The sequence below is a fragment of the Coregonus clupeaformis genome, unplaced genomic scaffold (genome assembly GCF_020615455.1).
Source record: "Coregonus clupeaformis isolate EN_2021a unplaced genomic scaffold, ASM2061545v1 scaf0279, whole genome shotgun sequence".
In the NCBI taxonomy this organism is placed as follows: Eukaryota; Metazoa; Chordata; class Actinopteri; order Salmoniformes; family Salmonidae; genus Coregonus; species Coregonus clupeaformis.
The window spans coordinates 91,616-160,000 of record NW_025533734.1 but is presented as its reverse complement, the minus strand read 5'-3'; the positions used below and the strand labels follow the sequence as shown (position 1 = coordinate 160,000).

The window sequence follows — 68,385 nt, the reverse complement described above, 5'->3', positions numbered from 1 at the left end:
AAGAATCCCATACATTTTGAAAAAACCCAGTTGTTCCTATTTTTTCTAATCCTGTCTTTGTTGGTTCAACTGCTATAGTAATTAGTGGTCCTTGGGTAGTGGTCATAGTTACATTAACTATTTCAGGTTCTTCTACCTGTCTAGATTGGTGTTTGGAAATAGGATCAATGTCCATTGTTGTTATACTATTCCCTTCTGACCCTTTAGTGCTAACTATTTCCAATATGTACTTTGCATTATTTTCTTGAGTCAATTCCTTTAAGGTAATTTCCCAACTAGTGTCTCCTTTGTTAACTTCTATTTGGCAGCCATATTCATCCCAGATTGCTTCTCCTCTTGTTTGATGATTAGCCCACCCACAAAGTGATTTTTTCTGGCAGAGGTTTTATTCTTCTGTAGTGTCTGAAGGTCTATGATTTTGGTGACATTTGCAAATGGTGTAATAGATGAACTTTACTCTGCTTTGCTGAAGCATCTGGAAAGCATTGCTACATAGGCTTCTTGGAATAGAGGACATTTGGAGATATGTGGAGGCCAGGGATTGGTCTATCTAAAACCACCCATCTTATGTTACATAGGATAAATACCATGTTTGAACAAAGGACGGGGGAATAACATATCAGAGATTGGGTCCGGTTATTCTCCAGATATCTGCAGATGTCTGTAAATTGACGCTGAACTCTTTTGATACAATAAACCTTTATAATCAAAGTACAGTGTCCGTGGATTCCTTGTTCTCACAGCATAATCAGCATCGTTGTCTCGGACACTACAGAATGGCGATGAGGATTTGGGACATGTTACGTCTTTTCTCAGCGTTCCATTCATGGGCTACGAAGTGACACCCGCTCAAGACTCCAGCAGATAAGGTGAGATTTCTCACAGCTTTGGGCGCTGGTCGGTTCGTGTGCTTGTGTGTGTGTGTGCGTTGAGGAGATGTACCGTCAAAGGACTTGTGTGTGCGCTTTGCTGTTATTTGCTGTGTGATGAGAATCCGTTCTAAATTTCTAAATTTGTTTGCTTTGTTCCCAACGTAACCTCTCATTGAATATCTGCAACTCAAGGTAGCAGAAATTTAGGAAGGAACAATGAGAAATAAGGAGCGACGGTAGCATGCTTAGTGTATTGTATGAACGGATGCATTCTTGTTTGAATATGTGTGTGTGTGTAGAGAGAGAGAGCCTATGCATGTGTGTAAAAGGGGGAGGTCTCTGCTGTGTGTCGACTAAGGCTATGACAACAGGGGTTTTAGTTTTTTGTAAGGAAATATGTTAGTTAAGGTTAAAATCTTATGAGTCTCCATTAGAGAGAAAGTTGACAAATTGTTAAAGAACTATGAGCCCCTGGGAGGACGATAATTTGTAATGGATAAGAAAATAACTATAAATCTGCAGATTAGAATAAGTGAAGATAAGAAACTTTGAAGTAGGATTTGTGTTCTATGTTCTGTGTTGGTTTGTGAGTTTTGTCAAGTGTTACTGTTTGTCTGTGTTGGAATTGGAGGGACAGCTGCTCTGTCTGCTTTCTGTTGTTTAGCTTGGAGAGAACTGCTTGGGAGAGCTCCTTTCACTCTGAAATCGCATTGGTGAATGAGCTGCGCATGCGTGGTATTTTATGAGTTTAGAGTTACGTAGATCAAATATGCCACTCCCCTGCCTGCACTGAGCTACTGTGACATGCAGACAGAGTAGAAAGGGGGAGACTTACATACGATTAAAGTATTCTGTTCGTTAAATCGGCTGTTGCTTAACTATGTAACTATTTGATTGAGATCTATTGAATTTATAAATGAGAAGATATGTTAAAGGATTAAAAAAAAATAATAATAAAAAAAAAAAAATAATAAAAATAATAATAATAATAATAATAATAATATTGTTATTGCGCTATTTATAATATTCCTGAGTTAAACTGTTTGCTTATTTCTTAGCGCGAATGTGAACATAGGTATGTCTAAAAGGGTATTGTATGGTTGAAATAACCCAGTGAGTGCATAAAATACTAAATTCTTGTCTGTTCCTTTTGTTCTTCTGTCACGTGAGAGACGAGAAGGAGGAGACAGAGAGAGAGAGGAGGTGCTGACAAGTGCATCACACGACAATATGTGCTGCGATGGATCCAGTCCAATTAAGGCCAGTACTGTTCTATCCACAAAACATACTTTCCCTTACAGGATATAATAGCTACATTGTGTATGCATAGAATATTTCATGTTGTGACCATTTCACAGGAACTTGGCAACAGACTGATGAATTGATGTAATTGAGAATTGCACATTACGGTTTTTGTGAATGAGTTGTTTTGATTAGAGTTGTGTTGGAAATCCAGCACTGACATTATTCTGTAAAATTAAGGTACTTGGGTGATTATTAAGCAATTGGTTTGTGAGTGTGTTGCTGGATTAGAGGTCTTTCTTTTTTGGATTGCTCTGAAGTTGACTACTTTCCTTTACTTTTCCTGATCGGATGCGGTAAGATTGCCACTAATCAATAATTTGGTAAACTAAAATTAATAAAATAAATGGATATATTAATTAATTAATTAATTGATAGATTAATTAATTAATTAATTCATTCATTCATTTTAATAAATAAAATTAAAAAGGAGGGAAACATATAAAAGAGTCATTACAATGGGGGAAAATGACATCAAAACTGCAAAAGTAATTACTCCTGTTGATGTAGTACAAAATAGTAATCCTCTGGTATTGCAAGGTTATCTGGAAAATGGAATAAACGTTGGCCTGACATTGAACAACCATGGCCAGTGGAAGGGACTCTTAACCCAGACGTCATCAAGATAATGCAAGTGCTTGTATCCACGTATAAGGCAGATCAAAAGAAGGGGAAAAAAGGGGAACAACATAAAGAAAAGAGACAAAGAGAGTTGGGTGTTCTTAACCCTCCCGTTGTCCTGTCCGGGTCAAAAAGACCCAGGCTATGTGTTAGAGTGAATGAAAATTAAGTCCATCCAATCCCAAGTGTGAGCGTCATGCCCAGCATTGTCCTTAACTTCTTTTCGTAGTCCTTTGAGCTTAGTCATTGCTTCAGTGAATGAACCATCCAGAGCAGTATTGTTGGGGATAAAAGTACAACATTCATCTCCAAACATAACACAAACGCCACCTTTTTCCGCTAATAGCCAGTTTAGAGCATGCCTATTCTGCCATGCCATTCTACTGGTAGCCTGTACTTGCACTCCTAGAGCTGATAATCCAGAGTCTGTGTAATTAATAAACCTTTGTTGATTATAATAAATAAAAAAATTCCACTCTAGGTTTTTGTTGGTTGAAATCCAGACAAATATTGATTCAAATCCTGCTTTAATTTCATCTCTTGCCTTATATTCATTTGGAATTCCTCTGGGTTGACCTATTGCATCTAAATATACATTGGGGTCATGTTCATAAGATCTTTTTACCCTTTTATTTTTATTCTGTGCATCCCTATTTGTTGTTTTGTCTACCTCCCACTCTGATATAACCACCTCCTGAAGCATTTGTACTCTAGCACATACTCCCTTCCATCCTTTAGGCAAAGTAGCTCTAAGCTTTTGTTCTCCACATACCCAAAAAGAAATCTGCCACTGCCACCGATTGATCCTCATAAGGAGAAATCAATGGCATTGCCAGTGTTTGCTTCTCACATTCCCCAGGGTCACCTGGCCCTACATTTGTAGCTATTACCCCAGTACTTGATCCTGCTGCCTGATAAACTGCTCTGTGGGGGTATCTGCATTCCAGGACATATCTTTATTTAGGTGCCATGTGGTCTCACACTTTCCCTTAAATTTTCCCAAATCGTGCTCCCCATCCGTTTTATTGTAGCATTCATAATTTTGATTATAGTCTATACGGTATTTTTCCGGTGCTTCCATTTTTCTGGGCTCTATTCTGATATCACATTTTTTACACCACTCTCCCCATCCTACTTGATTATAGAATATGTAATGATAGGGATTTCCCAAAAATGATAAACATTCTGCAGGACAGTAGGGCCTTTCTCCTCTTTTAAGATGACAGTAGCTTCGTTTAAAGTTAGCACCGTCCTTGTAACTGTGTGGATTTGGTATTACTATCAATTATTTTAATGGAGAAGGAGCACATACTAAACAATTAGTTTTTCTATTAATTATTTTAGCTGAATATTGTGCCCATTTGTACCAATCATCTTGCATGGCTACCTCCCATAGCCTTTCTATTTTTGTTGATGTTTTCATTACTTTCGGTATTACTGTTGGGGCTGAGGTAGATTGTCTATTTTCCTGATCTCCCGAATTAGTTAAAGAATCCCATACATTTTGAAAAAACCCAGTTGTTCCTATTTTTTCTAATCCTGTCTTTGTTGGTTCAACTGCTATAGTAATTAGTGGTCCTTGGGTAGTGGTCATAGTTACATTAACTATTTCAGGTTCTTCTTCCTGTCTAGATTGGTGTTTGGAAATAGGATCAATGTCCATTGTTGTTATACTATTCCCTTCTGACCCTTTAGTGCTAACTATTTCCAATATGTACTTTGCATTATTTTCTTGAGTCAATTCCTTTAAGGTAATTTCCCAACTAGTGTCTCCTTTGTTAACTTCTATTTGGCAGCCATATTCATCCCAGATTGCTTCTCCTCTTGTTTGATGATTAGCCCACCCACAAAGTGATTTTTCTGGCAGAGGTTTTATTCTTCTGTAGTGTCTGAAGGTCTATGATTTTGGTGACATTTGCAAATGGTGTAATAGATGAACTTTACTCTGCTTTGCTGAAGCATCTGGAAAGCATTGCTACATAGGCTTCTTGGAATAGAGGACATTTGGAGATATGTGGAGGCCAGGGATTGGTCTATCTAAAACCACCCATCTTATGTTACATAGGATAAATACCATGTTTGAACAAAGGACGGGGGAATAACATATCAGAGATTGGGTCCGGTTATTCTCCAGATATCTGCAGATGTCTGTAAATTGACGCTGAACTCTTTTGATACAATAAACCTTTATAATCAAAGTACAGTGTCCGTGGATTCCTTGTTCTCACAGCATAATCAGCATCGTTGTCTCGGACACTACAGAATGGCGATGAGGATTTGGGACATGTTACGTCTTTTCTCAGCGTTCCATTCATGGGCTCACGAGTGACACCCGCTCAAGACTCCAGCAGATAAGGTGAGATTTCTCACAGCTTTGGGCGCTGGTCGGTTCGTGTGCTTGTGTGTGTGTGTGCGTTGAGGAGATGTACCGTCAAAGGACTTGTGTGTGCGCTTTGCTGTTATTTGCTGTGTGATGAGAATCCGTTCTAAATTTCTAAATTTGTTTGCTTTGTTCCCAACGTAACCTCTCATTGAATATCTGCAACTCAAGGTAGCAGAAATTTAGGAAGGAACAATGAGAAATAAGGAGCGACGGTAGCATGCTTAGTGTATTGTATGAACGGATGCATTCTTGTTTGAATATGTGTGTGTGTGTGAGAGAGAGAGAGCCTATGCATGTGTGTAAAAGGGGAGGTCTCTGCTGTGTGTCGACTAAGGCTATGACAACAGGGGTTTTAGTTTTTTGTAAGGAAATATGTTAGTTAAGGTTAAAATCTTATGAGTCTCCATTAGAGAGAAAGTTGACAAATTGTTAAAGAACTATGAGCCCCTGGGAGGACGATAATTTGTAATGGATAAGAAAATAACTATAAATCTGCAGATTAGAATAAGTGAAGATAAGAAACTTTGAAGTAGGATTTGTGTTCTATGTTCTGTGTTGGTTTGTGAGTTTTGTCAAGTGTTACTGTTTGTCTGTGTTGGAATTGGAGGGACAGCTGCTCTGTCTGCTTTCTGTTGTTTAGCTTGGAGAGAACTGCTTGGGAGAGCTCCTTTCACTCTGAAATCGCATTGGTGAATGAGCTGCGCATGCGTGGTATTTTATGAGTTTAGAGTTACGTAGAGCAAATATGCCACTCCCCTGCCTGCACTGAGCTACTGTGACATGCAGACAGAGTAGAAAGGGGGAGACTTACATACGATTAAAGTATTCTGTTCGTTAAATCGGCTGTTGCTTAACTATGTAACTATTTGATTGAGATCTATTGAATTTATAAATGAGAAGATATGTTAAAGGATTAAAAAAATAAAAATTAAAAAATAATAATAATTAAATATATAAATAAAATAAAATGTTATTGCGCTATTTATAATATTCCTGAGTTAAACTGTTTGCTTATTTCTTAGCGCGAATGTGAACATAGGTATGTCTAAAAGGGTATTGTATGGTTGAAATAACCCAGTGAGTGCATAAAATACTAAATTCTTGTCTGTTCCTTTTGTTCTTCTGTCACGTGAGAGACGAGAAGGAGGAGACAGAGAGAGAGAGGAGGTGCTGACAAGTGCATCACACGACAATATGTGCTGCGATGGATCCAGTCCAATTAAGGCCAGTACTGTTCTATCCACAAAACATACTTTCCCTTACAGGATATAATAGCTACATTGTGTATGCATAGAATATTTCATGTTGTGACCATTTCACAGGAACTTGGCAACAGACTGATGAATTGATGTAATTGAGAATTGCACATTACGGTTTTTGTGAATGAGTTGTTTTGATTAGAGTTGTGTTGGAAATCCAGCACTGACATTATTCTGTAAAATTAAGGTACTTGGGTGATTATTAAGCAATTGGTTTGTGAGTGTGTTGCTGGATTAGAGGTCTTTCTTTTTTGGATTGCTCTGAAGTTGACTACTTTCCTTTACTTTTCCTGATCGGATGCGGTAAGATTGCCACTAATCAATAATTTGGTAAACTAAAATTAATAAAATAAATGGATATATTAATTAATTAATTAATTGATAGATTAATTAATTAATTAATTAATTAATTAATTTTAATAAATAAAATTAAAAAGGAGGGAAACATATAAAAGAGTCATTACAATGGGGGAAAATGACATCAAAACTGCAAAAGTAATTACTCCTGTTGATGTAGTACAAAATAGTAATCCTCTGGTATTGCAAGGTTATCTGGAAAATGGAATAAACGTTGGCCTGACATTGAACAACCATGGCCAGTGGAAGGGACTCTTAACCCAGACGTCATCAAGATAATGCAAGTGCTTGTATCCACGTGAAAGGCAGATCAAAAGAAGGGGAAAAAAGGGGAACAACGTAAAGAAAAGAGACAAAGAGAGTTGGGTGTTCTTAACCCTCCCGTTGTCCTGTCCGGGTCAAAAAGACCCAGGCTATGTGTTAGAGTGAGTGGCTGTATATCCCGTCCCGCTGTCCTGTCCGGGGTCAAAAAGACCCAGGCTACGTGTCAGTGCCTATGTATTAGAGCTAGTGGCTGTATATCTCCTCCCGCTGTCCTTTCCGGGGTCAAAAAGACCCAGGCTATGTGTCAGTGCCTATGTGTTAGAGCGAGTGGCTGTATATCTCCTCCCGCTGTCCTGTCCTTTCTTGTCCTGGTCAAACGACCCAGGCTACATGTCAGTGCCTATGTATTAGAGCTAGTGGCTGTATATCTCCTCCCGCTGTCCTGTCCGGGGTCAAAAGGACCCAGGCTACGTGTCAGTGCCTATGTGTTAGAGCGAGTGGCTGTATGACCCCTAGCGTTGTCCTCTCCTGTCCTGGCTGGGGTCAAAACGACCCAGGCTACGTGTTAGAGTGTTAGAGCGAGTGTTTGCTGCGAACGGGACCTTGCAAATCAAATCAAATCAACTTTTATTGGTCACATTGTAGGTACAGACATTACAGTGAAATGCTTACTTTCTAAAGAATCTGGTGATTTCCTTGTAATATTGTAGGTGTGTGTCACTACTCGACGACAATGCTGGAAACCCAAGATGTCCATTTCCTCAACAAGTGAATATATGTCATCTGGTCTTCGGCTTGCTGACAATTGTACATCTCCACACGTGTTTCATTCTGACAGTCTGTCAACTTGTATACTTGCGGTACAATATTTTGGGTTTTCGTGAAATCACAAGGTATGCGTAGGCTCGAACGGATCCTCGTCATGGCGTCTTGTTTGGGGGCAACAGAAAAGCCTTGAAATATCCAGGCGACTTTCTTCATCAGAAGTGTCTGTTCCTCATCTGAGAGATCTGTCATGTGGACACCGCTACACACGGAAGAGATGTCGCATGGCATTTGCCGATATGTCTGATATGTCAACAAATGGTCTCAGATATGGCTGTGACGAACGTCCATGTCCCACATGTCGTAGTACAAAGCACAAGTACAAGACTCGCTGTCGTCGAAACCGGTCAACATTGCACAGGGACACCATCCCACAGCTTCACGGTGTATCTTCTGCAAATGGTCCCGGTGTGTCACCATGATGTGTGACACTGCACCGTGGTAAAACCACAAGAGCAGAGCCTGTCCTACGACCCGAACGAGCCACAGCTCATAACTCAACAGACTATATTTCGGTTCGACAAATAGTCTTACCTCCAGTTTGTTGTTGGGCATGACCGAGAGGCTTTTCACCGTGTACCCGAGAAGTATGGGTATGTTCTTCACTACTCGATTGAACGCAGAATAGATGTCGTTGAAGTTGATGGTGCTCAGATTCAGTCGAGTCGACCCTCCGATGCCCAGACCGATCACAGTGACGACGACGACGGTGGTGTTGTCGGTAGTAGTAGTTACGTGACTGGAGTCCGACGTGTGTATGTCAAACACTGCAGTGATGCAGCAAGAATCCCCCTTCACATTTTCTGTGTTCTGGAAAGTCGACATAGCTTCGATCGATGTTGTTTGTCTGTGAGACACGAACCTGTTTCGATGCAGTAGTGCTCAGAAGCTTCTCTGGTGGTATATTGTGGATTCAATGACCACTCCCATAAAAAGAATTAATTATATTATATTCATTTATTTTTTTGTCAAATTATATCTTTGTGATTAGTATTAAAACATGACATTTTGTAATAGTAGTTGTTATTTGTTGTAAACATAGATCATGGTTTCGGCTACATACAAGCAATCGTGGTGTCTACGTAGACAGACATCAAGTTATTCGATTCAAAAACCTATTCTGTGCTGCCCATGTTCTATTCCTTCGACACACATCGTCGCTATTCTGACATGTCGGCAATCATGAATTTGCATCCACGCCATTCCTTGAGTGCGATACAGCTAGTCCAGAAAGTGTCTCTGTGGGTTTGGGAGAAAATAACCCTCCCGTTGTCCTGTCCGGGTCAAAAAAAAAAAAAGACCCAGGCTACGTGTCAGAGTGAGTGGCTGTATAACCCCTAGCGTTGTCCAGTCCAGTCCTGTCCTGGCTGGGGTCAAAACGACCCTGGCTACGTGTTAGAGCGAGTGGCTGTATAACCCCTCCCGTTGTCCTTTCCGGGGTCAAAACGACCCAGGCTACGTGTCAGTGCCTAGGTGTTAGAGCGAGTGGCTGTATAACCCCTAGCGTTGTCCTGTCCTGTCCTGTCCGGGTCAAAAGGACCGAGGCTACATGTCAGTGCCTAGGTGTTAGAGCGAGTGGCTGTATAACCCCTAGCGTTGTCCTGTCCTGTCCTGTCCGGGTCAAAAGGACCCAGGCTATGTGTCAGAGCCTAGGTGTTAGAGCTAGTGGCTGTATATCCCCTCCCGCTGTCCTGACCGGGTCAAAAAGACCCAGGCTACGTGTCAGAGCCTAGGTGTTAGAGCTAGTGGCTGTATATCCCCTCCCGCTGTCCTGACCGGGTCAAAAAGACCCAGGCTACGTGTCAGAGCCTAGGTGTTAGAGCTAGTTGCTGTATATCCCCTCCTGCTGTCCTGACCGGGTCAAAAAGACCCAGGCTACGTGTCAGAGCCTATGTGTTAGAGCTAGTGGCTGTATATCCCCTCCCGCTGTCGTGACCGGGTCAAAAAGACCCAGGCTACGTGTTAGAGTGTTAGAGCGAGTGGCTGTATAACCCCTAGCGTTGTCCTGTCTTGTCCTGCCTGGGGTCAAAACGACCCAGGCTACACGTTAGAGGCATAAGCTCTGAGCCAGAGGTACTAGGTAAGCCATAAACAAACACCAACACCAACACCAAGAACAACTACAACTACAACTACAACTACAATTTCAACTACAACTACTACTACTACTACTACTACTACTACTACTACTACTACTACTACTACTACTACTACTACTACTACTACTACTAATATTGCCTCCGTGGCATGTCCGGACACGTCCCGAAGAGAGAGGTCTTGGGGACTTCCCCAGCCTGGGTGCCGAAGCTATTATGAGTGCTGTGCGTTTCACGGCCAAACAGGTCCTAGAACATATATTTTCCAATGACTCTGACTGCGACGAGGAAGCGGACGAGGAAGCGTCCGAAGAAGAAGACGGGGAGGAATACAACCCAGAGGACGAGGAGACCACAGAGGACGACGACGACGACGACGACGACTACGACGCCGCAGCCGCTGCCGCCGCCGCCGCCGCCGAGGACGAGGACGATGTCCAAGTAGAAGAAGGTCAAGGCGTAGAAGACGAACGAGACGATGATGACGACGACGACAACGACGACGACCAACAAGAAGAAGAAGAACAAGGGGAAGAACAAGGGGAAGAACAAGGGGAAGGTGAAGGAGAGCGAGGAGAGCGAGGAGACCTCCGCCGCTGCCGCAGCCGCCGCCGCAGCATCAGCCCCAGAACACAACACGATATCCCTCGAGTGGAAAGAGAGACATTCGTGTCGAGAAACGGCCAAATCCAATGGTGCTCGGTGCCCTGTGACAACAATCGGGGCGTCGGAGGGGCCGCCGCAGCGGCAAAAAGTAACAGGCCGGTTGCTGAGGTGCCGGAGGACATGAGGCCCGGGCCTACTAGGCAGGCCGTAGGCCAAGCCCGCGATATCCTCTCCACGTTCCGCTTGTTTTTCACACCCGAGATAGAAGACATCATCCTGGAGATGACCAATCTAGAGGGCGTTCGAAAATACGGAGCCCGAGGCGACGGCGACGGCGACGACGACCACCGCCACTACGCCGACGACGACCACGAAGACCACGACGGCGGCCGCTGGAAAGCGATGGACTCCACAGACCTGCGAGCCTACGTAGGGCTGCTCATCCTAGCCGGAGTGTACAGGTCCCGAGGCGAAGCGGCCTCTAGTCTCTGGGACGCCGAGAGCGGGAGGACCATTTTCCGCGCAACCATGCCGCTCAAAGTCTTTCACGCTTACTCGAGACTCCTTCGCTTCGACGACCGCCAGACCAGAGCCGAGAGACGCGCAGCAGGCGGCGGTGACAAACTTGCGGCCGTGAGAGAGGTCTGGGACAAGTGGGTCGAGAGGCTGCCGCTCCTCTACAACCCCGGGCCCGACGTGACGGTGGACGAGCAACTGGTCCCTTTCAGAGGTGTGCCGGGCCAACAACACCGTACAAGAGCACAACAACACTGAACACAACACAACACAACACAACACGCTAAAGCTAATCTCTTCTCTTTCCTCTCCTCTCCTCTCTCTCTCTCTCTCTCTCTCTCTCTCTCTCTCTCGCTCTCTCTCTCTCTCTCTCTCTCTCTGTCTCTCTCTCCTCCAGGCCGATGTCCTTTCCGCCAGTATATCCCAAGCAAGCCGGCCAAATACGGCATCAAGACCTGGGTGGCCTGCGACTCCAAATCCAGCTACACCTGGAAGATGCAGGTCTACACCGGGAAGGCCACATGCGGAGGCCCCGAGAAGAACCAGGGGATGAGGGTCGTGCTCGATTTGACGCAGGGACTCAGGGGTCACAACGTCACCTGCGACAATTTCTTCACCTCATACGAGCTCGCGCGCCAGCTCCTGATGAGGAACGTCACCGTGGTCGGCACAGTCAGAAAGAACAAGCCAGAGCTCCCGCAGGCGCTGCTCGCCTCAAAGGACAGGCTCCTCTTCTCCTCCAAGTTCGCCTTCACGCCCACCACCGCTCTAGTGTTTTACCTGCCAAAGAAAAACAAGAACGTCTTACTCCTGAGCACGCTGCACACAGAGGCTCACGTTAGCCGTCGCCAGGTCAAGAAGCCGGCCATCGTCCTAGACTACAACAGCAACAAGGGAGGTGTGGCCAACCTAGACAAGGTGATTGGAACCTACAGCTGCAGGAGGATGACCGCGCGCTGGCCCCTGGTCATCTTCCACAACATCCTTGACGTGTCCTCTTACAACGCTTTTGTCATATGGCGAGAGCTCAACCCTACTTGGATGCCTGGTAAGCGAAACAAGAGGAGGGTGTTCCTGAGCAGCTGGGAAAGGCACTAGTGACTCCGTTCATACAAAGAAGGGCCCGTTTCCCTCGCACCGAAGCTTCTGCAGCGCTCGTCAAAGCTGTTCAGAGGGCTACGTATCGTGATCAGCCCCGGCGGGATCACGCCCCCGCAGCACCGGACCACGCACCTGCCCAAGCACCCAACCCCGCACAACCCAGTAAGAGGAAGAGGTGTCAGGTCTGCCCCACAAAGAAGGACTGTAAAACACACACGGTGTGCACCAGGTGTAACAAATACATCTGCAAAGGCTGTTCGCACGCATACTGTCCCACATGTTCCAATTGGGCCTTTAGTGAGAGGGGGACAGTTCGACCCGGAGGGCACGGCGTGTGTACAGAATACCAGGACAACGGGAGGGTTAAGCTGTTTGAAAATGAAGGACAAAAACTGATAAAAGATACAAAAGATAAAAGAGACAGAGGTATAGAGAAAATGGCAAAAGAGGTGAAGGTAACAGAAAAACTAATGGCAGAAGTCAATACCCCTTTCTCACATATGGATTCAGCAAAAAGACCCCCACCTTACGAGGAAGAAGTAGAGTTTAAGGACGTCTATCCTCAGTGATCATTCAGGAGGGTGATTATTGCATCAGAGATGAAGATGAACGAATAATAGAGAGAGGACAAGCAGAAACGACCATAAAGATGATTCCAAACTCCAAAAGTAAGAATAAAACGAGATGTCTGGAAACTAAGGGTGGAGTGAGGTTCAGGAGGATGGACCTTGAAGATGATGATGATGATGATCAGAGTGATTCAGAAGAGATCATGGGTGGATATGACCCTGTGATCAGACAGAGGTTGGCCAGAGTGGAAAGAAGGGGTGATGGAAGTTGGAAGAAGAAGGATACAAGAGATTCAATCTCTGATGAAAGTGAAGATGGAGACAGCGATGAAGATTTGGAGATTAAAGGTGCTTCATATTCAAGAGGATTTTATTTTACAATGATTAGCACAAAATAAATAGAAAGAGATATAGACTGATGCGTATCATGCCTGGATAAGGAGAATAATTTAGAAGAAGTAAGAGAACTGGAAGAACAACTCAAGAAGCTGAAGATACAGAAGAAAAAAACTGCTGAGAAAAGGATCCCAAGAATTGGAGAAGAAGTATACATTGAGGCCAAGAAAAGGGAGCACAAGTAAGAAGATGATGCCAGTGATAATTCGAGGACAGAACCTGGAGTATAAGCCTTTGCAGAATACCGATATGTCAGATATACTTGAGAAGCTGCCTACTCTTCAAGATGGAGCATATCCTTGGATTTCAAAATTGGAAGAAATTACGGTGGGAACACAGTCTGCCATAGGAGACATTAAGATACTTTTGGCTAATCTCCTTGGGATTCCAGGTATGGAATACATTTTTCAGAGAGCTGGACTTCATCGATATGTGGGGACTGCGGTGAATGATCCTGAATTGTTAGCTGCAAGTAGAAATCGGCTGTGGAGAGCACTGAAAGATATGTTTCCAACAAATGTGCATCCTGACAACATTCTGATTGACCCACTAGGACAACAAGAAAATCCGAGAGCCTATGTGTCAAGAGTTCATCAAGTGTGGAGAAATATTACCGGAAATGATCCAGATGTGAGTCAAATTGAGCAGTCAATTTTGAGAGCTAAACTACAGATGGGACTGCCCTCACCAGTAAGGAGCAAACTGGCAGAGGTGGTTGGACTTGGAAGCATGACAAAAGGTGTCTATACAGATCATATAGCCCATCAAGTGGATCTGTACCAGAAAAAGGAACACAACCAGAAAGAACAGGACCAAGAAACTCTCAGAAAACTCAATCAAATACAACTGGTGGAGAATAAGAAGGAGAAGAAACACGCTTTGGTTATGCAGAATCAGTGCGCACCAAATCAACAATCACTGCCACAGCTTCAACCGAACCAGGTCAAATGCAATTGTACCAGCCACAACTAGTGGTACAAGTTGTTTCATATTCATAGCCAGTTTCTGGACAGACACAGAATTGGAGAGGAAGAGGACGAGAAGGCTTAGGAAGAGGAAGAGGAGGAAGATTTAAGCCATACATCCAGCAATCTTCAGAAGTGTGTTATAATTGTGGACAGGTTGGTCACTTTGCCCGTGAGTGTAATGGGCCAGGAGGAAACACCAGAGGGAATTTCAGAGGAAGATACAGGGGCCAGTCAAGATCATCTGGAGGACCGGTGAACCCTTATAGGGGCCCGGAGCAAGGATTCTAGAGGTGCCAAGAAGATCTGAAAGGGGGGTGTCAGCTGGTAGCATCAGGACCGGAAAAAGGTCCAACAATTGAGTTGAAAGTAAACAAACGACCATTGGAAGTGATGGTGGATAGCGGAACTGCTTTTATCTGTGTTCAGCCTGAAGAGGTTGCAAATCTCAAATCAACTAATTAGGACAGGGATTTGAGGGAGTGAAACAGCTGATTCCTCTTACGGAACCAATTGAGCTCTGCTATGAAAATCAGAGAATTACAATACCCATACTGGTATCAGAACATACACCTATCGCATTGTTGGGAAGAGATGCATTGTGTAAATTGAACTGTACGATAAAATGTACACCAGACGGCTGTCTGGTAGAAGTGCCAAAGGAAAAGGTTTACCAATTGTTGATGACGACAGAGATGGATTCTTCTTCAGTATTCTGGATTGGAAATCTCAGTGAAGATTTTTTGAAGCAGGCTAAGGTATGGGAGAAATTCATTGTGGCAAACATGCCAGATGCGAGGCTTCCGGAATATCCATTTCATTGTACGCTCAAGTATTTCAAGAATGCTTCCCAATCGGACTCAGAGGAATGGTTGAGTCATCAACCAAAGAAAGTTCAATTTAGCTCATGTTGCAAGGGGGGAGGTTAGGAGAAAGATCACAAAGAAGTATGGTTTTTGGGAACCATATTTGCTTTAACAGGTTGACTCTGTCATAGGCAGGTGAACAATCTGTCTGAAAAATAATGTTTGCAGGGGTGTGACTGTTATTCTTGGTTACATTCCTACACCAAGAGGTGCATAAGATGTCCAACTAAGCTAAAAGATGCTCAGTCGGTTGCAAAGTTCTTGTGTAAAGAAGTCATAAGCAGGTGGGGACTTGTAATATCCTCAGAAAATGGGAAAGAGTTTTGTGGATAAATCAGTGAAATGGTTTTTGAAAAAATTTGAGAAAAAAAAGTCAGACTAAAATGTTATGAAAACTAGGGTTGAAGTAACTCTAGGAAATTTTCAATATCTGATTGTGTGATAATTTTTCACGTCTTTACATATTATTGTGATATTTAGTATTTTCTTATGAATCAAAGGGGGGAAATGGAATGTGATTCATCTCATATATCATTTTATATATCATTCTTATATTATTGTTGATATTGATGTTTTAAAGTGTTGTTTTGCAAAAGATACTGGTTGGTGTTTTCTTTTCTTCCAGAAGTATATGGGGATGTGGAGAGTGGGATTCAAATACTCAAACATGGACAATATGAATGGACTGGAGGAAGTGGAACAAGGAAGGTGTGGAAATGAAATCCTCAGATTTTATTTTTTGATGTGGACATTTTTGATTGTATTTTGTTTTCTGAGGTTTTCATGTGTATTCAATTGCATCATAGCTTAAAATGCATTGATAAAGATTTATAAATTGATCTGGAGTACTTAGGTGGTCGCCTGGGGCAGAGGGGCCGTGAGAGAATTTTTCTGTCTTGATTGATTGATGGATATTTGGAATGAAAGCTGCCAGACAGGTTTTTCGCTCTTACACTCCATAACAATTTATTTACACTCCATAACAATTTATTTACACTCCATAACAATTTATTTACACTCCATAACAATTTATTTACACTCCATAACAATTTATTTACACTCCATACAAAAATGTGTCTATATAAACATGTGTTTACTCTCCAAAAATGTTGGTTTATTGCTAAAGTTACTCAAGAACAAAAATTGTTATTTGTCATAATCCTATTCTTTTTGTTTTTGAGACTTAATTAGTCTCGAAGGGGGGAAATATGTAGTGTCTGAAGGTCTATGATTTTTCTGACATTTGCAAATGGTGTAATAGATGAACTTTACTCTGCTTTGCTGAAGCATCTGGAAAGCATTGCTACATAGGCTTCTTGGAATAGAGGACATTTGGAGATATGTGGAGGCCAGGGATTGGTCTATCTAAAACCACCCATCTTATGTTACATAGGATAAATACCATGTTTGAACAAAGGATGGGGGAATAACATATCAGAGATTGAGTCCGGTTATTCTCCAGATATCTGCAGATGTCTGTAAATTGACGCTGAACTCTTTTGATACAATTAACCTTTATAATCAAAGTACAGTGTCCGCGGATTCCTTGTTCTCACAGCATAATCAGCATCGTTGTCTCGGACACTACACTTCGTATTGAAAAGGATATTTGAGTTTCTTCAACTGTCAGTACTTGGGCTGGAATAGAAATACTAGTTCGAGCTATCCCCAATGGTACATGCTTTTTTTTTTCTATTCTTCAATCTAACTTTAGGGGCCAATTTCTTAAGCACTGATGGAATCATGAGATGTTTAGCTTGTTTTATATCCATTATTTTTCCATTTCTATTTACTTTTGGCTCAACTTCTACACAATGATTTTTTAGGCATTTTTTTTTAAACATTGCATATCCTTCAATCTGACATTTCCTCAATCTAGGCCATCCTATGTACGATACTTGTTCTTTATTCACAACAACAATTCTTCCAGGTTCAGTAAGGCTATCTCTAGAATATTGTATAGTTGTAGGCAGACTCACCACCATCTCTCCTAGATTAACTGCTATTACAGTTAAAGCAATTCCACAGTTCTTAAGTTGTTGGAGACCATGTGAGGGCAGAGAAGTCAACTGTGGGAAAGTCCCCTTCTTCGACGGCTGAGGAGTCTCTTCCTTCACCGGTGGAGACGTCACCCCCCTCAATGGTAGAAAGGTCACTTTCTCCTCCTTCTCCTGTAGTCTCTCCATTCCCTGGGTTGCTGCTTGTGTTTGGGGCATCTGCCATAGCAGGAATCCTATTAGTAGTATTCCCCACACCATCAGACCCCACCTCCTGACTCTCCGGATTTTCAGGTGGGAGTGCCTGCTGTTCTTTGACGTTGGCACTTGGACTCGTGCTTGCTTCTACTTCTTGGACTCCATCTGGTGCCTCGACATCCTCCGCTTCCCCATGGCTCGCCAACGGCAGACCGGTTCTCTTCGGGACCCTGGTGCAGTGGTTCAGATGGTACCACGTCGTCCTTCCACCTGTACTGCTGTGGGCGTCGCTCGGATCACCTTGTATGGTCCTTCTCTCCTGGGCTCGTTCCACTTTCTGCGAAACACTCAGATGTAGACTCGATCTCCTGGAATCACCGGCCCTGGCTCCTCTGGTCCAGGTTCCGGTTCTCACCCTTTTTCCTGGAGATAGATCACTTTATGTATGGCAGTTAGTTGTCTTACATATGCTTTAAGTTCCATCTCTAATTGTTCCAATGAGGGTCCTTTGTAGGGCCCTCTTAGACCTGGCACTGGCATGGGTCGACCCGTAAGCATTTCATGCGGGGTTAGATGCGTATTTCTGTTAGTTTGCATGCAATAACTCATCAACGCTAGTGGTAGTGCATCCACCCAATTGAGCTTTGCTCTGGCACAGATTTTATTCAGTTTACCCTTTAGGGTACCATTAATTCTCTCAACCATCCGCTGAGATTGCGGCCGATACACACAACCTAGTCTTTGCTTAACCCTTAGCTGCTGTAATACTTGCTTCACTGTTTTCTGAATAAATGCTGATCCATTGTCTGAACTGATTTCTGTTGGTATTCCAAATCTGGGTATTACTTCTCTGGTTAGAAATTTGATTACTGTTCCTGATCCTAGATCTGCTGAGGGTACCGCTTCTACCCATCTACTGAATCTATCTATGATCACTAGCATGTACCTTTTGCCATTCACCTTTTTTATCATATCTACATAGTCCATGACTAAATGTCGAAATGGTCCGTCAGGAACTGGTATGTGCCCTATAGGCGTTGTTATTCCTTTCCTTACATTGTTTTGTGCACACACCTCACATCTTGCTAATGCCTCATCTATTGTTGCCTGTAGGTAGTATCAGTATCCTTGTTTTTTAATTTTCCTTATTATCTCCCCCCTTGTGCAATGGTCAAAACCATGCGCATCAGTTATCAGTAAGTTGAGCAACACAATGAGTGCTACTATGGTCCCTTCATGAGACCTCCATAATCCCGTCACATCTTTGGTGGCCCCTCTTTGGTGCCACATAGTCTGTTCATAAGGTCCTGCTCTTTCCTGCATCCTTATTATATTGTCTGGTTGCTGTTAAAACTGGGACGGTGCATCTAGATGCCTTCTTTGCAACTTCATCAGCTGCATTGTTTCCTTTGGTTATATATCCCTTTCCTTTCCTATGCGCCTGACATTTCACTATCGCCAATTTAGTGGGATACATTAATGCCGTCATTAATTCCACAATCTGCTCGTGGTGTTGTATGGGTGTACCATCGCTTTTCTTGAACCCTCGCTGCTTCCAGACTGCCCCAAATAAATGACACACCCCATGTGCATATGCTGAATCAGTATAGATATTAACAGTTTTTCATTTTCCTAGGATGCAAGCTGCAGTGAGTGCTTTTAGTTCAGCCAACTGGGCTGAGCACGGCTGTGGACAGTATTCTGCTATCACCTCTTTGAAATCTTCTCCTTGTTTTTGCACTACTGCATTACCTGCATGATTTCCCACATTATCTTTACAACAGGATCCATCAACAAAATACTCTTCTATGCACTCTTCCCCCAGGCTGGACAATGGGGTTGACTCTAAGTCTGGCCTTAGTCGAGTAAATGTCAATGAATCTGCTACACAGTCATGTGCATGCCCCTCAAATTCCAAGGGGATTCTTTCAGCTGGGTTTACAGTACTGCATCGTTTAATGGAAACATCTGGATAGGTCAATAGAGTCATGAATTCTAAAGTTCTAGCATTGGTAAGGACAAACTTCCCTTGTTCTATTAGTTCCACTATTTTATGATGTGTATGTATTGTTACCGGGTATCCCATAGTAATTGTGGACGCTTTGTCATATGAATATTGTAATGCAGCTAGACCTTGATAACAGGGTGGATATCCCTGGGCAACAGAATCTAATTTAGAACTATAATATGCAATAGGTTGTTTTCATCTTCCACTGCATGTCTCTTGCATAAGTACCGCTGTTGCATACCTATCACATCTGTTTGCCACATACAACAAGAATGGTTTTGTGTAATCTGGGGCTGCTAGAGCCGGGACTGCATTTCCTTCTTAATTGTTTCAAATGCAGTTAATGCATCACTGTTCCATTCCAGTCTTGCTCTAAGGTCTAGTTGTCCTGCTTCTTTCATGATTTCTCTCAGAGGAGCTGTTTTAACCGCATACTCCTCTATCGAGTCTAAGCTGAATCCAGTCATCCCTAGGAACGTCATCATCTGAGAAACCGTTTGAGGGAGCGGTGCCTTGCTGATTCCTTCCAGTTGTCCTGGTGCTATTGCCTTTGTCCCATGAGCAATTGTTCTTCCTAGATATTCAACTTGAGATTGGCAGTACTGGAGTTTCGTTTTTGACACCTTGTGTCCTCCCTCTTCCAGTCGCTTTAAAACCTTCATAGAATCAGCATGGCATTGTTCCAAGGAGGGGGCGCAGATCAACAGATCATCCACATACTGGATCAATGTTCCTTCAAGTATTAGATCTTCTAGGTCTGTTCTTAACACCTGATTAAACACATGAGGAGAATGCTTAAATCCCTGTGGTGTCCGAGTATATGTGTACTGTTTACCTTTGTAGGTAAATGCAAACAAGTGTCTGCACTCTTCCGCAAGGGGCACACTAAAAAATGCTCCACATAAGTCAATCACTGTGAAGTACTTGGCTTCTGGGGGAACATTGGTGAGTAGCGTATGAGGGTTTGGAACATCACCAGTCATTATTGTGGTATGGTGTATCTTGATGAAGGCTTTATCTTTTGAATGATAAATCGATGGGTTTTCTGTCTTGTTCCGTTGAATTGTTTTTGCTAGCTTCATCATGGGGCCCAAATCCTTGGCCTCCATTCCCTTGTTCACCAGCAAGGTAATGTATGGGGCAGCTTCAGAAACATTGTACCATTTTGCCACAAAGTCTGAGCCATCCATGTCCGTCACCTCCATTGCTGCTCCTTGTTTTCCTATAATTATGTACTGAGAAATTATTGGTACAGATTTCCCATTTGCATTTAACAACCACAGTTGTTCTAAAAGATCATCACGACAGGGATCATATTGCATGGTGCAGTGATATTCTGACTTCGTTCTTTCTGCTTCTGGTATCTGAGCCTGAATAAACCTACCCCATTTCCTAACTACCCTATCTACTTCTGTCTCAATATCCCCTAACCAATAGACATTTGCTGTATCCTGTTACATTACCATTTGTAAGTTTAACCCTGCCTTGTCTATAATTACCCCTTCGCAGGAACATCGAATTTGTATACCCATTTTGCATAGGGCATCTCTTCCCAATAGATTGACAGGGGTGTGTTCTGATACAAGTGTAGGGAGGGTTGCGGATTTGTCATCCGCTATCAGGCGAACTGGAGCTGTCATTGGAATTAACTGCGTTTGTCCCGAGAATCCTACAGTTTTGGCATATTTGCCAGACATGGGGAGGTGAGAGGCATAATTTGGACTTACACAAGTGTAAGTGGCTCCAGTATCAACCATCATGGGTGTGCCTCTGTTCTCTATTTGAACCTGCAGCATAGGTTCTTGATCAGCTCATGTAGTTAGTACTGGAAACTGACCCTCCCCTGTAGGATTCTCTGGGCACCCCTAGTACCCCTGATTAGGCCCTGCCCATGGATTCACAGTATCTTGGACTTGTTGCTGATTTTGTTGCCAGCCGTCAGTCTGCTTCTAATTACTTTGATTTTTGTTCCCCGGCTGTTGCCAGGGGTTTGTGGGGCAGTTTCGTCTGGTATGCCCTGGCTGTTGGCATCCCCAGCAAATTCCAGGTGGCCCTTGTGGGCCCCGATTTCCTCCTTTTTGATTGTATTGCTGAGATCTTTGCTGTTTTTTATTAATATTCCATTGTCGGGGTTGTTGTGCATACACATTCACTACTGGTGATGTGGGTTGCACTTGGGCCTGCGGCGCGGGAGGCGGATATGACCCTCCTGGAATGACTGCAGCTCCCTTTCCTGTTTCAGTCATAGGTGCTGTTACTGGGGCCTGGATTTTCTTCTTCCCTCTGTTTGTCAATTCGTCCAATTGGAGTTGAGTCAGCTTCCTCTGAATGTCTCTCCCCTGCTCTTTAAGTCTCTGTTCGTGCTTTCTGTGTTTTTCTACTGCATGCATCACATGGTCACAGAATTATTTGTGTCTCTTTGAGGTTAGTCCCACCACATCCTCCAGCCTGCTTCTCACTGATTGAGGCATGGCTTCTATTATTGAGTTTCGGAATAGAGTTGTCATCAGTGGGTCCCCTTCTGGATCTCGTTCTGTTTCCAGTCTCCATCGTTTCATCTGTTCATGTAGATAGGCAGCTGGATTCTCAGTTTCTCCCAGTGTCCCCCCTTTCAGTGACTTGGGGTCAATTCTTGCCGGATATTCCAGTCTCAGTGCTCGCCAGACTTCAGGGCGGTGTGAATCAAAGTCCATCCCATCTCCTTGTGGGTCACTCACTTCTCTCCTCAGGTCACTGTTCCCCAGTATATCTTCAATTTTTGCCTTTCCAACCACCCTTGCCAACAGTGCCTTCAGATCCCCAACAGCCAGCAGTTTCCCCATGGTTTGTTCCTCAAAAATCCTTATCCATTTTCCTGCCCCATCATGCAAATCTGGCAGACGGGCAACCAATCCTTCCAGGTCCTGTGATCCCCACGGAACATAGTGAGCCTGGGTACCTTTTATTAGAAATGGATATTGTCCCTTGTATTTTTTAGGTCTTCTCAATGTTCTCCTATTCCTCAATCTTTCTTCCCTTACGCCTTGATTGCAATCTCCCCATATTTCAGCTGCTGCTCCTTCTTCCTCCTCTAGGTCTCTGCCTGTCCGCTGTCTTACCTCACTCTGCTCCCTCTCTACTTCTTCCTTTTCTCTCAATATTCTCCTCATCCTGTCCATATCTTTCTCTATTAGTTTGTTTGTTGCTTCAATATCTGCCATTTCTTCATCTGAGAGTTCTCCATCATCTCTTTTCGTCATTTTCATTCTTCCCAATGCTTCCCTCAGCTCTCCATAGCAATCCAATCTGTTTGGCTTGATTGCTGCCCTTCACTTGATTCGTTCTGTTTTCTTTGAGTCTTTTTCCATCGTTTGGGAGGATGTAAACAAGGGTCTTTCTTCTTCCATTTCTATTTCTCCTTTTATTGATACTACTCCAGACACCTGGGGATATTGTCCACCAACATATGGTGGGGGTCCCACAGACCAATCTGCTTGCTTTTAGTTTGTTTTCTCATCATCTTTTCTCAACATGTTTCTGGCTTCTCGCATGTTCTTTAGCAATCCTTCTCCTTCCATTTTGAACATGTTGAGTACTTATTTTTCTCTTTCTCTTTTGGCGCTTCTCTTCTTTCCTGTGTCTTTTGCTTTATAGTTCTTTATCAGTGTTTCCATTTCCTCACACACCGTGACATCAAATGTTCCTCCTTCTGGCCATTTGGTGCCCATTTTTCTGGTGTGTGTCTCCCATTTTTCAGATGTTTTCGCTATTTCTCCCTTGCTTAAGGGATACCTAGCACTCAGTATTTCTACCGCCGTTTTATTGATATTTATGGCCTGTATTTTTTAACTTTTTTAAAATCTATTTTAGTATTCGTACTATTTATTTATTTCTCCTTCTTAATTATTTTTATATTAGTATTCGCTTTTGCTGTTAAACTTATTCGTGCTTTTTTAATTATTGTTTGGTCAGAACTTATTTATTATTAATGGTCATTTGACAATCTCTTTATATGATACTAATATAATATCTCCTGATGTCCACTTTTCTTTTGTGTGGAACACCTCATGAATCTTTCCCTTGCTAGTGTTTTTCTTAGCTTTAAATCACGCAGCTATACAGTGGGGAAAAAAAGTATTTAGTCAGCCACCAATTGTGCAAGTTCTCCCACTTAAAAAGATGAGAGAGGCCTGTAATTTTCATCATAGGTACACGTCAACTATGACAGACAAAATGAGAAAAAGAAATCCAGAAAATCACATTGTAGGATTTATTTGCAAATTATGGTGGAAAATAAGTATTTGGTCAATAACAAAAGTTTCTCAATACTTTGTTGTATACCATTTGTTGGCAATGACACAGGTCAAACGTTTTCTGTAAGTCTTCACAAGGTTTTCACACACTGTTGCTGGTATTTTGGCCCATTCCTCCATGCAGATCTCCTCTAGAGCAGTGATGTTTTGGGGCTGTCGCTGGGCAACACAGACTTTCAACTCCCTCCAAAGATTTTCTATGGGGTTGAGATCTGGAGACTGGCTAGGCCACTCCAGGACCTTGAAATGCTTCTTACGAAGCCACTCCTTCGTTGCCCGGGCGGTGTGTTTGGGATCATTGTCATGCTGAAAGACCCAGCCACGTTTCATCTTCAATGCCCTTGCTGATGGAAGGAGGTTTTCACTCAAAATCTCACGATACATGGCCCCATTCATTCTTTCCTTTAGACGGATCAGTCGTCCTGGTCCCTTTGCAGAAAAACAGCCCCAAAGCATGATGTTTCCACCCCCATGCTTCACAGTAGTTATGGTGTTCTTTGGATGCAACTCAGCATTCTTTGTCCTCCAAACGCGACGAGTTGAGTTTTTACCAAAAAGTTATATTTTGGTTTCATCTGACCATATGACATTCTCCCAATCCTCTTCTGGATCATCCACATGCACTCTAGCAAACTTCAGATGGGCCTGGACATGTACTGGCTTAAGCAGGGGGACACGTCTGGCACTGCAGGATTTGAGTCCCTGGCGGCGTAGTGTGTTACTGATGGTAGGCTTTGTTACTTTGGTCCCAGCTCTCTGCAGGTCATTCACTAGGTCCCCCCGTGTGGTTCTGGGATTTTTGCTCACCGTTCTTGTGATCATTTTGACCCCACGAGGTGAGATCTTGCGTGGAGCCCCAGATCGAGGGAGATTATCAGTGGTCTTGTACGTCTTCCATTTCCTAATAATTGCTCCCACAGTTGATTTCTTCAAACCAAGCTGCTTACCTATTGCAGATTCAGTCTTCCCAGCCTGGTGCAGGTCTACAATTTTGTTTCTGGTGTCCTTTGACAGCTCTTTGGTCTTGGCCATAGTGGAGTTTGGAGTGTGACTGTTTGAGGTTGTGGACAGGTGTCTTTTATACTGATAACAAGTTCAAACAGGTGCCATTAATACAGGTAATGAGTGGAGGACAGAGGAGCCTCTTAAAGAAGAAGTTACAGGTCTGTGAGAGCCAGAAATCTTGTTTGTAGGTGACCAAATACTTATTTTCCACCATAATTTGCAAATAAATTCATAAAAAATCCTACAATGTGATTTTCTGGATTTTTTTTTCTCAATTTGTCTGTCATATTTGACGTGTGCCTATGATGAAAATTACAGGCCTCTCTCATCTTTTTAAGTGGGAGAACTTGCACAATTGGTGGCTGACTAAATAATTTTTTCCCCACTGTATGTGTGTTTCTACCCCTATCAGCATTCACACACCATTCACTCTTCCTCTCCTGGTGTGAGAACGGGTGCGTCCTTCCAACCAGGTAACACTTAAGCAACGGTCCAGGAAAGGTGCGTCAACCTTTCTCCACCAAGGACAGAAACTTTCACACTCACTTGCACTCTCACTCTTTCACACACTTATCTAAGTTACCTGTAAATGTACCCCTCTCTTGATACACTTCCTTGACACAAGAAAAACAGTTTTATACAGGATTACTATCTACCTATATAGCCCTCTAGGTGATTAACTTCCTCAACACACCTTTACTGGACTTCTACCTATCCTACACTTTCCTAAGCGACCTGTAAATTCAGCCCTCTTCTCTGATTCATTTCCTCGACACAGAGAAAAGCGGTATTGCACAGGATTTTTGCCTACCTAAGCAGTCCTCTAAATGATACACTTCCTCGACACATTTAGAGCAGTATTGCAGGACTTCTACCTACACTTTCCTAAGCGACCTGTAAATGCAGCCCTTTTCCTGATTCACTTCCTCGACACAGGAAAAGCGGTATTATACGGGATTTTTTGCCTACCTAAGCAGTCCTCTAAATGATACACTTCCTCGACACATTTAGAGCGGTATTGCAGGACTTCTACCTATTTATTTTCTGATCGTTCAAACAGATGGACAGCCACTCGTGCCGAAATGACCAAGACAAAATGATCAGCAAGACGAATCAAATTAATCGACCGAATTGAACAGACGCGTCAGATGAGCAGCCGAGTGACATTTGACAGGTACAAGACGCGTCAGACAAAATAGTTGAATTAGTGAAACGGATGCAATCACACTGACCAAATGATCAACCCAAACGAGACAGATAACCCACCCCACTTAACCATAATGAATGAACCACACCGACCCAAGCAGACCATCCACCCACTCGGACCGAGCAGATCTACTCTTACTTAAGCTATTTTCTATTTATTGCAACCCTCGAGGCTTTTTCATTTAACATGCATTTCAAATCCAAAAGCTCCCAGTCTCTAATTTTCTGGTTCTTAAATTTGGAGAGACCTACTTGGTATTCTGCAGCTGAGGCCGGGCCCCGGATAGAACCACACAAACTTTATACTATATAAGTAAGAACTTGGCTTACCTTTTTTAAAAGCGGCCGCTTTGTTTGTATGGTCCGTACAAGCCGTTTCACAGCCGCAGATGTCCACCGTCTCTGGTCCCTGGCAATGCTCGCCATTTATGTCGTAGAAATATTTGACTCAAAAGTAATCAACTCAAAAATATCTCTCAAGAAACTGGAGCTTGTGAATCCAAAAATTGTATTTACTTTATTATTTAGAAACTACTTTATTGCGTAACAAAGCCGAGCTTGCTCCATGGAACAACTGCTTGCCCTGAACCGGAGCTCTCCTTTTATACAGACACAAATGCATAGTCATGCTTATACAACATACATAGTTTCTCCTCTCTATGTGAATGAACAACATCTTTCAGTATCACATGTTGGCTACTCACGAGGCTACGTGCATTTCTCTAAGTGGGGCTTCTGTCTCTTATTAGTGGCGTGACTCAAAAAATTATATACATACGAACGTTAAAGAACAATCACACTCTGTATTGACTATATTCACTATCCAGACATACATCTGAAGTACAAAGTATCAATCATGTTCATTCTGTTTTACCTTTATCATTTCATAACAAATTATAAAACATATCAATTAATACTTAAACATGGTTTAAACATGTCATCCGTAACCCATTCTCAACCACATACATTTAAGCATTTATCATTTACCATCCTCCTTGGCCCTTGAGATTATGTGCATGTGGCTATGTGTCAGGTCATAAGCACAAACAAATGATAACACTAGTTCCATTGTTACTCCAATCTCCACACAGCCACCACAAGGAGTTGTGTCTCCATCACATGTCATTGACATACCCAGACCAGCTGCAGGGAGTTATGAAAAGCACAGAAATGTCTCTGCTATGTTTTAACCCTTCAACTGGTTCTCAAGCCGTAAGCATTTAAGGCATATAGGTGTTTAATTCTACAACATATGTACTAGAAAATCATCCATATATAGAAAATCATCCATATCCTCTCCTCTCATCTCCCCTCCTCTTCTCCCCTCTCTTATCCTCTTCTCCTCTCTCCTCTGCTCTCCTCAGTAGTTGTAGTAGTAGTAGTAGAAGTAGTTGTTGTATTAGTAGCCGTAGTAGTAGTAGTAGTAGTAGTAGTAGTAGTAGTAGTTGTTGTAGTAGTAGTAGTAGTAGTAGTAGTAGTAGTAGTAGTTGTTGTTGTTGTTTTTGTAGTAGTAGTAGTAGTAGTAGTAGTAGTAGTAGTAGTAGTAGTAGTAGTAGTAGTAGTAGCTGATCCTCTCCTCTTCACTCCTCTTCTCTTCTCTTCTCTTCTCTTCTCTTCTCTTCTCTTCTCTTCTCTTCTCTCCATTCAACTTCTCTCCTCTCCTCTCCTCTCCTCTCCTCTCCTCTCCTCTCCTCTCCTCTCCTCTCCTCTCCTCTCCTCTCCTCTCCTCTCCTCTCCTCTCCTCTCCTCTCCTCTCCTCAGAAGTTGTAGTAGTAATAGTAGTAGTAGTAGTAGTAGTTGTAGTTGTAGTTGTAGTAGTAGCAGTAGTAGTAGTAGAGGTAGTAGTAGTAATTGTAGTAGTAGTAGTAGTAGTAGTAGTAGTAATAGTAATAGTAATAGTAGTAGTAGTAGCTGACCCTCCTCTATCCTCTCCTCTTCTCTCCTCTCCACTCTTCTCCACTCCTCCTCTCCCCTCTTGTCACGACTTCCGCCGAAGTTGGTGCCTCTCCTTGTTCGGGCGGCATTCGGCGTTCGTCGTCACCGGCTTTCTAGCTGCCACCGATCTACATTTATTTTTCCATTTGTTTTGTCTTGATTGTACACACCTGTTTCCCATTACATTATATTATTTCCCTATTTAACCCTCTGGTTCCCACATGGTTTTGTGCGTGTTTGTTCTTAGTTTTGTGTCTAAGACTTATGTGAGCTGGTGTGTTTTACCAGCGTGGAAATTAGTGTTGTTTATTTTTCGAGTAAAGTACGTCGTTTACTCAGTTCTGTGTCCTGCGCCTGACTCCGTCCTACTGCTGCATATTGTCACTTGACAGAAACACGCACCACATATGGAGTCAGCAGGTGCATCCAGTCCTCCAGTACCAGTGGAGGAGCGCATCCAGCAGCATGAATCTTGGCACAGCCATGGATCGCGTGTTGCAGACCATGGAGCGATGGGAGAGAGGGTTTTTTTCCACAACCCCATCAACTTCAGATCAACCCACACCGATGTCCACCCCTCCGTCACCTGGACCCAATGGGATTCGGCTCTCGCTCCCGAGGGCATATGATGGGACGGCTGCCGGGTGACAGGGGTTCCTGCTCCAGGTGGCGCTCTACCTGGCGACCATCCACCCGGCTCCCTCGGGATACGAGAGCGTGTCCACCCTCATCTCCTGTCTGTCGGGGAGAGTGCTTGAGTGGGTCAACGCCGAATGGGGAGGAATAGACGCAGCGTTGGTTCGCTATGATGATTTCACCCGCCGCTTCCGGGCGGTCTTCGATCATCCACCTGAGGGGAGAGCGGCGGGGGAACGCTTGTTCCACCTCAGACAGGGGAAGAGGAGCGCACAGGACTTCGCACTGGACTTCAGGACCTTGGCTGCCTGCGCGGGATGGAATGAGAGGGCCCTGATCGACCATTACCGGTGTAGTCTACGTGAGGACGTTCGTCGGGAGCTGGCATGCAGGGACACCACCCTTACCCTCGACCAGCTGGTGGATTTATCTATACGGCTGGATAACCTGTTGGCCACCTGCGGACGTCCATGTCAGGGTCCGTCCATTCCATCCCCCAGCACCTCCGACCCTACCCCTATGGAGCTCGGAGGGGGGGCCGTTTCCTGCACCAACTGTTGCCGCAGAGGGCACACTGCTGGTCCGTGCTGGGGAGGTTCCCCAGGGAGTCGAGGCAGCAGGCAGGGCACTGGTGAATCATCCCAGGTGAGTAGGCACCCGACTCACCCAGAGCTCCCTGTTGTGCACATGTGTGTATGCATAGAATTTCCTGAGTTTTCCCCGCATTCCCAGCATAAGGCGCTAGTAGATTCAGGCACAGCTGGGAACTTTATTGACCGTTCATTTGCACGTAGATTAGGGATCCCTATTGTTCCTGTTGATGTGCCCTTCCCTGTACATGCCTTAGATGGTCGTCATTTAGGGTCGGGCCTGATTAGGGAGGTCACAGCTCCACTATGTATGAAAACGCAGGAGGGTCATGAGGACTGATTGTCATTTACTGATTGATTCTCCTGCGTTTCCTGTGGTGTTGGGGCTTCCATGGTTGGCCTCTCATGACCCCACTATTTCGTGGCAACAGAGGGCTCTCAAGGGATGGTCACGTCAGTGCTCAGGGAGGTGTGTAGGTGTTTCCATAGGTGCAACTATGGTGGAGAGTCCAATCCAGGTCTCCACTATGCACATTCCCCCCAAATATGCCGATTTGGCTCTTGCCTTCTGTAAAAAGAAGGCGACTCAACTACCACCCCATCGACAGGGGGATTATGCGATAAATCTCCAGGTAGGCGCAGCACTTCCCAGGAGTCACGTGTATCCTCTGTCTCAGGAGGAGACGGCAGCTATGGAAACATATGTCTCCGAAACTCTGGGATAGGGATACATTCGGCCTTCCACTTCACCTGCCTCCTCAAGTTTCTTTTTTGTGAAGAAGAAGGATGGAGGTTTACGCCCGTGCATTGACTATTGAGGTCTAAATCAGATCACTGTGAAGTACAGTTACCCACTGCCTCTCATAGCCAGTGTGACAGAGTCATTGCACAGGGCGCGTTTCTTCACCAAATTGGATCTCAGGAGCGCTTAAAACCTGGTGTGTATCTGGGAGGGGGATGAGTGGAAGACGGCATTTAGTACCACCTCTGGGCACTATGAGTACCTCGTCATGCCGTACGGGTTGATGAATGCTCCATCAGTCTTCCAATCCTTCGTAGACAAGATTTTCAGGGACCTGCACGGGTAGGGTGTAGTGGTGTATATAGATGACATTCTAATATAATCTGCTTCACGTGCCGAGCATGTGTCCCTGGTGCGCAAGGTGCTTGGTCGACTGTTGGAGCATGACCTGTACGTCAAGGCTGAGAAATATCTGTTCTTCCAACAGTCCGTCTCCTTCCTAGGGTACTGCCTGTCCGCGTCAAGGGTGGAGATGGAGAATGACGCATTTCAGCCGTGCGTAATTGGCCGACTCCAACCACGGTAAAGGAGGTGCAGCGGTTCTTAGGGTTTGCCAATTACTACTGGAGGTTTTCCGGGGCTTTGGTCAGGTAGCGGCTCCCATTACCTCCTTGCTGAAGGGGGGACCGGTGCGACTGCAGTGGACAGCTGGGGTGGACAGGGCTTTTGGTCACCTGAAGGCTCTGTTTACCTCGGCTCCCGTGCTGGCTCATCCTGATCCCTCCTTGGCATTCATAGTAGAGATGGACGCGTCCGAGGCTGGGATAGGAGCTGTGCTGTCTCAGCGTTCGGGTACGCCACCAAAGCTCCGCCCCTGTGCTTTCTTTTCGAAGAAGCTCAGCCCGGCAGAGCGAAACTAGGATGTGGGGGACCGGGAGCTGTTAGCTGTTGTCAAGGCTCTGAAGGCGTGGAGGCATTGGCTTGAGGGGGCTAAACACCCTTTCCTCATTTGGACTGACCACCGCAATCTGGAGTACATCCGGGCGGCGAGGAGACTGAACCCTCGCCAGGCAAGGTGGGCCATGTTTTTCCCGTTTTGTTTTCACCCTATCCTACAGACCAGTTTCCCAGAACGCTAAGGCAGACGAACTGTCCCAGATGTATGACACAGAGGAGCGGTTCACGGATCACACTCCCATACTTCCTGCTTCATGCCTGGTGGCACCGGTGGTATGGCAGGTTGACGCAGACATCGAGTGGGCATTACGTACGGAGCCCACTCCCACCCAGTGTCCAGTTGGGCGTCTGTACGTTCCGTCTGATGTCCGCGATCGATTGATATGTTGGGCTCACACGTCACCCTCCTCTGGTCATCCTGGCATCGGTCGGACAGTGCGCTGTCTTAGTGGGAAGTACTGATGGCCCACTTTAGCTATGGACGTGAGGGTTTATGTTTCCTCCTGCTCGGTGTGCGCCCAGTGCAAGGCACCTAGACACCTGCCCAGAGGGAAATTACAACCCCTACCTGTTCCACAACGGCCGTGGTCACACCTATCGGTGGACTTCGTGATGGATCTTCCTCTGTCACGAGGTAACACCACGATCCTGGTCGTTGTGGATCGGTTTTCTAAGTAGTTCCTTTGCACGGTCTCCCTACGGCCCTACAGACTGTGGAGGCCCTGTTTACCCACATCTTCTGGCACTACGGGGTGCCTGAGGATGTAGTGTCTGATCGGGGTCCCCAGTTCACATCGAGGGTCTAGAGGGCGTTCATGGAACTTCTGGGGGTCTCGGTCAGCGTGACCTCAGGTTTTCACCCCGAGAGTAATGGGCAGGTGGAGACAGTTAACCAGGATGTGGGTAGGTTTTTGCAGTCCTATTGCCAGGACCAGCCGGGGGAGTGGGAGGCTTCCATCCCCTGGGCAGAGATGGTCCAAAACTCCCTCCGCCACTCCTCCACTAACATGTCTCCGTTTCAGTGTGTACTAGATTATCAGCCGGTCCTGGCACCGTGGCATCAGAGCCAGATCGAGGCACCTGCGGTGGATTAATGGTTTCGGCGCTCGGAGGAGACACGGGACGCTGCCCATGTGCGCCTGCAACGAGCCATCAGGCGACAGAAGGCGAGCGCCGACCGCCACCGCAGTGAGGCCCCGGTGTATGCACCGGGGGACCGGGACTTGCTCTCGACCCGAAACCTGCCCCTTCACCTGCCCTGCCGGAAGCTGGGTCCGCAGTTTGTGGGGCCATTTAAAGTCCTGAGGAGACTGAACGAGGTATGCTATAGGTTACAGCTCCCCCCTGATTACCGTATTAACCCCTCGTTCCATGTGTCTCTCCTCAGGCCGGTGGTGGCAGGTCCGCTCCAGCAGTCTGAGGTGCGGGAGGTTCCCCCACCCCCTCTGGACATCGAGGGGGTCCCGGCGTATACTGTACGAGCCATCATGGACTCAAGGCGTCGGGAGAGGGGCCTTCAGTACCTCGTGGAGTGGGAGGGGTACGGTCCGGAAGAGAGATGCTGGGTGCCGGTGGAAGACATCCTGGACCCATCCTTACAGCAGGAATTTCACAGTCTCCACCCGGATCGTCCTGCGCCTCGTCCTCCGGGTCGTCCCCGAGGCCGGTGTCGGCGCGCTGCTGGAGCCGCGTGTCAAGGGGGGTGTACTGTCACGACTTCCGCCGAAGTTGGTGCCTCTCCTTGTTCGGGTGGCGTTCAGCGGTCGTCATCACCGGCTTTCTAGCTGCCACCGATCTACGTTTCTTTTTCCATTTGTTTTGTCTTGATTGTACACACCTGGTTCCCATTACATTATATTATTCCCCTATTTAACCCTCTGGTTCCCATATGGTTTTGTGCGTGTTTGTTCTTTGTTTTGTGTCTAAGACTTATGTGAGCTGGTGTGTTTTCCCTGCGTGGAAATTAGTGTTGTTTATTTTTCTAGTAAAGTACGTTGTTTACTCAGTTCTGTGTCCTGCGCCTGACTCCGTCCTACCGCTGCACATTGACACGTGACACCTCTCCTCTTCTCGCCTCTCCTCTGCTCTCCTAATTTAGAGTTGTAGTAGCTGACCCGCCTCGCTCCTCTCTCCTCCAGCTAGTCCCCCTGTCAGGGGTAGTTGTAGTAGTAATAGTAGTAGCAGTAGTGGTAGTTGTAGGAGTAGTAGTAGTAGTAGTTGTTGTAGTAGTAGTAGTAGAAGTAGTTCTAGTAGTAGTAGTAGTAGTTGTTGTTGTTGTAGTAGTAGTAGTAGTAGTAGTAGTAGTAGTAGTAGTAGTAGTAGTAGTAGTAGTAGTAGTAGTAGTAGTAGTAGTAGTAGTAGTAGTAGTAGTAGTAGTAGTAGTAGTAGTAAAATGTAAACTTGAAAGCAGAAAGCAAGTGTCCAGATGAAGATGGTGATAAAAGTCATGGTTGTTGTGGGTTCTGTTGTCATGAAGGACAGCTCTCAGTCATGAAGAGTTAAACTCACAGGGCTATAAACACTCCCAGAGCACTGAAGCATGCACTGCCAATGCAGAGTATCCTCTCTATGCAAATGGTCTTCCGAGGAACAACGAACACCATCAATGCTGAGAAAAGGATTTGTTGCAACGGCTATCTCACCGTGTTATCTAAAAATAACGTATGACTAAACAAAACGTAGGTGCCTGTGCTTCCAGAATTCTAGTGGCTACTTACTGTGGGGCTCTGCTCCAGACAATCTGTTGAGGATAAAAATAGGATTTGGTCTCATGCTCCCCCCAGTGGTTAGAGATGGTAAAAACAGAAACCTCAGCGTTTCGGTGAACCTAGATAGACAGTAACAGAGATGATACAGTATTGACACTTAAGTACCCAAACAGTCAGGCAATCAAACTCCACTCAAATGAATTTTATCTAAATTAAATCACTTGAAAATACACAGTGAGTTTGCTAAAACACAAATGTACATAAAATACACAAATATGTACATAATAGCAAGCCTTTTGTTTGGCAAATCATAATGGAAAATCAAGATGTTCAGAATGTCATGTGGTTTTTACCAATTCTTGTTAGAGGATTCACTCAAGCCAATCCCTTTAAAAGGTTTTGTTAAGTTCATTGAATAGGTCCCTTTGTCACAACACATGTGCACTTACAGTGAAATACATGATAAAAAAACGTTCAGATAGTCCATTAGACTTAGATTTAAGCACCTATACAAAGGTTAAATAAATGTGTCTGATTTCCAACAGATAGAGTGGGATGGATGTTGAGTCTCTTCAGCAATATCCAACAAAGCAACAGCGCCTCTTTGATAGAATACAGAACCTCTCTGAAAACAATGCAGGAGACAGGAGAGACACAGGTCATTGTAACTGTTCATACACCTCTTTTCCAGAAGTCATTGTTGAGTCATTATAGCTTTCCTGTGGCGCTACAAAACTGTCTTCAGATGATCCCTAATGCTTCCTCAATACTCAGGTTCAGTTGCGTCGCCCTTGTCTGGCACTGCTCTGCTGTTTTCATGAAGCCCTGGTCAGCCATCATTTGGGAAATCTCTGTATAAATGTGTTCCAGTTCAGTGTTTCCCCTCAGGTCCTCTTGGATTCTGTCACTGACCCATATGTCGAGGAGGGCTTCAGTCTCCTCAATGCTCCAGGGGAGATCTAGTTCTCATGGTGATGGACAGCCAAAAAACAACAACACGTAAACAAAGGCCCAACGATGATAGTATAATGTAAAAACAGCATTTACTGTACAGAGATTAGGAGATTGTTTCAGTTACCTGTTCCGTGGACTTGGCCACCTGGGACCTCTCCCATGTCTGTGGCGCCATTTGATTCCTTAGCCACAGAGTCACAGGATAGATGCTTGTTCGCAAATATTTGAACAAACTTATCCCCCATGGCTTACTGTTTGCTCTCGCAGAACTGGAGGAAGTTGGCCTTTAGCCGCTTCACTCTAGACTGGCACTGTTCGGCTGTCCTCAGGAAGCCCTGGTTGGCCATGTCATCGATGTAGACCACCACACCGCGACCAAGCATGTCCCGAAACCCTGGAAGACTGATGGAGCATTCATCCAACCGTACGGCATCAGCAGGTATTCGTAATGCCCCTTGGTTGTGCTGAATGCTGTCTTCCACTCGTCCCCTTCTTGGACACGCACCAGGTTGTACGCACTCCGGAGATCTAATTTTGTGAAGAAGCGCGCCCCATGTATTGACCCGATTACAGATGGAATGAGGGGTAGAGGTAACTATAATTAATTGTCCCCTTGTTAAGTGCTCGGTAATCAATGCAAGGGCGCAGACCTCCGTCTTTCTTCTTCACAACAAAGAAACTCGAGGAGGCAGACAAAGTGGAGGGACGTATGAACCCCTGGCGCAGGGACTCTGAGACGTATGTCTCCATTGCCTCCATTTCAGCCTGTGACAGGGGATATACATGACTCCTGGGAGGCACACCGTCTACCCAGAGGTTTATCCCGCAATCCCCCACCCGATGAGGTGGTAATTTGGTCGCCTGTGTTTTGGAAAACGCGTGTGCCAAATCGAGGTATTCGGGGGTAATGCGCACGGTGGAGGTAGTGTCTGGACTTTCCACCGGGGTTGCACCAATGGAAACAGCTAGACACCTACCCTGACACTCTCGCGACCACCCCGTGAGAACCCTCTGCGGCCATGAAAAGGTGGGGTTGTGTAGTGCTAACCAGGGAAGACCCAACACAACAGGGAAATCGGGAGACTCAATAATAAAAAAAGTGACTTGCTCTCTATGGGTCTCTTGCGTAACCATCGTGACTGGTGCTGTAACTTCCCTAACGAACCCTGACCCTAATGGTCGACTGTCAAGTGCTTTGATGGGCAGTGGAATGGATGGGTGAACCAATGTAATACCTAGACTATGAGCTAACGACCTGTCCATAAAGTTCCCAGCTGCACCTGAATCGACCAGCGCCTTACGCTGGGGAACTAACGTGTAATCAGGGAAGTGGACGTGTATGGTAAAGTGTGCAGCAGAGGGCTCTGAACGAGTGTGGGTTTTCGCTTCATGGGGTGACGCGAGAGTGCCCTGCCTGCCGCCTCCAGACCCAAAAGAACGCTGACGACAGCGTGCAGTAGAATGTCCTCTCGTGACACAAGAGTGACACTGGAGCTGTCGTCCTCCGCTCTCCCGGATCGCTGCCCCACCCAGCTCCATCGGAACGTCATCCGGGTTGAAGTGGGGTGAAACAGGCAGGCCCCCTCCAGGACGTCCTCCTGAAGCCAGCAAGTTGTCCAACCGGATGGCCATGTACACCAGCTGGTTGAAAGTCAACGTGTCATCCCGGCAGGCTAGCTCCCTTCGGACGTCCTCTCGCAGGTTGCATCGGAAGCGGTCGATGAGGGCCCGCTCGTTCCACCCGTATCCAGCCGCTAGAGTTCGAAACTCCAGGGCAAAGTCTTGCGCGGTCCTCGTCCCCTGCCTCAGTTGGACCAGCCACACGCCCGCCTCTCCTCCTTCGGGCAGGTGATCGAAGACTGCCCGGAAGAGGCGCGCGAACTCCCCGTAGTGGTCCATCGCGTCTCCTCCTTCATTCCAGACCACATTGGCCCAATCCAGGGCTTTCCCCGAGAGGCAGGAGATGAGGGCGGACACCTTCTCCCGCTCTGATGGAGCCGGGCTGATGGTAGAGAAGTAGAGGTCCAGATGCAGGAGGAATCCCTGGCAGCGGGCAGCTGTCCCGTCATACTCCCTCGGTCAGGATAGGTGATTCCCGGCATTGGACGAACTGGAGAACTCGATCCATCGCTTCTCCTAAGCTGGCACGCATAGTAGAATGCTACCGGACCCGCGCCACGACTCCAGGCATGTTCCCTTCTCTTGCTGACTCCATGTTTGGGTTTGTGATTCTGTAGCGGTTGATTTAGGACGGGTCAGGCGCAGGAGAGTAAATCACGGAATATATGGTTTATTCGATAAACAGTGGTACGCAGCAATGCGTAATACACACCAATGCGGTAAAACGGCGCACTGGGGAAAACAAGGCACAAGGTTGAATATCCCGGCGATACACAATATAATCTAGCTCCACCGAGCTATAATATCCTCTACAATAAACAATCACACACAAAGACAAGGGGGCAGAGGGAACACTTATACAGGTACTGATGAGGGGACATGAACCAGGTGTGTGTAATAAACCAGACAAAACGAATGGAATGATGAGATGAGGAGCGGCAGTGGCTAGAAGGCCGATGACGCCGAATGCCGAATCCTGCCCGAACAAGGAGAAGAGGCTGTTTCGGAGGAAGTCGTGACATGGACTGGGCCAGATGTGAGGGAGTGGATTGGTTTTAACCTCTATGGTGGATTCAGGGAGCGAGACATTAACAGATATGCCACCATGTAATTAATGACAGATAAAATGGATATTATACTTTACATGTATGTAGTGTACATGTCTCTCATGTTTGAACCCAGCATCATGTCTCATTCACAGATCTATCAGTCAGTAACCTGCTCATGAAAATAGTTAATATAATACTATAAGATCAAATCCATTTAAATCACACATTTGGTTGTGAGGTCCATTTGGGGACTTGGTCTGGGGGGCTGAAGTGATTGTAACGTTGAAGTAACGTTGAAGTAATGTTGAGGTCATAAAACCTTTTGATTTACTTCTTACTTTGCATATGGACAGGTATTGTGTTTTCAAAACCCACAAATAACTTTTAGATGATCTTTAAGGTCATGACAAATATAACGAGTCACAACCATGATGATGATGATGATGATGATGGAGAACATGTGATATGAATTATGCTTTCTATCCTTATTCAAGATTTCCTTGCTGATCAGTGTTCCATGTCACTATCACTTCCCCCTCAGATCCTGCAGTAGGTCCCAGCTGTAGCAGTACAGTCACTGTGCAGTCTGACTGAGGGAGGTTTTTGTACGGCTCTGTACCACTGTGTGAACATCCAGACACTGTTGGGGTAGTGTAAACTCTGACAGTAGTAATCTCCTGCATCTTCAGCCTTGACTCATTTTTATTTACATTTACGTCATTTAGCAGACGCTCTTATCCAGAGCGACATACAAATTGGTGCATTCACCTTATAGCCAGTGGGATAACCACTTTACAATATGTTTTTTTCTTCTTTCTTTGGGGTGGGGTAAGGGGGGGTAGAAGGATTACTTTATCCTATCCCAGGTATTCCTTAAAGAGGTGGGGTTTCAAGTGTCTCCGGAAGGTGGTGAGTGACTCCGCTGTCCTGGCGTCGTGAAGGAGCTTGTTCCACCATTGGGGTGCCAGAGCAGCGAATAGTTTTGACTGGGCTGAGCGGGAACTGTGCTTCCGCAGAGGTAGGGGGGCCAGCAGGCCAGAGGTGGATGAACGCAATGCCCTCGTTTGGGTGTAGGGACTGATCAGAGCCTGAAGGTACGGAGGTGCCGTTCCCCTCACAGCTCCGTAGGCAAGCACCATGATCTTGTAACAGATGCGAGCTGCAACTGCAAGCCAGTGGAGTGCGCGGAGGAGCAGGGTGACGTGAGAGAACTTGGGAAGGTTGAACACCAGACGGGCTGCGGCATTCTGGATGAGTTGTAGGGGTTTAATGGCACAGGCAGGGAGCCCAGCCAACAGCGAATTGCAGTAATCCAGACGGGAGATGACAAGTGCCTGGATTAGGACCTGTTCCGCTTCATGTGTAAGGCAGGGTCGTACTCTCCGAATGTTGTAGAGCATGAACCTACAGGATCGGCTCACTGCCTTGATGTTAGCGGAGAATGACAGGGTGTTGTCCAGGGTCATGCCAAGGCTCTTTGCACTCTGGGAGGAGGACACAATGGAGTTGTCAACCGTGATGGCAGATCATGGAACGGGCAGTCCTTCCCCGGGAGGAAGAGCAGCTCAGTCTTGCCGAGGTTCAGCTTGAGGTGGTTATCCGTCATCCACACTGATATGTCTGCCAGACATGCAGAGATGCGATTCGCCACCTGGTTATCAGAAGGGGGAAAGGAGAAGATTAGTTGTGTGTTGTCTGCGTAGCAATGATAGGAGAGGCCATGTGAGGATATGACAGAGCCAAGTGACTTGGTGATTAGCGAGAATAGGAGAGGGCCTAGAACTGAGCCCTGGGGGACACCAGTGGTGAGAGCACGTGGTGTGGAGACAGATTCTCGCCACGCCACTTGGTAGGAGCGATCTGTCAGGTAGGACGCAATCCAAGAGTGAGCCGCACCGGAGATGCCCAACTCGGAGAGGGTGGAGAGGAGGATCTGATGGTTCACAGTATCAAAGGCAGCAGACAGGTCTAGAAGGACAAGAGCAGAGGAGAGAGAGTTAGCTTTAGCAGTGCGGAGAGCCTCCGTGACACAGAGAAGAGCAGTCTCAGTTGAATGACCAGTCTTGAAACCTGACTGGTTTGCATCAAGAAGGTCATTCTGAGAGAGATAGCAAGAGAGTTGGCTAAAGACGGCACGCTCAAGAGTTTTGGAGAGAAAAGAAAGAAGGGATACTGGTCTGTAGTTGTTGACATCGGAGTGTAGGTTTTCTGAGAAGGGGTGCAACTCTCACTCTCTTGAAGACGGAAGGGACATAGCCAGCGGTCAAGGATGAGTTGATGAGCGAGGTGAGGTAAGGGAAAAGGTCTCCGGAAATGGTCTGGAGAAGAGAGGAGGGGATAGGGTCAAGCGGGCAGGTTGTTGGGCGGCCGGCCGTCACAAGTCGCAAGATTTCATCTGGAGAGAGATGGGAGAAAGAAGTCAAAGCATAGGGTAGGGCAGTGTGAGCAGGACCAGCAGTGTCATTTGACTTAACAAACGAGGATCAGATGTCGTCAACCTTCTTTTCAAAAAGAGGGAGGAGAGGAGGGATGGGGAGGAGGTTTCAGCAGGGAGGAGAAGGTGGCAATGAGCTTCCTAGGGTTAGAGGCAGATGCTTGGAATTTAGAGTGGTAGAAAGTGGCTTTAGCAGCAGAAACAGAGGAAGAAAATGTAGAGAGGAGGGAGTGAAAAGATACCAGGTCCACAGGGAGTCTAGTTTTCCTCCATTTCCGCTCGGCTGCCCGGAGTCCTGTTCTCTGAGCTCGCAATGAGTCGTCAAGCCACGGAGCAGGAGGGGAGGACCGAGCCAGCCGGGAGGATAGGGGACATAGAGAGTCAAAGGATGCAGAAAGGGAGGAGAGGAGGGTTGAGGAGAAAGAATCAGGAGATTGGAGGGAGAAGGATTGAGCAGAGAGAAGAAAATGATGGTAGGATGGAAGAGGATGGAAGAGGAGAGAGTAGCGGGAGAGAGAGAGTGAAGGTTGTGACGGCGCATTACCATCTGAGTAGGGGCAGAGTGAGTAGAGTTGGAGGAGAGCGAGAGAGAAAAGGATACAAAGTAGTGGTCGGAGACATGGAGGGGAGTTGCAGTGAGATTAGTAGAAGAACAGCATCTAGTAAAGATTAGGTCAAGCGTATTGCCTGCCTTGTGAGTAGGGGGGGACGGTGAGAGGGTGAGGTCAAAAGAGGAGAGGAGTGGAATGAAGGAGGCAGAGAGAAATGAGTCAAAGGTAGATGTAGGGAGGTTAAAGTCACCCAGAACTGTGAGGGGTGATCCATCCTCAGGAAAGGAACTTATCAAGGTGTCAAGCTCATTGATGAACTCTCCAAGGGAACCTGTAGGGCGATAAATGATAAGGATGTGAAGCTTGAATGGGCTAGTGGCTGTGACAGCATGGCATTCAAATGAGGAGGTAGACAGATGGGTCAGGGGAAAAAGAGAGAATGTCCACTTGGGAGAGATGAGGATTCCTGTGCCACCACCCCGCTGACCAGATGCTCTCGGGGTATGCGAGAACACATGGTCAGACAAGGAGAGAGCAGTAGGAGTAGCAGTGTTTTCAGTGGTAATCCATGTTTCCATCAGCGCCAAGAAGTCGAGGGACTGGAGGGTAGCATAGGCTGAGATGAACTCTGCCTTGTTGGCCGCAGAACGGCAGTTCCAGAGGTTGCCGGAGACCTGGAACTCCACGTGGGTTGTGCGTGCAGGGACCACCAGGTTAGAGTGGTAGCAGCCACGCGGTGTGAGGCGTTTGTATAGCCTGTGCGGAGAGGAGAGAACAGGGATAGACAGACGCATAGTTGACAGGCTACAGAAAATTTGCTACAATAATGCAAAGGAGATGGGAATGAAATGAACTAAACATCTGGGAAAGCGAGAGAGCGGGGCCTCCCTCACTTACGTTTCACTGAAACACCCAATTATAACTCTCCCAACTTCCACCTCAGAAACTATAATTGTTGTAAACTACAGCGGTTCAATGTTTTCTAGGAATAGACTAACTTAGTTTGAACTCCACTGATGGTCAGAGTGAAGTCACTCCCAGATCCACTGCAATTGAATCTAGATGGAGTACCAGACTGAATGGTTTTAGCCAAGTAAATTAGGAGTTTAGGAGCTCCTCCAGGTTTCTGTTGGTACCAGGCCAACCACTGTCCATTGCTGTCACAGTCAAATATTTTACCTTGAATCCAGAGGGCAAATATCCAGATAAAGATAAAAGTCATGGTTGTTGTGGAGTCTGTTGTCATGAAGGACAGCTCTCAGTCATGAAGTGTTCAACTCACAGGGATATAAACACTCCCAGACCACTGAAGCATGTGCTGCCAATGCAAAGTGTCCTCTCTATGCAAATTAGCCTCATGGAGCAAGGCAGATAGCGTATTCCTCATTTGGTAATATATGGGATACACACTGAGTGTCCAAGACATTAGGAACGCCTTCCTAATATTGAGTTCCACCCACTTTTGCCCTCAGAGCAGACTCAATTTGTCGGGTCATGGACTCTATAAGGTGTCGAAAGTGGTCCTTCCACAGGGATGCTGGCCCATGTTGACTCCAATGCTTCCCACAGTTGTGTCAAGTTGGCTGGTAGTGGATCTCTACTCTGAATTGCTCGTTCCATCTCATCCCACAGATGCTAATTTTATTGAGATCTGGTGACTGGGAAGGCCACTGCAGTAATCTGAATTCACTGTCATGTTCGTGGAACTATTCCTGGATAATCCTAGCCTTGTGGCATGGGGCATTATACTGATGAAAAAATCAATTTGCAGATAGATACACTTCTGCCATGAAGGGATGCACCTGATTGGCAATTTAAACATTGCTCCACTTTTATCAAGGGGCCCAATGTGTGCTATGAAAAACACACCCCACACCATCACAACACCAACGTTGACACACAGCTTTTTGGATGCATGTACTCATGTGGTTTTGTCCATACCCTAGTCCTCCCATCAGCGTAAAACAGCAGGAACAGGGATTCATCAGATCAAGCAATATTTTTCCAATTCTCCAGTGTCCAGTATTTCCGTTCCATAGCCCACTGCAAACTCAGTTTCTTGTTTTTTTGCTGAAAGAAGTGTAACTTTGTAAGGATGTCGGCTGCCATACCCCATTCGTGTCAAGGTACGATGAGTTGTGCATTCTTTTATGGACTTTGGTCACAAATGTTGTACTAGTCTGTCAGTTGACTAACTGTAGCCCGTCTGTTGCTCTGCACAATTCATGTCAGACCATTCTTGATACACATGGGAAACTGTTGACTGTGAAAAACCCAGCAGCGTTGCAGTTCTTGACACACAAACCGGTGCGCCTGGCACCTACTACCATACCCCGTTAAAAGGCACTTCAATATTTTGTCTTGCCCATTCACTCTCTGAATGGCACACATACACAATCCATGTCTTAATTGTCTCAAGGCTTAAAAACCATTCTATAACCTGTCTCCTCCCCTTCATCTACACTGATTGAAGTGGATTTATCAAGTGACATCAATAAGCGATCACAGCTTTCACCTGGATTCACCTTGTCAGTCTGTCATGGAATGTTCCTAATGTTTTGTGCACTCAGTGTATATCATCCATTGTGTGACTGTTTTCATTTTGAGGTGTTGGTCGGTCAAATAATAAAGGGAGCCTATGATACTCTAGACTGTAGTCCTCAACACTATCACTGTTCTAGTCCCTAACACTGGTCTAGTCCTGAACACTATCACTGGTCTAGTCCTGAACACAATCACTGTTCTAGTCCCTAACACTATCACTGGTTTAGTCCTGAACACTATCACTGTTCTAGTCCCTAACACTATCACTGGTCTAGTCCTGAACACTATAACTGGTCTAGTCCTCAACAATATCACTGGTCTAGTCCTGAACACTATCACTGGTCTACTCCTCAACACTATCACTGGTCTAGTCCTGAACACTATCACTGGTCTAGTCACTAACACTATCACTGGTCTAGTCCTGAACACTATCACTGTTCTAGTCCCTATCACTATCACTGGTCTACATTTTACATGTACATTTTTAGTAATTTAGCAGACGCTCTTATCCAGAGCGACTTACAGTTAGTGAGTGCATACATTATTCTTTTTTCATACTGGCCCCCTGTGGGAATCGAACCCACAACCCTGGCGTTGGTCTAGTCACTAACACTATCACTGGTCTAGTCCTGAACACTATCACTGGTCTAGTCCTCAAAACTCTCACTGGTCTAGTCCTCAGTACTATCACTTGTCTAGTCCTGAACACTATCACTGGTCTAGTCCTCAACACTATCACTGGTCTAGTCCTCAGTACTATCACTGGTCTACTCCTGAACACTATCACTGGTCTAGTCCTCAACACTATCACTGGTCTAGTCCCTAACACTATCACTGGTCTAGTCCTCAACACTATCACTGGTCTAGTCCCTAACACTATCACTGGTCTAGTCATCAACACTATCACTGGTCTAGTCCCTAACACTATCGCTGGTCTAGTCCTCAACACTATCACCGGTCTAGTCCTCCCCCTCAGCACCTGCAGCTAAGACTGTCTGAGAGTGGTCTGAGTGGGGAGGGGAAAACGGAAAACTAGCTGTTATTGGCAGAGAGATTTGGAACTCTCTTTGTTATTGGTCTATTAACTAATTTGCTACATGGTAATGTCACCATGGAAAGCCGAACCTCCCTCAAATACAAACCTGCTAATTAGAAGGTCCTAAGTACAGTACATCATATTTTCAACTAGGAACAATCATGAAATAACACTGATCCATTTTTTTCACACTTTTACAGTGTTATTTTTTATTTTATTTATATGTTATTTTTTATTTCCCTTTTATTTTATTTGTATTTTCCTTTTTTTTATTTTTTTTATTTTTTTTTTATTTTTTTTGGGGGGGGAAGGATCAGCTTAATATTGCAAATAGATTGTATCTTCTATCAATGTAATTGTCTGCATCACTTCCAATCCCCCATATTTTTTTTTATTTTTTATATATATATATTCCCCTTTATTACTTTTCAACCCCACCATCCTTTCCCTACTTGGAGTAAATTAGTGAACAACAACGCCCAGGCCTCTACTTCCGGTCCATACTCACTATCTACACCTTATGGACAGAGTTAATTTTACAATAATTCTATATCTATATATATATATATATATATACACACACACACATATATATATATATATATACATATATACATACATATACATATACACATCTATTTATTTTTTTTCTCCTGAACTTCTTCTACTCTCAACCTCTCCGATCATCTTCATGATGTCCATCCGGTTTGCCTCTAAATGCCATATCTTTCTAACTGTGCTCCTTCCCAAAAGCTCCCAACATACAACCTATATACTTATTATGGACACAGTATGCTTACATTATTAGCTATCTTTGTTATTATTTGTTGTTATTTGTTATTAGTCCCATCCTTCAACTCTATTCAATACCTCCCATCTATCTCTTAACACCATCCATATAGGATTTCTATTTGCCATATATATTTCAACCATACTGTGATGTTTTACAAAAGTTCTGAACCTTTCTATTCTCATTGCTTCTACAGATTGTGAATTAAAAATAAACATTTTTGCTAAAAGTATTATTATATTATTGATTGATTGACTATGACTTTTCAGATCACCCAGTAATGCTATCTGCAAGGTTAGTTCCAGGTAAATATTGCAATCCTTTAGCCATTCCTGGACCTGTGTCCAAAAACAAGCTACAAATGGACAGAACCAAAACAAATGATCTAATGATTCTATCTCTTCACAGCAAAATCTGCAGAGCTGGGAAGATTGTATCCCCCATATAAATAACATTCTATTGGTAGCAAGAATTTTATATAATAATTTAAATTGAAAGATTCTAATTTTTGAATCCGGTGTCGTTTTGCGTGTCAGTTCATAAACACTATGCCATGGGATCGGTACGTCAAAGATCTCTTCCCAACTATTTTGCAATCTATATGGGACTGCTGTCAATCCTTTGGTCCTTAAGTGAAACTGATATACTTTTTTATTTATCACAGTTTTCCTTAACCAATTATGTTCTTTAATGCAAGGCCGACAGACAAGTTCCTTACTTTCTCCCCTTCAACTTTCCTCTTCCACTTTTACGGTAAGGCTGCAATTATTTGGTTGTAATTTTGGGTAGAGCAGACATTTCCATATGTTTTTGTTAGCTGCATGTGCGACATAACTCCACCAGTCCTACCGATGATATCATTTACGAAGATTATACCTTTTTTAAACATTCTGTCAAAAATAAAGGTTTTTGTCAATTAGTATATTTGAATTTAACCACAATATTTGTTGCATTATTTGTTCTGTCGTTTCTGGAGGATTAAATTGAAATTGCAACCAACTTTCTATGGCTTGTTTTAGAAATAGTGACATTTGGGAGATTATTTCCTTTTCAAATAACTGAAAGTGAGAGGTTGTAATCTGAATAAAGGGAAAAAGGCCTTTCTTGAACAGTGGGTGAGACAATCTTACTAATTTGCTTGAGAACCAGTTCGGATTTAAGTATAACTTTTGGATGACTGAAGATTTTAGTGATAGGTCTAATGCTTTAATATTTAATAATTTCTGTCCTCCAAATTCATATTCATTATATAAATATGCTCTTTTAATTTTGTCTGGCTTGCCGTTCCAAATAAAATTGAATATTTTTTTCTCATATAATTTAAAAACTGTTTGCTAGGCGTAGGCAAGACCATAAGCAAATAGGTAAACTGGGATAATACTAAAGAGTTAATCAGGGTGATTTTTCCACAAATTGACAGGTATTTTCCTTTCCATGGTAGTAAGATCTTATCTATTTTTGCTAACTTTCTATTAAAATTTATTGAAGTGAGATCATTTATTTCCTTTGGGATATGTATTCCGAGTATATCCACATCACCATCAGACCATTTTATTGGTAAACTACATGGTAATGTAAAAATTGTATTTTTTAGTGATCCAATACGTAATATAGTACATTTGTCATAATTTGGTTTAGTTTCATCAGCTGTTGTACAATATTATATAAAACACAAGAACAACTGAATTTTGACTGCACAGAGCCTTTAATGGATCACTGCTGGTTTTACAGCAGTGGAGAGTAACTGCAGTATGTGACCTGAAAGGACAGCTTTCACTGCAGGATCTGAGTCACAGTGATCTGCCCTCGGGATACTGAGAAAATAATAACACATTGTCAAGATCAGATTCCATTTAAGATCAGTTTTCTAGAACATAATATGCTTTAGAATTCAACAGCAACTTTAACTTGAAAGCAAATGACAAGCATCAAGATGAAGGGGTCTATTCAATCCGTATTGCTGAAGTTCAGCGTTACAGCGTGATTGGAATTTAAAGGCAATGTTCCTGTGTTAGCGGAGACTGCATTCACGGTAAACGCTGCATATGGGGTGGCAGGTAGCCTAGCGGTTAAGAGGTCGCTAGTTCGAATCCCTGAGCCGACTAGGTCAAAAATCTGTCGATGTGCCCTTGAGTAAGGCCCTTATTGCTCCTGTAAGTCCCTCTGGATAAGAGCATCTGCTAAGTGAAGTAAATGTAATATGTCAGCTCAATCAAAAATTATCTTGACGTTTCTATCCGGCAATCTGTAACACTTCAACGATACAACTTTTATTTCAGATGAAGGGCTCTATTCAATCCGTATTGCTGAAGTTCAGCGCTAAAGCCCAATTGAAATTTAAAGGCTTCAGCGATACAGATTGAATACAGCTCTAACTGTCACTTCACTCATGCTTGGACTCTTATGAAAGTTTCTCAAATCAGTTACTGAACATTTCTCTAAAATATTTGGGTTTGTTTTATACCTTTCTATTTTATAATTAAACTATAATGTTTTTCATTCAATCAAAAAACTATTTCAAATGAAGAATATAACATTATATTTGGCCAGTATTCATATGTGCTCATGATTTATACCACAGTCTAAAAAAAAAATATTATTCAGCTTGCCCAATGGTCAGGAGGTTTTTGTACCAGCAGTTATAGGGGTTATATCACTGTGGTACACTTTTGGTAGCGGCACCAGACTAGATGTTGTAAGTAAGTTTCTTGATGTTTGTCTGATTCCATTTTTTTTCTTAAACTATTTAATCTCTATTAAAACATTTAGATTTGAGATAATTTACTTTCCAAAAATATTGTTGTATATTGATTTTGAAAGAGCCTTCTTTCAACAGTTTATTTAATCAAAATGTTAAATTGCGGGCATTTTTTTGTATGTTTTATTTGTATGATTGCAGACTATATAACTCTTATTCTGGTATGATAACTATAATATTTGTTATTGTAGTCATCAGTGCATTGTGTTCATGATAGCCAGAAAGGGTCTCTGTTATTTGTATCCAACCTCTTGGATTCTGCAAATTGTGATGAGAAACGATCCTAAAAAAATATATGTATGACAAAGTAATGCTAAAGTTAAACACGTCATACTTGTATGCTTTCTGCTTGTATACTTTATACTTGTAATCTGCTTTTTTTTTTTTTTTTTCTTCATGTCTTTTGGCAATCTAATATATATTCATATAACGTTTTAGAAGTCAATTCCAAAGTACTTTGTTTTGATGTAGTTGATGTGTTGTGTTTCTTCCAGGTAACAGTTCCCAAACCCGTCCAGCCACCCTCTAGTGAGGAGCTGTCCAGTAAGTCAACAGCCACACTGACGTGTCTGGCCAACAAGGGCTTCCCCTCAGACTGGACCATGAGCTGGAAAGTGGACGGGACCAGCAAGAAGCAGGAGGCCAGTCCCGGGGTCCAGGAGAAGGACGGCCTGTACAGCTGGAGCAGCATCCTGACTCTCACTGCCCAGGAGTGGACCAAGGCAGGAGAGGTGACCTGTGAAGCCCAGCAGAAATCCCAGACTCCAGTCACCAAGACCCTGAGGAGGGCTGACTGTTCTGGGTAGGACCCCTCAGTCACACAGCCCTGTGGAGAGAGGATGCTGGTTCCTCTGCTTTGACTAGCTTTGTTCTAAAATCAGTTGTTCTCTGATTTAGTGATCACCCTGGTGGAGACTAACAGGGGGCTTGGCTTGAGTTCATGTGTCAATCCATTCTGTAGATTGAGATTTTGTTAGTTTTAGATTTGATGTGATCTGCTTTTATTCACTATCATGTTTGCTTTGATGCTTCGATTGTGTGATAATGGATTAAAATAAATATTTCTTTTTGAAATGCATATTTTTGTTGTTTTTATTAATAAACAGTATCATAGATACTGTATATTTGTAATATTCTGGAAAAATATGTATTCAGTAAGGCTGATTAATGGTGTCTTTAAAAACTGTCAAGTCTAAAACTCACTCTAACATCATAATGGACCAGTATTTAATACTATCACAATATATTATGATATAATAGAAGAGGTTCTGCCATGGTAGTAGTTGACTGTCTTCATTCATCAGGATACTGAGTCTGTGTCAGACCTGTTTGACTTGACAGACTTCACTGTAATAAAAGAAGAACTATCAAACAGTCAACCGATATCTTGGACTCTCACGTGTGTTATAGGCTTTGATTTGAAGCAAAAAAATAATAATACTAATACAAATATTACAAGTGGCACTACTTCAAGATGTAGCAGCGTTTCCCATACTCGGTCCTCAAGGGGTGCACATTTAGTTTTTTGTCCTAACAGTACACAGCTGATTCAAATTATCATAACTTGATGATTAGTTGATTATTTGAATCAGGTGTGTAGTGCTAGAGCAAAAACCAAAACGTGCACCTCTTGGGGTCCCGAGGACCGAGTTTGGGAAACGCTGCTATATAGTGTAGTGACAGTCTTCTCTACCTCCAACCCCCTGGGGACAGAGTGAACATCTGGTGACAGTGCTGCTCTATTCTGGGACAAGCAGAACCACTCAGCCTTGTCTATGTAAATCTCAGTTTCCCTCCCACAGATATCAGTCTAGTAGTTGAACAGTTTCACTGCCTGTAATACCCTGGACTGGGCCAGATGTGAGGGAGTGGACTGGTTTTACTGTAACCTCTATAGTGGATTCAGGGAGGGGGACTTTCTGACAATGAATAAACCACCATTTAATAGATGACATAAAATATGGGTATTACTAAATATAGGCATTGACAGTTACTGACATCACATTGTAATTCCTAATTCTATGGTTACGGAAATGTGTGTAATGTCTGAGCTCAAAATCTTTTTCCTCAAAGCAGAGGGCAAGTGTCCAGATGAGGATGGTGATAAAAGTCATGTTTTTGTGGGTTCTGTTGTCATGAAGGACAGCTCTCAGTCATGAAGTGTTAAACTCACAGGGATATTAACACTCCCAGACCTCTGAAGCATGTGCTGGCAATGCAAAGTGTTCTCTCTACGCAAACAGACTTTCATGGTCCCACAGAGAAACTGTAGTTGAAGAGATCTTCTTCTTTGGTATAATGGTGTTCGCAACAATTTTGTGTATTCCGCCACCTACTGTACATGTGGATAATAAGGATCCAAAACGGAAAAAAATGTGGGGTAAAAAAAAAATATATATATATATATTTTTTAATCCATACAAACTATCAGTAACGAAATGTTAATTCAACTAAATCAAAACGAAATGTGTTTTAATCAGGTCCCTACACAGGCTCAGAAGGATCCTGTGATGGCGGGACATTTCCTGGCGACAGTAGTCCTTGCAGTGCTTCTGCTGTTAAGTCTTCTCGGCTGCAGATATAATGATGTCCAGCTTCTTAGACACTTGTGCAGTACAATTAATAACTGTGGCTATAAATGCTACAAAATACACCTTTTTCACAATAAGTGTATCCAGATTACTTGATTGAAGTATAACATTTGCAACTGGTTGTGGTGCATCCAGAGGTGGTGGTACCGGAGTGCCAAGTCTAGGTCCAAAAGACTTCTCAACAGCTTCTACCCCCAAGCCATAAGACTCCTGAACAGCTAATCATGGCTACCCGGACTATTTGCACTGCCCCCCCACCCCATCCTTTTTACGCTGCTGCTACTCTGTTAAGTATTTATGCATAGTCACTTTAACTCTACCCACATGTACATACTACCTCAACTACCTCAACTAGCCGGTGCCCCCGCACATTGACTCTGCAACGGTACCCCCCTGTATATATAGCCTCCCTACTGTCACTTTATTTTACTGTATATATAGCCTCCCTACTGTCACTTTATTTTACTTCTGCTCTTTTTTTCTCAACACTTTTTTTGTTGTTGTTTTATTCTTACTTTTTTTGTTTAAAATAAATGCACTGTTGGTTAAGGGCTGTAAGTAAGCATTTCACTGCAATGTCTGCACCTGTTGTATTCGGCGCATGTGACCAATAAAATTTGATTTGATTTGATTTGATTTGATTTGATCCACCACCATATCTTCTTCAGAACTTCAACGCTCTTCACCGCCTCCACATAGGAGATTTGCTGTACAGCCCTGATCCTTGACACCTCAACCTCTTTCACCCTAACAGAACACTCAGGGTATTTGGAAATATGATCCCCGCCACAGTTGAAACATTTTACATTCACAGACTCTTCAATAACATATTCCTTCCATCTGCAAACACTTGACACATGGCTAAACGTTTTACACATTTTGCATTGCTTCGGGTTTTGCACGAATGCTCTTACAGCGTATCTTATATCCCAACTTTACATAGGGTGGTAAATACCCTTTTTCCCATTCTTCATACGGTTCAAGTGACGTGCATTAACTACACCTGGAATTTTTTGCCAAAGATATTGATTATCAATGTCCAACGGGACGCCAGAAATAACACCATTTACCCATTTCCTGCTCCGAAAACCAAAGCTGTTCACTTCATGCGTCGATATTTTCACGAGCCACAATGCACATTCCTTTTGCTCTTTAGATACACACCATATCAACACCATACCACTCCTGGTTACTATGATATCATCACCATACCACTCCTGGTTACTATGATATCAACACCATACCACTCCTGGTTACTATGATATCAACACCATACCACTCCTGGTTACTATGACATCAACACCATACCACTCCTGGTTACTATGATATCAACACCATACCACTCCTGGTTACTATGACATCAACACCATACCACTCCTGGTTACTATGATATCAACACCATACCACTCCTGGTTACTTTGACTGCATCCACGTTTCCCAACACCTACTTCACCATCCTCGTGACTTCAAAAGGGTTTCCCAAATAAACATCTTTATCCAAAAAACTTACTCCAACAAGGAACGATTCATCAGACTCATTTTCCACAACAATTGTAGCCCTTTCTGTTCCATTCTTGGACTTCACTATTGTCCACTAATTTTTCTCACTAACTGTACTCAACGCATTTTCAGCTTCAAACGAAACTTCTTCTTCCACCATCTCGATGTATGAGCAGCTGACCTTTAAAAAGTTTGAGAGCTGATTGTCCAGCCAATCATGGCCTTGATTGGTAAATGAGCCTCAGCTGGAATCAATTAAAGACTGGGAAGGTGCTGGAAGATAGCAGGGCGTTCCATGAACGAGGTGTTGTACTAACGGTCAGGCGTTTAAGAAATATATCATTGATTTAGAGATTAAACCTGATGTGGCTTAGACCACATCTTGATTTGATTATTCCTGGTTATTGTTCAATCAGATCCGATAGATCAACTGGACAGGGTGGTATTTGTACTATGTTCATAAGAGAAGGTCTTGTATATCGTAATATACCTGTCCCATCTGAATATGAATGTGTGATGGTGGAAATATACATTGCAGGTAGTAATATTAAGTTGCACAATTTTTACAACTGTCTGTAGCGATGTTTGATGAAATATCAGGAGAAATGGGCTCTAGAGAGATATGGTGCGGCAACTTTAATGCACGTAATAGTTTATGGGGAAGCACACATACTGATGCTGATGGTACTATTGTGGAAGATATGATGGAAACAAGAGCATACAGTGGGGGAAAAAAGTATTTAGTCAGCCACCAATTGTGCAAGTTCTCCCACTTAAAAAGATGAGAGAGGCCTGTACTTTTCATCATAGGTACACGTCAACTATGACAGACAAAATGAGAAAAAAAATTCCTGAAAATCACATTGTAGGATTTTTAATGAATTTATTTGCAAATTATGGTGGAAAATTAGTATTTGGTCAATAACAAAAGTTTCTCAATACTTTGTTATATACCCTTTGTTGGCAATGACACAGGTCAAACGTTTTCTGTAAGTCTTCACAAGGTTTTCACACACTGTTGCTGGTATTTTGGCCCATTCCTCCATGCAGATCTCCTCTAGAGCAGTGATGTTTTGGGGCTGTCGCTGGGCAACACAGACTTTCAACTCCCTCCAAAGATTTTCTATGGGGTTGAGATCTGGAGACTGGCTAGGCCACTCCAGGACCTTGAAATGCTTCTTACGAAGCCACTCCTTCGTTGCCCGGGCGGTGTGTTTGGGATCATTGTCATGCTGAAAGACCCAGCCACGTTTCATCTTCAATGCCCTTGCTGATGGAAGGAGGTTTTCATTCAAAATCTTACGATACATGGCCCCATTCATTCTTTCCTTTACACGGATCAGTCGTCCTGGTCCCTTTGCAGAAAAACAGCCCCAAAGCATGATGTTTCCACCCCCATGCTTCACAGTAGGTATGGTGTTCTTTGGATGCAACTCAGCATTCTTTGTCCTCCAAACACGACGAGTTGAGTTTTTACCAAAAAGTTCTATTTTGGTTTCATCTGACCATATGACATTCTCCCAATCCTCTTCTGGATCATCCAAATGCACTCTAGCAAACTTCAGACGGGCCTGGACATGTACTGGCTTAAGCAGGGGGACACGTCTGGCACTGCAGGATTTCAGTCCCTGGCGGCGTAGTGTGTTACTGATGGTAGGCGTTGTTACTTTGGTCCCAGCTCTCTGCAGGTCATTCACTAGGTCCCCCCGTGTGGTTCTGGGATTTTTGCTCACCGTTCTTGTGATCATTTTGACCCCACGGGGTGAGATCTTGCGTGGAGCCCCAGATCGAGGGAGATTATCAGTGGTCTTGTATGTCTTCCATTTCCTAATAATTGCTCCCACAGTTGATTTCTTCAAACCAAGCTGCTTACCTATTGCAGATTCAGTCTTCCCAGCTTGGTGCATGTCTACAATTTTGTTTCTGGTGTCCTTTGACAGCTCTTTGGTCTTGGCCATAGTGGAGTTTGGAGTGTGACTGTTTGAGGTTGTGGACAGGTGTCTTTTATACTGATAACAAGTTCAAACAGGTGCCATTAATACAGGTAACGAGTGGAGGACAGAGGAGGCTCTTAAAGAAGAAGTTACAGGTCTGTGAGAGCCAGAAATCTTGCTTGTTTGTAGGTGACCAAATACTTATTTTCCACCATAATTTGCAAATAAATTCATTAAAAATCCTACAATGTGATTTTCTAGGAAAAAAATTCTCAATTTGTCTGTCATAGTTGACGTGTACCTATGATGAAAATTACAGGCCTCTCTCATCTTTTTAAGTGGGAGAACTTGCACAATTGGTGGCTGACTAAATACTTTTTTTCCCCACTGTATGTCTTAACGATGGATGTGGTACAAGAGTTTATGTTTTTAGAGGGGTTACATCCTGCCTGGACCTCGCTGGCTTCTAACTCTATTGCTTCTATGTGTGAATGGAATGGATGATTCTACTGTTGGAAGTGGTAATTTCCCAATTTCGTGTACCATGAACTTTGATGTTACTACTCCAGATAGGGTACCGTTCAGATGATGGTGCTTTCATAATGCAGACTGGGAAAATTTGGTGATCATTACTTAAATGTTGGACAGTTGTCTTTAGAGAGGCTGGTTGATGTATGTGCTTTCTCTGTGACATCACTGATTTTGAGTGCTACAAATGTGTATGTACCAGAGAGTGAAGTGGGTGAGAAAAGGAAGGTGTTTCCATGGTGGACTGAAGAGTGCACTGCGGCTATTAGAGAAAGAAATAGGGCTTACAGAGTGTTGAGTAGGTTCTATGACTCCTGAGAATCTAATTGATTTCCAAAGGAAGAGAGCTTTAGTACGTAGGGTCATTAAGTCTGTCAAGAGAAATGCATGGAGGCAGTTCTGCTCTACAATAGGCAGGGGTACTGAGCTGAGGGATGTATGGTCTATGTTGAAGAAGATGACCGGAAGAAGCAAGTCCACTCGAATTCCAGTTTTGGTTGTGGGTCAATAAATGATAAAGAAAAAGCTGACTTGTTGGGGAAGACAGTTACTAGTGTACATAGTGGGGTTACTTTGGATGAAGTATAAAAGCAACGTAGGTGTGAGATTTGAAATGCTCATATTAATGTGAATAAGAAAAGGGATACTGTTGACTCTTCTTTGGATGCTGATTTTACCATACATGACATGCGTTCAGCCTTAATAGGCTGTGGATATACAACCCCAGGTCATGATCAGTCATGCTTTGTAATGTTTAAGCATATACCTGATGAGGTAATGTAGTGTATCTGTTTACTGCATGTCTTTGTAGACTTAGAGGCAGTTTGCCAGACACATTAAGCTTAGTCCTGGACTGAAAAGCAAACTCAATTGTATAATCTTCATTGAAAGAGCTTTTAGTCTAGGACAATGCTTCATCTGTGTCCAGGAAACCCCCTCCTAGTGTTTTGTTGCTCTTGGTGTGCTAAACTGCAGAGCATGAATGTAACATACATATATCTGATGAATTGTTTTGTCTAGAAATTCAGCGACCTTCAGGAAAAGTCAATATAGTGTCTAGAGACCGGAGAAGCAATTGTAGGGTTCTAGAGAATCCCCACATGGTGCTAGTTCTGGAAACATTAGTGTTTTAGAGCTGAATGTTACAGTATAATAGTGAATAATATCAGTAGTGCTGTGTGCTAAATGAAGTATTTTGAGATTATGTTGTACATGTCTTCTTGCCTCTGAGTTCAAATAAAGCTTGTTTTGATTAGAAAATAACCCAATAATTGATTTAATCATGATTCCAGTGATCACTATCGCATGAATAGGCAGAACACTTCATACTAATTTATATCAATCAGCTTCTTTTATAATTTCAGCATTGTAGCATATAGCTACTCTCATGTTTTCAAACATACTTAAAAGGGCATCTGATACAACAAATACTCTGCAATCATTTCTACAATTGAATGATCCTGTTATACTGTAGCACCAATACCAGTGATAATAATTAGTGATATTTGATAATAAACCTCTATGATCTGCTCTCAGAACTCACACTACTAAACAGTTACTTTCCATAACATATATATTTATGATGTTTAATTCCTAATATGATTTTATTAAATTAGATATTTTTACAATGGTTTTCAACAATGTGTGGTCTACACTTCTCCATTATATTTCCCCTGGTCTTCTCTACCTCCAACCCCCTGGGAACAGAGTGAATATCTGGTGACAGTGCTGCTCTATTCTGGGACAAGCAGAACCACCCAGCCCTGTCTGTGCTGAATTAACATTACTTTTCTTTTTACTTCAGTAGATCTTACTCTGCAAATGGACTGGTAATGTGTTCCAAAAACTTCTAATACATTTTTATATACACTTTCAGTTCATGACAATATAACAAGTTACAACCATGATGATGATGATGATGAGGACGTTGGAGAACATGTGGAGAACATGTGATCTGAATGACACTTTCTAACCATTTTCAAAGTTGACCTCCTCTACTGATCAGTGTTCCATGTCAGTGTCATCCCCCTCAGCACTTGCAGTAGGTCCCAGCTGTAGCAGTACAGTCTGACTGAGGGAGGTTTTTGTATCTGTGAACACCCAGACACTATTGGGGTAGTGGAAACTCTGACAGTAGTAATCTCCCGCATCTTCAGCCTGGACTCCACTGATTGTCAGAGTGAAGACACTATGAGTTCCACTGCCACTGAATCTAGATGGAGTGTTATAGTATGGTAAATAAGGAGTTCATAAGTTCCTCCAGGTGTTTGTTGATACCAGGCAAGACGGGCATAACATATGTGCCTGACATATACACAACATAAGCAGTAACCTGCTTAATACACATTTCTGCTGGTTTTACAGTTCTGAGAGACTGTCTGTCTTGGGAGAACAGATTCCACTGCAGGAATCTGAGTCACAGTGACCTGGCCTCTGGATTCTGAAACATAAAATAAAACATTTATATGAAACGAATATCACGTATATTAAGCAATTGTTATGAATAAAATATTTACATTAATATACATTATACTTTTGTGTAGATTAAATAATTGTTCAACAACAAATTCTGAAACTGTTAACCTTGAAAGCAGAAAGCAAGTGTCCAGATGAAGCTGGTGATAAAAGTGATGGTTGTTGTGGGTTCTGTTGTCATGAAGGACAGCTCTCAGTCATGAAGTGTTTAACTCACAGGCATATAAACACTCCCAGAGTACTGAAGCATTTGCTGCCAATACAAAGCGTCTTATATGTAAATATTATTCTAGGACAGTCAGACTTTATTAGTAAATGTTGTGTGATGTGATGTAGAAACATGATACCTATGTAATCACTGATATCATTTCTGATATAAGTGCTGAATGGGGACTGATATATTGCTTCTTCAAGCTCTTCCAAAAGTTCTGTGCGATCCTCCATTGCATATTTACTCTAAACATATTCCATGTCCATCCTTTTTTTCTAGTCCATCATCTTTGTAGTGTATTAGGATTATGTCTTTGTTAATGGTTTTTAAGTGGAACTGAAAGAATGTTGATTTTAGTATCAAGAGGGAATGTTTTAGTGTAACGCCACATACAACAGACAGGAAGTGTGTTGTAGACAGGGGATTGGACAGTAGAGGGAGCCACCCACATCTTGGGGAGATTATATATACTGGGGGAAAAACGAAGGAGAGGGCAGAGCGGCCATTGCAATTCGGGGGATGCCGTTCTCCGGGTGATCTTGACACCTGTAAGCTCATGCTGAAAGCTTGTGATATGAATAAACCTTATGATCAAAGTTCAGTATGAGCGGACTCCTTTGTTTATCAGCAATAATTGCCAGCATTCACCCGATACGACAAATGGCGCCCAACGTGGGGCTGGTCTGCAAATCTTCTTTGTTGCATTCGTTGCCGCCAAGCTAACTCGTTCTGAAGTCATGGCCAGACAAGGGTGAGTTTTCCTCACAGCTTTGGAAGTTGTTAGTTTGGATGCTATGTGATTGTACACTGGAGGGATGTACCATTAGGACCGAAATGTGCCTCGTGTGGCATTATTGCTGAGAACGGGGGGTCTGGCTAATCATTATGACATTTTTTAAAACAGCGCAAAACGGGAGAGAGCCTATAAATTTTCTATAGAGATGTGTTGCTTGAATAGTAAGTCAAGAACAATCGGAGCCAGGATATGTATACAAGTTAGGACATTGCAGGATTTGATAAGCCCTCGGAACAAACGAGGCGACCATAGGGTGGGCCATTAATCCTGGTAACGCGCTAGGTGTTGTCAGGTCAGTCTTGGACTGGGGTTGGGTTATAGATTTATTGTAAGTTGCTGCTCATCTTCTATCCGACGGGGTATCTGTTTGGGGGTGACCGCTCATAAAATATTCATACTCACGGCAGCCTAAAGTTAGAAAAAAGGAAAAAGTAATTAAAGACGCAATGTCAGGTGCATTGTTTTCATGCTACATGGTGCATACAGGCTAAGGCTAAATGCTAATGCTAAATGCTAATATGCTGTATGCTAACATGTGACCGTGGAGGTCCACTGCGATGGAATAAAGCCTCTTAAATTATGTTTGTATGTGGAATTTCGGTTCTATGTTTTGTGAGCGCTGTTAAATGTTGTTGACTATGAGGGGAAAACGGAGGTACAGCAGGACTGGTAACTGTCTATTTGGGTTGGGGAGAGAGCTATCAATCTCCCTTCCACGGTGAAAAAGTATTTTTGAATGTATCGCGCATGCGTGGGATTTTACTAGACTGGGCTGCAGGGGGAGACAGAGACACAGACGAGGGAACAAAGAGGAGAGATTTTAACACGAATCTTATAGTTTTAAAGCGGCTGCTGTTTGAAAATGAAACTATTTGTTGAGATGTAGTGAATTTATAAATTAGATATATGTTGACGGATTATAATGAATTAAATTAAATGACGGATTAAAATAAAATAAAAATGTTTTTGAGCGATCTATTTAGTCCTGAGTTAAGTCTTAAAGCGAATGTGAGTGGGGGAATATTGAATAGGGTTGAGAACTCAGTATTGCATTAACTACTAAAATCTTTTTCTGTGTCTGTTCTTTTGTCATATGAGAGGAGCAATAGGACGATACGACAGGAGAGAGAGAGAGAAAGACAGGGGGTGCTGACGTACACGTCACGTGACGCGACAGAGGATCAAGTCAAAAAGGTTTTGGTACTGGTCTGGTTACAAAATCTTCCCCTACAGGATATTTGATGTTATGACAATTTCACATAGGCTTGGCAAATACTGATTCATTAAAAATTGCATTTTAGAGTCTCTGGCATCACTTGGGTTTGATTGGAATTGTGTTGGGAATCAAAGACTGACATTATTCTGTAAAATTAAGATAATTAGGTACTTATAGAGCAAGGGGGTTTATGGGAATTGTAGTGATGGTAAGGTTAGAGGCTTTGTTTTTAGGATTGTAGTCTGAAGTTGACTACTTGCATTTTCTTTCCTGATGGGTTGTGGTAAGATAGCCACTAATTGATAAATGGGTAAGATAGGATATAGAAATAAAAATAGGTTTTAATTATTCATAATTTTTAATTGATTTTTTAATTGATTTTTTATTTTAATTAGAAATGGTTTTTGAATAAAAAAAATAATTTAATTTTTTCATATTCATATTTTTATTGATTGATTTTTGGGTTGTTTGGTTTATATTAATAATTAAAGGGGGGAAGCCATAGGCTATATAGTCTAAAATAAAACAATTCACGATAAAGGAATATAAAAGGGTTGTTACAATGGGGAAAAACGACATCAAGGCTATGAAAGTCATTACACCGGTTGATATAGTACAAAATAGTAATCCTTTAACTAAAGTAGTGTTAGGTTATCCGGCAAATGAAACAAAAGTTGCCCTTCATTCTCAAACAAAAACTGATAAAAGATTCCAGCGATAAGATAAACAAAGGTATAGAGAAGGTGACAGAAAAACTAATGGCAGAAGTTAGTACACCTTTCTCACATATGGATTCAGCAAAAACACCCCCACCTTATGAGAAGGAAGTAGAGCTTAGGGATGTTTATCCTCAGCTTCCAGGGATCAACCAGGAGGGTGATTATTGCATCAGAGATGAAGATGAACGAATAATAGATAGAGGACAAGCAGAAACGACCAGAAAGATGAATCCAAAACTCCAGAAGTAAGAAAAAACCGAGATGTCTGGAAACTAAGAGAAGAATGAGGTTCGGAAAGATGAGGATGAAGATACAGAAGATAAGAAAGACTGCTGAGGAAAGGAATCCCAAGAATTGGAGGAGAAGAATACATTGAGGTCAAGGAAAGGCCAATAGTAAGAAGATGATGGAAAAAAAAAAGAAGATGCTTGGGAAAATGGTTACAACAGGGGATCAGAGTGTTTGTGTCTCAGGTGAAGAGGGTGGATCTGATCTCCATCACCTAGGACTTGACATAGATTAAGTAGATTAATCAAATCTCACATTGTTGTCAATTTCTGCTCAATTTGCATGCTTTCTCAATCAGCTTTAACTGTATGTGCACTCGTAGATCAAGTTATTTCTCGAGTTGGGCTCTGGGATATAACAGCCGTTTAGTATCGGATTTTATGGTGGATTGTGGAGGGGGGTTGAGTGTGTTGGAGTATGTGAGTATGTGCGTGTGTGCTGGTCTGGCATCTGTTGTGGGGGGTGGGGATGTTGGGGGGTATGGGATGGACCGCGGGAATTATTTGCTAGGATAATAATTGCTTGTCAATGAATTAAATGTAATACAATGGCAATCCTGGTTATATGTTAGAATCCTATGCGTGAACTGCCGACATTATTACGCATATTAATTGATAATGATGGAAAATAGGATATGCATAATAAAAATTAAAAAAAAATAATAATAATAATAGTTATATAGATATATATATATAGAGGTGAAAGCATTGGAAATGCTTTTGGCGGTTAACCTGCTTCTGTTTTGTGGGTGGCACTGTGTGCTGTTTTCGATGGATGGGTCCTGGCCTCTCGGGGCCTTAGGGATACGGAGGGACGTGGGGGGGATGCTGATCACTGGGATGACGGCTCAACTTGGGATGGGGAGGGGCTTTAGCGGGGAATTAGTGGAGAACAATTGAAGGGTTACTCCGTAGCAATGCAAATATCACGGTACAGCTATATGGACACTCAATCATTACGCTATTTTTTATTGGTAAATTTACAAACATATATAATGATAAATAGACTTGAAACTTGTATCTCATTATGGTGTATGGTGAAATAAGTATAGCCAGTTATAATTGTAATGGCTTAGCTGATAATAACAAAAGAAGAACAATATTTACATGGCTCAAAGAGAAGGAATATAATATCTATTGTATACAGGAAACTCATTCAACAATTCGAGATGAAGTAGCGTGGAAAAAAGAATGGGGGGAATATACTTCTCCCATGGGCAAAGAAATTCAAAAGGGGTGATGATATTAATTAATAGTAATTTCGATCCGAATGTGCAAATTGTCCAAATAGATACGCAAGGTAGATGGATTATTTTAAATATGGTATTGGACCATAAACAGATATGGCTCATTAACCTTTACGGACCAAATAATGATGATCCACAATTCTTTGACAATATATATAATAAATTATCAAGCCTGCAAGCAACTCAAGACAATATTATTATGGTGGGGGATTATAATACTGTTTTAAATAGCTCAATGGACCGAAAAGGAAATCACACCACAAACAATCACCCACATGCTCTTAAGGAAATTGTGAATGTCATGGATACATTAGAACTAGTAGATATATGGAGGCTTAAATATGCTGATCTAGTGAGATATACATGGCGGAGACTGAATCAAGCTAGTCGTCTTGACTTCTTTCTTATCTCATTCTCGTTGGCACCAAAAGTAAAAAAAGTGTTGATAGGGGACAGAATGCGGTCGGACCATCATATAATAGGCATATACATTACTCTGACTGAATTTCCACGTGGGCGAGGATATTGGAAATTTAATCAAAGCCTATTAGATGATAATTTATTTATAATTAGAACAAAGGAATATATAACTGACTTTTTCCAACATAACATAGGTACAGCGAATCCTTTCATTGTATGGGACACCTTTAAATGTGCCTTTAGAGGCCATGCAATTCAGTACTCATCTCGAAAACAAAAGCAATTTAGGTCAAAAGAGTTTATACTAAGAAAGGAAATAGAAAGTCTAACAGAACAGATAGATAGCAATAAAAACTGTAACATAGAGGCTCAGAATAAATTAGAGGAAAAACAAAAAGAAATGGAAAAACTTATTCAAGAAAGATCAAGTGTAATATATTATAAAAATAAAGCAAACTGGATGGAATATGGGGAAAAATGCACAAAATTATTTTTAATCTTCAACATAGGAATGCTACCAAAAAGAACTTAATGAAACTGGTTACAATTGACGGAGTCACCCATAATTCACCTAATGATATTTTGAAGGAAGAAACAAAGTATTTTAAGCATATGTTTTCTTTTCAGTCGCCTCCATCTCCTCTAACTGAAGCTAATTGTAGAGATTTTTTTCCTATTGATAATGTCAAATTAACAGCCACACAGAAAGACTCATGTGAAGGTGAAATTACAGAGGAGGAACTTCTGGATGCAATTAAAGACTTTAAGTCCGGGAAAACTCCAGGGTTGGATGGCATACCAATCGAGGTATACCAAACCTTTTTTGATATACTAAGAGGACCGTTATTAGCATGTTTTAACCACTCCTATGTAAATGGTAGATTATCTGACACTCAAGAAGAAGGTCTGATCTCATTATTACTGAAACAGGATACAAGTGGAAAATATAAAGATCCAGTCCATTTACAAAATTGGAGGCCCCTTACACTTCAGTGTTGTGATGCAAAAATCCTAGCAAAATGTATAGCGCATAGAATTAAAAAGGTATTGTCGGATATTATTCATTCTAATCAGACAGGTTTTTTACATGGAAGATACATTGGAGATAATATAAGGCAAGTATTGGAAACAATAGAACACTATGGAAAATATGGGAAACCAGGCCTGCTATTCATAGCAGACTTCGAAAAAGGCATTTGATAAAGTTCGACTGGAATTTATATATAAATGCCTGGAGCATTTCAATTTTGGAGAATCTCTTATAAAAAGGGTCAAAATCATGTATAGTAACCCTAGGTGTAAAATAGTAAATAATGGCTATTTCTCAAAAAGTTTCAAACTGTCAAGAGGAGTGAAACAAGGTTGTCCACTATCGGCATATCTATTTATTGTGGCCATCGAGATGTTAGCTATTAAAATCAGATCCAATAATAATATCAGAGGATTAGAAATACAGGGCTTAAAAACAAAGGTGTCATTGTAAGCAGATGATTCATGTTTTCTTTTAGATCCACAACTAGAATCCCTCCACAGCCTCATAGAGGATCTAGATACATTTTCTAACCTCTCTGGATTAAAACCAAATTATGACAAATGTACTATATTACGTATTGGATCACTAAAAATACAATTTTTACATTACCATGTAGTTTACCAATAAAATGGTCTGATGGTGATGTGGATATACTCGGAATACATATCCCAAAGGAAATAAATGATCTCACTTCAATAAATTTTAATAGAAATTTAGCAAAAATAGATAAGATCTTACTACCATGGAAAGGAAAATACCTGTCAATTTGTGGAAAAATCACCCTGATTAACTCTTTAGTATTATCCCAGTTTACCTATTTGCTTATGGTCTTGCCTACGCCTAGCAAACAGTTTTTTAAATTATATGAGAAAAAAATATTCAATTTTATTTGGAACGGCAAGCCAGACAAAATTAAAAGAGTATATTTATATAATGAATATGAATTCGGAGGACAGAAATTATTAAATATTAAAGCATTAGACCTATCACTAAAATCATCAGTCATCCAAAAGTTATACTTAAATCCGAACTGGTTCTCAAGCAAATTAGTAAGATTGTCTCACCCACTGTTCAAGAAAGGCCTTTTTCCCTTTATTCAGATTACAACCTCTCACTTTCAGTTATTTGAAAAGGAAATAATCTCCCAAATGTCACTATTTCTAAAACAAGCCATAGAAAGTTGGTTGCAATTTCAATTTAATCCTCCAGAAACGACAGAACAAATAATGCAACAAATATTGTGGTTAAATTCAAATATACTAATTGACAAAAAACCTTTATTTTTTGACAGAATGTTTAAAAAAGGTATAATCTTCGTAAATGATATCATCGGTAGGACTGGTGGAGTTATGTCGCACATGCAGCTAACAAAAACATATGGAAATGTCTGCTCTACCCAAAATTACAACCAAATAATTGCAGCCTTACCGCAAAAGTGGAAGAGGAAAGTTGAAGGGGGAGAAAGTAAGGAACTTGTCTGTCGGCCTTGCATTAAAGAACATAATTGGTTAAGGAAAACTGTGATAAATAAAAAAGTATATCAGTTTCACTTAAGGACCAAAGGATTGACAGCAGTCCCATATAGATTGCAAAATAGTTGGGAAGAGATCTTTGACGTACCGATCCCATGGCATAGTGTTTATGAACTGACACGCAAAACGACACCGGATTCAAAAATTAGAATCTTTCAATTTAAATTATTATATAAAATTCTTGCTACCAATAGAATGTTATTTATATGGGGGATACAATCTTCCCAGCTCTGCAGATTTTGCTGTGAAGAGATAGAATCATTAGATCATTTGTTTTGGTTCTGTCCATTTGTAGCTTGTTTTTGGACACAGGTCCAGGAATGGCTAAAGGATTGCAATATTTACCTGGAACTAACCTTGCAGATAGCATTACTGGGTGATCTGAAAAGTCATAGTCAATCAATCAATAATATAATAATACTTTTAGCAAAAATGTTTATTTTTAATTCACAATCTGTAGAAGCAATGAGAATAGAAAGGTTCAGAACTTTTGTAAAACATCACAGTATGGTTGAAATATATATGGCAAATAGAAATCCTATATGGATGGTGTTAAGAGATAGATGGGAGGTATTGAATAGAGTTGAAGGATGGGACTAATAACAAATAACAACAAATAATAACAAAGATAGCTAATAATGTAAGCATACTGTGTCCATAATAAGTATATAGCTTGTATGTTGGGAGCTTTTGGGAAAGAGCACAGTTAGAAAGATATGGCATTTAGAAGCAAACCGGATGGACATCATGAAAATGATCGGAGAGGTTGAGAGTAGAAGAAGTTTAGGAGCAAAAAAATAAATATGTATATATATATATATATATATATATATATATATATATATATATATATATATATATATATATATATATATTGATAGATATAGAATTATTGTAAAATTAACTCTGTCTATAAGGTGTAGATAGTAAGTATAGACCGGAAGTAGAGGCCTGGGCGTTGTTGTTCACTAATTTACTCCAAGTAGGGAAAGGATGGTGGGGTTGAAAAGTAATAAAGGGGAATATATATATAAAAAATAAAAAAAACATGGGGGATTGGAAGTGATGCAGACAATTACATTGATAGAAGATACAATCTATCTGCAATATTAAGCTGATCCATCCCCCCGAAAAAAAATAAAATAATAATAATAAAAAAAAATGATAAAAAAAAAAATAAAAAAAAAGAAAAAAAAAAAAGAATATGATGGAAGATGATATTTCGAGGACAGAACTTAGAATATAAGCTTTTGAAGAGTCCTGATGTGTCGACGGCAGGAAAGAACGGGATCAAGAAACTCTCAGAAAACTCAATCATACAACTGGTGGAGAAGAGAAGCTTTGGTTATGAAGAATCAGAGTGAACCAAATCAACAATCACTGTTACAGCTTCAACTGAACAATATCAAATGCAATGTACCAGCCACCAAGGGCGGTACCAGGTGTTTCATATCCACAGCCAGTTTCTGGACAGACACAGAATTGGAGAGGAAGAGGACGAGAAGACTTAGAAGGAGGAGGAAGATTTCAGCTACACTTCCAGCAACTTTCAGAAGACTGTTATAATTATGGACAGGTTGGTTACTTTACCTGTGAGTGCAATGGGCCAGGAGGAAACAACAGACAACATTTTTAAGGAAGATACAGGGGCCAGTCAAGATCACCTGTTCTCCAGGTGAACCCTAAGGATTCTAGAGTGCCTAGAAGATACGAAGGGGGGTGTCAGCTGATAGCACCAATTAGGAAGAAAATATCTAACAATTGAAGTAAAAACAGAGGACTATGAGAAATAATGGTGAATAGTGGAAAAACGTATATGTGTTCAGCCTAAAGAGGTTAAACATCTCACTATGTAAAATTAACTAATTAGGATAGGGATTTGAGGTAGTAAAACAGTTAATTACTCTTAAGGAACCAATTGAGCTCTGCTGTAGAACTCAAAGAGAAATTAAAATAGACATACTAATATTAGGACATATACCTATTGCATTGTTGGGAAGAGATGCATTGTTTAAATTGAATTGTACAATAAGATGTACACTAAACGGCTGTCTGGTAGAAGATTTTAAAAAGTAGGGTTTTTGGGAATCATATTTGCTTAAAAAGATAATATCATAGGAAGGATGATAATCTATTAGACTGCCTATTAGACAATCTGTCTGAAAAATAAAGTTAAAAGGGGTGACTGTTATTCTGGGTTACATTCTTACACCAAGAGATTTCAGGCTAGGCTAAAAGGTGTTTAGTCGTTTGCCAAGTCTGTGTGTAAAGAAGTCATCACATATTCTAAAAATTGGTGGTAAAGGATTTTGTGAATAAATCAGTGGAAAAGGTTTTTAAAGGTTAGGAGAAAAGATTAGATTAAAAAAGTTAGGAGAACTAGGGTTGAAGGAACTCTAAGACAGTAAGCTAAGTTTCAATGTTAGTTAGTAGTAAGAGAGAGAGAACAATGGTGAAGGACATTTTTAGAGTTTAGTGGAAAGATAGATATGGTAGGAGTTTAGATCTGTTAGGAGCAGATGCATTGAGAAAGTATGCGTTGCTGAATGATAAGAGAAGATTGAGGGTGATTGAGTATCTATATTACAGTTCCCAGCAGGAAGATCAAGGTAATTGTGGGTGTATTTTTTATAATCAAAAGTTTGAAAGTCAGGGATTAGAGGTAGGACTGAGAGTTGAAAAAGTGACACTAGTGGTGATAGATGGAAGTACAAGCAAAGAGTTCAAAGCTTTGGGGAAAATGGATGAAGTAACAACAATGACATCAACACTTCAGTCTATTATAACAACAGTGAGAAGCAATTTAACTATTTCAACATTGATAGTTATTAAAGCCATAAATATATCGCATTTGATTATAAAGGAACCAATAGCTCCAGCACCAATTTTAGGGGGAAAAGACTGTTATTAGGGTTAGGATGGGGACGTTCCTCCCACATGGAGAGATAATTAGGGAGAAGAAGTATTGTTATCAGGACCAGAAGTAGAAGCTGTTGCACCTAGTCAAAGGAGGTATAGTTTGTACAACAATATGAAGTGGAAGAGGGTTATGAGTGATTGTTCATTTATTTTGCGTAATGTTACAGAGAAAGATCAGGGAGAATATATGTGTACTTATCTAGTGCAAGCATTAAAATTTGTTCCGGTTAAGAATTATTGGTTAAAAGGCTATGTAGTTCGTAAAGTGACGCTTATAATGGAAGATTTGAAGTCTGTTGAAGTTTCCACAGTCACCAAAGGAGTTCAGGAAGAATATGTTACAGTAGTCACTCCAACAGTAAATAATGCACATAGGATATCGGTAGCTTTCCCACTAGAAATAATTAAGGTTAATACATCAACTAAATCAACTACTTTAATGGTAACTTTGGAAAGGGATTAATGATACGATGGCAATAGCAAATGTAGGAAGTATGACACCGACACCGACAACAACTTTTCTGAAATTAAAGGAGGTAGCAAGAGAGACTCAGGGGTTTATGATACGGATAGAGAGTACTGTCAATATAGATTCATCTGAAATAGTGAAGGATACTATCATGGAGGTACAGGATGAGGTCTTTGATTTTAATGACAGACAAGGAGAGGTATCTGATCAGTACCGCTCGTTAGGGAAGAGAGAAACTAAATGTATTGGGTTTGATTCTTCTGTTGTGAAAATTAAAAATGGATGGGCAGGTAGGAATCTTTGGTTCCAGCAGCTCATTCTGTAAGATCAGTGAGGAATCTTGAGGGTCCATGTCTGTTGAGAATTCCAGCCAAACATTTTAGAGACGGTCGCTCGACCTCTATCAAGTATGTGTCAATCTTATGCTTTGTCATGACTGTTGTACCAGCAACAATCAGTAACCGATAAAATAATGTCGTTGTCAAAACATTTGTTTAAGCCTAGGTTTAGGTGTTCTGGGTTAAGTAAATTAACTTATGTGAATTTGTTAGATGGAAAGTAAAATCAGGTAACAGCGAACCCTGAAGCATTGGAGGTGAAACCATTGAGGGCTAAAAGTTGTTTTGTTCTAATAAAACATATGATGTAAGGGGTATGTTTATGGGAATATCAGATTGTGATGATTATATGATAACTTTGGGTAAGCATGACCTTAAGGGTAGTAATGAGAAATATGTTACTTTTTATGTTCCAGTTAGTAAGAAGAGCAGGACTTTGATGGTTAAAAGATTAGCTTTTGCCTGACAATGTGACTATGGGGAATTTTAGAGATATTTGGAGGGTTTGTGGTGATGAAATATATATATTCTTACCCTATTGATGGACAGGATGTTGTTACATGTCAACGTTGAAGCTTCCATATGAGGTTTTTACCATTATAAGAGGGGTAGCACCGGACACAGATAAATCTAGGGTTGAAAATAGGGTGAAGAGAGACATGGCGACATGTCATAGTCTTCAAGCCTATCATTGAAGGATAAATCTAAGGGAGAAGGGGGGACTTTTTCCATGGTATGGTGTAACATTTTTAGCAGATCATATTGATAATATTACATATACTTTGCAGGGGTTTGCGAATGAAACAATAAGAGGGTTTAACCTTCTGTCAAATACTCAAAGAAGTCACAGACTGACGCTGTTGAAACATGACATGGCTCTTGACTATATTTTGGCAAAACAAGGTGGCTTATGTTTGGCTATGAATCTGACGGGGGATGATTGTTATACTTTGATCCCAGATAGTTCCGATAATATCACGAGTGTTATAGATGCGTTGAAGAATATAAGGGATGCATTTGGTAGATCTGAAGGAGCTGGATGGTCAGCGAAGTCTTGGTAGCAAGATCAGTTAGGCCCAATAGGAGCAGTGATGGTTCAGATTTTAGTTGCAGCTCTGATAGCGTTGTGTGTGATGTTTTGCTTTTGTACTTTGTTACTGAC

General features: G+C 42.5%; 1 pseudogene; it reads left to right on the top strand.

Moving 5' to 3' along the window:
* Nucleotides 1-10,195: 10,195 nt before the first annotated feature.
* LOC123484342 lies at nt 10,196-47,814 on the top strand (annotated as a pseudogene).
* The last annotated feature ends 20,571 nt before the right edge of the window (nt 47,815-68,385 follow it).